This window comes from Manis pentadactyla, chromosome 7 (assembly GCF_030020395.1).
Source record: "Manis pentadactyla isolate mManPen7 chromosome 7, mManPen7.hap1, whole genome shotgun sequence".
NCBI lineage: Eukaryota > Metazoa > Chordata > Mammalia > Pholidota > Manidae > Manis > Manis pentadactyla.
The window spans coordinates 116,493,572-116,547,692 of NC_080025.1; the positions used below are offsets into that span (position 1 = coordinate 116,493,572).

A 54,121-nucleotide genomic window follows, 5' to 3' on the forward strand; every position below is an offset into this window, starting at 1 on the left:
GGATCACTAGGATCCAAAGTGCAAGAACAACTTAAAATTAAAATGACTTCACCATATTCTAGGAACTTAAGTCCTCAAATAATGTGGGCACCTATGCTTTGCCAAACTGGAAAGATCCACTTGTGTCCTGTGCTAATTCCCTTTAAGGACATAGAGATCTAAGAAGTTATGGAGATAGAACATTTCTTATCCTAAGTAAGAGTAGAAGGTGTATTATATTCTGATTGAATTAGATTTGGTTAGGAAGCTTTCTGATCTAAACTTTAGTCGTGTAGTACATCAATTTGAGATGATTTTGTTATAAGTGTTTTCATTATATATTCTGACTTCAAAATAGTTCTTTTTATTATTCACTGTGATGGCTCATGTAAACATTTCAAGGACACATAGCGTTATACTGATAGCCAATTTGCAAAATTTCCTGGTGTTACTTTAATTTGTAGTGATATGCCCGAGTCCACACATCAAGTGAGAAACATAATAGGATAAGAAGTCTAAAGTTGCCATAATTTGGGTTTCTATTCAACTGTTTAGCTGTGAAACACCCAGTAATTAATTTTCTTAAAAAATTTAGGTCTTCAGCACTTGAAACAAAACACAAGATAAGTATAATCTGTGTAGCCAATATGAATAATTCAGTATCCTAAAAATGTCTCAGTCAATCAGTTAACTGATTTTCCTTTCACTTTGGGCTAAGTGAACAACAAAGCTTTATTTAAGTGACATTTTAATAAAGAAAACCAAGTAAATCAATTTTACTTCATTGGGGTCCACCCAGGTAATAATAAAATTTCCATTAAGGCTATCAGCAATGCCTGAGAATTCACAAATACTATTGTGCTCAAAGAGCACTACTACAACAGAGAACATTACTCAAAGGATTGCACAGAAAATTAATCCTCCATATGAGAAGATGCAGTTACCTTAAGGAAAGGCATATGGAAAAAATAATTTCAAGATAGTCTCATGTTTCTTGTCTAAGGGTTCTGATATAATTGCCAGGCTTTTTAAACTATACCACATAGCCCTTTTCACTGTATATAATTACTGTGAAAAATTAATAATATAAAGTATAACAGAATGCTAAGTTCACTTCAGCTCAAACATTCACTAAAGGTCAAGGATATCCTCACTTAAAAGAGCTTCCATTGTAGTAGGAAACACACAAATATAAGCATCTCTTCATGACACCTTTTGGCAAATTTGAGAATAAGAAGTTTGTTTCAATAATTCAAGAAGCATGAACACTGTGTATCCAACCCTGTCTGACCCAAGGGGGAGGGAAATGGATTGAGGCAACAAGAAAGACTCAGGAAGCAGAACCTCAGGTAAATATGAAAAATTAGGCAGGTTAATGTTTAACAGCAGAGATCAGGTAGATAAATTTGCTGTTTATTTTTCATTTTACTATTTCAGATAGCATGCCACCAATAGAATATTAGTGTTTATTATCTACATGCCTACTTATTTTTTTAAGCTACATATCTTCTTTATATCTTACCACTATGTGGGTCTCGATTTATTTTTTCAAAGTTCAACCAAATTTAGGTGAATTAGACCATTATTATATCTTTTCATGCACATGCAAAAGTCAGTGGCCTTATTTAGTAACACCAATAATCCTTACACAACTCTCTTCCTCAATTCCAGGATTTTAATGCCTTTTGTAAAGACCTGCCTAATGGTCCTGCCTTCAGTGCAGACAATATGGAAGAGCATGACAGATGTTGTCATTGCCCCGTTGTGTATGAGCATTGGACGCAGCTTCTCTTCTATCAGCTTGCAACTGAACCACGACTGAACACTTGGACCCCAAGTCTGGAGATTTGGATACTTTAATATTTCTTTGTTGTTATAAGGTAAAAGTACTACTGTTCTGTTCGTTTCCCAACTGTTCTAATTAAGAAAACTATTAAACTATTTAGAAATGCTTATTGGCAAATCTTTTTAAATAATGCTTTTCTGATTAATAGTCAGGGATTTCATGTCTGACTTTATAACCAGAATTACACAGTAGGTTGGCAACACTTAATTTTAAAGGCAGACAGTTTTGCTTTAGTACAAAACTATATATTTTATAACAATGAATTTATAATAATCAATGGACATTTCTTCCAAATGCTACAATAGTTTTGTGCACAAATGTTCATAAAAGTATGTGATTTCTTCTTGTTTTACTCTGGAAATAATACTTTTAAAACTACCTTTGCAGATAAAGTCATGGGACTACTTAGAGATAAGGTATACAGAGATCCTAAAAATTACAGTAATAAGCATACAGTGGTAATAGGGGCTATCACATATAATAATACAAATAAATGTGAAAATAGATTCATGAAAACCTGTTCCTTTAAATAAGGTATTGTTAACCTATGGGCCTATTTAATAAGATATTTCATTTTCCTGTATATTTTGTACTTAATGTAAATGTTGCTCTAATCAGATTGCATTCAATCATTTTTATTATATTTGTTATTTTGTTGAACTAATATGTAGAATGAGTAGAGGTATCTCCTATGAAGAACTTCATTGGTGAGACTGCACTGTCTTGATCTTGTAAACATATATATCTTCTTTGGGATTAGAATGTAAAAGAGTATTATACAGGCTTTTCTTTCTAACTTTTCTAAACAATATCCTGAAATGTTTTATGACTGATGCTTATCTGGCTGTGACCTTAGAATATCCAAATCTAATTGGTTTTTCCTCTGGGAGATGTTTTTTCTCGTGTAGTTAGAAATTAAACCTGTATTCTGCATTCCTATTAATATTTCATTTTACCTTTGCATAATTGGTGCTATTTAATAACATTTTATAACAAAAGCTGTTTCTGACATTTATGTGTCATTTCAACTACAATGATTCATAGAGAGAGAGACTTACAGGAGAGTTGTAAATTTGCTGAGTCCATGCAACTGAGCTATATATATAAATTGAAAACTAACAAATACAAACTTTCAAGATGTTGTCTAATATGGGTTTTGTTACAAAGTAAGGTATTCTTATCATTTTTGAGTGTCAGAGTCCTATTTCAGTGTTATGTCACTGTTGTTTTAAAAATCTCATTATTCCAAAATGATAGACATATACAAAAGTTGTCTATAATGTAAGTGGTTACAATTTACACATCTTAAAAGTATATAAATACTCAAATTTCAGAAATACTATCAGAACCTGAATTCACATTCCTTTAAATAATCTTCTTAGATAACAAATCTTCATTGAATGAAGATTAATTTTACTTTTCCAAATTACTACAACTGATATATACAAAGGATGATTAAACTGGAATACTACTGGGGAATTGAAGCAAATTAATGAATGATGATTATGTCATGAAGCTCATATCCTACAGAAGAGAATTTTTTTAAGTGCCTTATGCCATTGTAGCATCCTTTAAAGACTCTCAGGATCGTTACCTTACAACAGTACCACTCATTTGACTGTGTAGGTTGTATCATGTTAGTTTAAAAGGTCAATCAGTCTCCTGACTTTATAGTAATACCTTACATTTTAAGTGTTTTTAAAAAATACTTGAATATGTTGATTGGCCCAAAGAATTTGATTAACGAAGTATCTAAATAAACCACGAGCTTCTATCTTTTCAAATAACTGTTAGCAACTTTTAAGCCAAAATATATATACATAGTGATATAATGAAATTTATTAACTTCTAACAAGTGATGCATATAATTTCCTTATTTCTGGACAGCACTGATTACTTTTAAAATGAACTTTTATTGAGATTTGCCATTAACTTTTATTTCAAAGATTTAAGTTTAATACCAAGTGGACCCAGGTTTCATGTACAAGCATGCTGCTTCTTTTACTTGGGGAATAGGAGACAGGCAGGTGATGAGGAGACTATCCCAATATCCATAATAAACTTTCTAAAAATCTGTAACATGTGTTCATTGCTTTTATTACATTACATATCAAACTGATCAATGAAGAATCTTTTTTTAAAACTACTTTCCCTTCCTAAAGACTCATAATAGACAAAAATACATGAGTTATTGCTTATTCAGAAATGTATTTGTGAAGAATTGTGAGATCGGTTATTGACTGTTTCACTTTCCCAGTATGTCAAGAGGTTCTCTACAAATTTTCCTATCATTTGGTGAATAGTATGGAATAGCTTGTTCACAAACCCACCATACTTCATCTTCATGAAATGAAGTCTCTTGCTAGTCCTAAATAAACTGATATTTCTGTTTTCAATTTTTTAATAAGAAAGTAAAACAATATAAATCACATGTACTTGGATACTGTACCATGAGGCCAGACTAGAGTCCAAAATTATTTTTGGAAAGTGAGTATGTGAAGAGTAGTTGCTGATATTGGCATATATTTTCTTGTCAGTTAATCTAGAAAAATGTCAACCTCTAATACTAAAGCAGGTGTTTCGCTTTTTAAGATGTTCTTTATAGTTTCAAAGAACTGAAAGTTCCTTTTTCCAATAGTCATCCACAGCCCATTAATTTATTTATATGCCTCTCTTGGGAAGCTGTCGAGTGTGGTAAAAAGAGCCCTGCCCTCCAGGTCAGGCATCTGGATTCCAGTCTCAACACCAGCATTACTGAGGGGTGTCAACTCCTGCAAGTGGTTTAATGTCAGCATCTCCATTTTTCCTATCTTTAATGAGACTGAACTAAAGAATCTCTCAGGAGCTTCTCATCTCATTGTTTTCTGTGACTTCAGAATGAAGATGTGGCTATCTATACACAAACCATTCTAACTGTTCAGACCAGGAATTTTTTTAAATCATGAATTTACTATCAGAGAGCTAAATGTGCTATAAATAAAATAGTTAATGTGTTCCTTTTTCACCCTTCAGTTGATTGTGAGACTGTATATGTGGCTTTGATTCTTCATGACAGGGATTCTTAGACTTTTAACAATTCAGAGTCTTTATTATTGTGCTATTTTCTCCAAAATTAACATGTTACTCTATATTTTAAATTAATTAAAATTTATCTTATTTGGAGATTTTTCTAGCAAATCACTACTAAACGACCATAATCAAGGCCAACTTCATCTTTTGCCTCATTAGTTGCCACAGCCTCCTAACTGGCCTTAGTATCAGCCTTCAGTATGATCTTCTCCAGTCCATCTTCCCCTTTGAAAAACAGAAGTGATCCCCTCAAGATTCCCATGTCACTCCCCTGAGTAAAACTATTAATTATATGTGATTTCCCTCACAATAAAATCCAAACTCTTGAGTCATGTATACAAGGCCTTCACTGTCAACCAGATGTCACCTTAGTAGCTCTCTTCTGCAGCCCTCACTGAAGCATCCCTGCTGCTCTGCTGTCCCAGGCTCTCTCCTGTTCCCATGCCAGCATTACTCTTCTCCTCTTGGCCTGTCGAGCCTCTCCTGTTTCTAAAACTCTTTTCCACATAAGTGCCTCTTCTGTGTCTTCCTATTAAATCCTGTGCAAACCCCTATTATCACTAATAGGGTAAAACTAATAACCCTGTTAACTAACCCTTCTAGACTGCTAGCTAGGTCCCTGAGAACCAAAAAAAAAAACACATGAGTTCATTTTTGTTTCCTGGGATTCTGAAATGGTGTCCAGCACTTAGTGAGCTCAGGCAATATTTTCCAAATGAATGACTATGTGAATAAATAATTGTAGAAAACTAGAGATGACTGCAGAGCTGGGGTAGGAATCTCATTTCAATTTCATAATTTTCATCATTTGCAAGAAGAATTTGAAAGGTACCTATTCTGTAAGATTTTCCTTCTCGCCATTTTCTCACTCAAGAATTAAGTTGGGAAAACTAAAGGGTATGTGCTGCATATTAGGTTATTTCATCCTTTGGAGTAATGCTTGTTTTTATTCTCAATTCTCTTATCTGAAACTTATTTTTACATCTTCAGGGATAGGAAAGGCTAGCACTTAGATATTTGTTTGCAAACACCTTCTGACATTTTAGAATGTTGGTTTTTCTTTTACTATCCTATTTCCCATTTTGAAATGTATGATACTAAGAGATTGTTTTTATAGAATTTTACATTTTAGAAAACAGTCCTATACATGGTCACCTTTGAATCCCAGTGGAGAAATCATATAAAAAATGGCTCAGTTTCTTTAGCTTGCAACTTTGCCTCTTTAGAATGTTACTTAATATAACAAGAACTTAAAGAATTTTTACTAGGTTACCCATTACTTTAAGAAACAACAAAAAAAGTAGGTAGTGCTGCAGTGAAAAATTAAAACTACTAATACAGTTTATCTTAAATCAGGATTTGGTATATTTCCTTCCTTCAAAGTACATATATGTGGAGGGAGGACAATGGAAGGGACTGAAGGAGGAGGGGGCAGATGATAGGATACACTAGCTATTTCAGTTATACTTTTTAGGAATAAAAATAATTTGGGCTTCCATAATTTAATCCCAATTTCCTCTCCCTGCCCACCCCAAATAGCAAAATGAGCAAAAGAAGGCACCCTTTGTTGTATTTTTAAATCATTTTTGTACCCACTTCTCTGCTTCTTTTTTCAAACCAAATCTGAACTGCCACCATTGGAACCTTATACCTTGATGCTTGTTTAACTAAGATACCCTTGGGTGGGACACCATTTCAATCTATTAGTAGTCATCCATTCCTTCGGTGTGAATGGATGATCTGAGGAGGAGATAACTGAAAATTACAGAAGGGACTCAAGCATGAAGGCCTTGATCTGAGCAACACATGAAAGCACCATACACTGAATAAAAAACATGCCACCAAAGAGAAAATCAGGACAGAAAAGGGAAAACAGGAGGCTCCAACGACACAATCTTCACCCATCACAATTTTGCTTTTAGACACACTTGCCCCAAATCCCTAGTGAAGGGGGCAATGGAAATTGAACAGGGGTAGAGGGAGTTCAAGTTAGATAAAGACTTTTCCTTTTTCCATAAAGGAGAATTGTTTATATCTCATTGAATGAAAAGGGCCCTGGGAGGGAGTATGAGGGCTCTGCTAGACCCAGGTGCCCTCGAGACAACGCAGAAGAGCAAAAGCTAACATGAAAACTGAACTACAATTTGCGTCCATCTGTCTCTCTTATACCTCACCTCTCTGTGCTGTTGACTGTTGCAATATATCTGTGGCAAAGAAAGGAGACCATGCAGCAGTCAGGGAAATCAGAGGACACCACTTCAACAATTATCCAAAAATAGGACAGACACCTCTCTGCCTGTACTTGAACGTGTTAGGTCACTCAGCTAGGCTACATGGCTGGAGAAGTCATTTTGCCATTATAGGAAAAGGTAGGGGTGGGGAATGATGAGACAGAGGAAGAGACATGACTCAGAGTGGGAAACAGCACGTAACCAAGGGCAAATATTTCTCCCAGACCTAAACGGATCAGGAAGAGTTCAGAGCAAAAGGTCATCTTTGGAGCATTCTTTTCTTTCCCTGCCTCTGGGTAGCTTGTCATCGAGCACCTGCCAGTAACAAAAGGGGAGGGAAGGGCAAGTAAGCAGGACCTGCTTCTCTCACAGAATGGCACACCAATTCCAGCCAAATGCTGGTTTAGCTAACAGGGACAGGGAAACAAGTAGTCATTTGGAAAGTTGTAGGATAAAGACAGTATTTCCCTGTGAGGCAAGTGGCAGGATTAACATGTTTTTTGTTGCTGTTGTTGTTGTTGTTGTTGTTTTTACTGAGGGGGAAACTGGTTGAAATCCTTCATGTATTAATTTTATCAGTAAGAGAATTCTGATCTCTAGTACAAACAGTAACATGTATAATTGTTCAGCATTTATTACCTGCTGGGAATTCATTTACTCTGCACAGTAACCCCATGATGTGGTTCTATTATCATCCCCATTCTTCAGATGAGGAAACAAATGCCCTGCAATTGAGGAATTTTCCCAAGATCACACTGGGAGCCAGGATTTGAGCCAAGGGAATCTGACACCAGAATCCAGGCTCTTAATCAGTATGGAAATGATATGCTATTTCTAGCATGTGTGCAAGGCTCTTCTAACAACCTGTTCTCCCTTCCAGCCAAAATCCTCTGGCTGGTTTATCATTCAGTCTTGTCACCTTTCCTGCTCTGAGAAGCACCTCTTTCCCCCTTTCTCCCATCAACAGAGTCAGGTCCAAGTCCTCAGTGATGAGAGCTCCCCCAAGCTGATATGTGAGGGCTCCCTGCACCCTCCTCACTCTGCCCCCTTCTAATCCCTGAGCTCTTGCCGAGCACTATACCCTGCTTTCCTGGACACACCCTTTCCTTCCTTTTATGATCTGTGCTCTAGGTATATACTCCAGCTTAGGTCAGAAAAATATTTTTCAAATACCACTATTCCTATCTTTTGTAAATTTCATAAAATTTCATAAATTTCATTCTCTTTAACAAAGACTTCCTTAATATGTATCAAAAGCACAAGGGTGATATTTTTCATTAACACTAGATACCTGGACACATAAAATATTAATAATTACAGTGATATTTTATAAATATAAATATAATAATTTATATTTAGACTAAGCATATATTTTTATAGGCAGAAGCCATATTTTGTATCTTTCTCCATTTGGTTGGAAATTTCTTTCCAGTGTGCTCATCTTTTAATAAGCTATCCCTTCTCATTGGCAGTTATTTTATTTTGGAAAATCCAGGGAAAACCACATGCAGTATAAATTTATTTTTCTTCTATAGTATAACTTGCTTATGATAAATTTTTAAAAGCAGAGAAACTGAATTGAAATATACAATCACATTAATGGCTTGGTTGTATCTTGTCATACTGCTTTTCAGTAGGTTTATATAATTTATAATTGCAATAACTGTATGTGTAACCATTTCTCTACACATTAGCAGTATTTGTATGTATAGGTGTGTACATTTGCATATATAGATATATATAATGCATATATATGTGTAATTTTTACTAAGGTATTAGGTAGTATTATAGAACATTACAGTATTTCATTTTGTGCTTATAAAAATTTAGCAAAGATTTTTCTATAGTGATGAAAAGTACTGTGACTCCCATGTTCATTTCCCCATAATTTTTAATTCACATATAATATAGTACTGCTGTCTGTGCCTGGCAATAATGGGGCCCCTGGACCCCTATCATAGAGCATGGACATTATATTTCCCAGTATTGGCAATGGCTAGCACAGATCCGTCCACTTTTCTCCGCTTTCCTTCCTCTCTCTCTTCCTCCCCACTCTCACCCAGTCCAATGAATTGAACAAAGCCCCTCAAAGGTGGCTTTGAGGGGTGAAAATTTACAATGTTTTGTTATGAAACAAAGAAATACTAAGTGGACCATACAATTTGATCTCAATATCTTTAGAACTTTGTCTCCAATGATCTAAGTTTAATATTCTTTCTGACTGAAACTTTGTAAACTGCAATGCATGGAAATGAAGAAATCATCATAATGAGACTAGAACATGTACAAAGAAGCATAAGATGCAACGAACCCTTCCTCTCCAGTGTAGATATGACCTTGCTAAGGTAGTCACAGGAACAGCACACATTACTTGGACTCTGTGTGCAGGGCCCATGAAATTGACTGAATATGCTAGATATTCTGTGGAAATTTTCATCTTGTTTATATTCTCTAACCCTAAATAATGTGTGGGAGGGGCATGATCAGTGGAAATAAAACAACAAAAAATCATCTATCGTGTAGAAGAGACAAATGAGCAGTCAACTGAATTATTTATAGACACTTTATTTAGGTAAGAAGAGGCTATGATGATTAGAGTTTTGAAATAGACACCTGAAAAAGAGCCAGAGTTGTTGGTATTATTGGTCCAAAGGTGATTGAAGGGCTACATGAAACATGAAAAATATTGTACAAAGAACAATTTCGCTAAAACTTTCTTTTTCTAAGAGAGAGAAAGCCTAAGTGGAATTCTCCTAAAGTGATAATTTCATTAGAGCAGGCATACACAGTAAGAACTGTGATCATAAATATATTCAAAAAGGGGAAATGGGCAAAAAAAGAAGACTGTAAAATATTTTTCCTGAAAGAGCTTTAGGAATGATGAACATTAATCTATCTGGGACCTTCCAGATGCAGGCAAGCTCTAGGCTGCATGATGAACTAGAGATTCATTTAAAGATTTCCGTGATTTTATGATTCTTAAGAGTAGAAGAAATATTTGCAATTGGGAAAGAAAATTCTCCCAGCCTTATAATCTGCAGTGAAGTCTGCCTGGCATGAAATGTTTCATGGTGAGGATGGGTTTGGGCTACTTTAATGCAGTCCCAAAGAAACTGCTCTGTCTTCTAATAAATTTAACAGACCAGTGGTGCCTCAACTCTTGCCACAGGCCAGTACCTTTTGGGTGTGGTTAATGGGAGAGTTTAGTACAGTTCAGGCCCTTTTTTAGAAAAATAAAAAAGACCTTGGCTGCTGCCAGTTTGTAATTCTTGATCTCACATTCCAAGAAGCCTTCGGTTTATTGAAATGGAAAGAACTGCCAGTTCCCTGCAAGCAACTTGGCCACTTAGCCCATAGGGTTCCCCCTTAAATGATGCTTTCTTCAATTTGCTTACAAATATTTCTTTAATAGTATGTTACTTCCTCTTGTGGAGTTGGGATTCCCTGTAAGTCATCCGGGCTTCCGTTCCACTGCTCTTCCCATGATGTAAAAGCTTTTTTATGGATGTATTTGTGGGCGTTTCCTTTATTCATGGTTCTTACACAGGAGAGTGGTATTTGCTGGCATAACTTATGCCTTTTAAAACCCCTTTATAGAATACGCATTTTCAAGTTTCCCTTAGATCACTGATTTTCAAAATTTAACGTTCATAAGAACAACCTGGGAATTTTGTTAAAATGCACATTTGGATTCTGTAAATCTGGTATTGGGTCTGAGATTCTGATTTCTAATGAGCTCCCAGGTGACACTGGCACTGACACTGCAGGTCCCTGAACCACATTTGAAGTAGCAAAGGTCCTAGAAATTAACTCAAGATACAGAGAGAGATTAGGTTGAAATAGCTGCAGACAGAGAAAAGAAGTAACTAACAGAGAGGTAGTTTTTGGCCCTATGCTAAGATCTACCTTCTGTCCTCTAACAATAATCCCCACACCTGCTTTAAAACATATTCACATTCTTTCTGAGGTAAGCTGAATTAATTGAAAATAAAGCCAGCAGTGTAGAATTAAGTACATCTTCCAGTCTGTACAAAAGCTTATATTGAAATCACAGGTTTTCTTTGAACTTAGTGGAAAAAAAACTCATTATATGATTATGAGAAAGTAAAGTTCTCTATAAAACAAAACCACTTAATAAATGGTCAATAAGAACTTATATATATATTTTTAAGGAGTGAAATACTTCATGACTAAGTATCATTGCCTTGAAAGGAGTGGTCGTAGAGATAAATATGTTCAGGTAAAAGCAACTGCAACTCCTGGTAAATAGTTTATTTACTAGGGAAAGAGCCAAAAGGAAAGACAGTTTCCTCTGTTAAATAATAGAGCTCTGACTTAAAGCCAGATGGGTTGGTTACAAAACAAAGGGCTTTTGTAGACGACTCCTCCCAAATATTTACATTAACTTAAGAAAAATATGGAAGTTTACATCTCCTTGCAATTTCTGGTAGTACTCAGGAGCTAATATTATTTTATTATTTATTGTTTCATTATAGTTAAAACAGAATTTTTAAATTGTGTAAAATAAAATGTGATGTTCTAATATGCTGTTTAATATGTCTACTATGCTGTATTCTCTATATGTATACTATAAAATGGTAAATATCTCAGGTATATATTACATTGTATCATATCATATTATATTATATTTTGTTGTCCTGTAAGGTTTTCTGAGAGTTAGTTATACTTTGGATAAGATTTATGGCATTTCCATATTTCTAAAGCATGATCATAATTTTGTTTCACTTGAATAGGAGGAAATGTAGTCATTGTCCACATATCTAAATAGTCTACTTCTCCCAACTAGATGTAATGTGGTACTGTTTTACCACTTGACCCCAATTTTCCTGAAAATTGCTATGCTGATAAATATTTTCAGTCTTGGATTAGATAGGACTGTAATTATTACTTTTATTATTGATATAAGTCTACCTAGGTAAAGAAATGAACCAAATATTTATTTACCTCTCATTTCATGGTTTCTGAAAGTATTTTACTCCTTGCTTATATTAGTATTTGGCTCTAAGTTTAGACTAAGACTTTCTCTACTTAAAGATTTCTGGAACAGTTATTTTGATAGGACTACTATCATCCAGTTATTAAAATAATCAAAGTAGACAGATCATCCAATTTCACGGCACTTTGATTTATTTTGTCACCATGATGAGATGATGAAAGGAACCTGGAATTCTGCATGGACCTGAGGCACAAATTAAAAAGAACTCATGTTTTCATATTTATCATTTAGCATTTTCTCAATATTTAGATTTAAACTGAAAAAATAGGATTGCTTTTATGATTTTTCCTTTAATGTCATTTGTAAAAGAGGGTATCTCAATCTCAAAGAAAATGTTTTCCAGATAAAAGAAAAAGCAAGGTTGAAAGTTTTGAAAAACTACTTTCAGAGACAAACTTCTGCTACATCTTCCAAAAAAGTCACAAGTTTCATCAGATTTAGTTCTAATTCCAGAATGGTAATAATAGCAATGACAATGATAAGATAATGGCCTAAATTTTTGAAACTGGGATAAATTGTCAACTTCCTTAAAAATCACATTCTGCTTTAAGGCAAGAGAATGTATCTCATGACCTGCCTGGGTCCCTCTCCCTGAGGTGTTCTGTTAAGCATCACATATGATAATCTTCATATAGAAGTTTGCATTTAATTTAAGATTAAGGGATCATTTTTGTTACCAACTGTTCAATGGAAAGATTTTTAATACCCTATATAAAGTTTTCTGAGAATGAAACAAAAAGTAGCAAAATGGTGTATCTCAGAAATTAGATTAAAACACAGAAAACTGAAAGCTAAAAACCAGTCCCTAATGACCAACACATTTGACATAGGTTTGGGCTCTTCACATCTTCCTGCATTCACACTTTGCCTCATCATTGATGGAATTTACTTCTTCAATCCTTGTTTTGGGATTGGGTCACATGACTCACCCTGGCCAACAGAATAGGGAAGAAGTAACAGTGTGCTATTTCCAAGTCTAGACTTGGGAGCTTTGCATATTTTTTCTTGTCCTCTTGTGCATCTGCTACTTCTTGTATCAAGTGAAGTACCTGCCCCAACTAGCTTGCTGGCCTAAGGAGGATGAGAGACCTATGGAGCAGAACCAGCTTAGACCTGCAAAGAGAAGCAGAGCTGCCGCAGCCATCCCAACCTAGATCAGCCAAGCCCCAGCACACCCAACTACAGATCCGTGAGAATAAATGGTCATTCTTGAGCCACTGAGCTTTGTAGTAGTTTATTTCACCAAATTATTGTAGTAGTGATTGATACACCCTAAAATTCAGTTTTAAAATATGTGTTGAATATATGATGACAAAAAAAAAGTGTTGATTCACATCATCTTTCGCTGGTGATCAGCTGCTGTGCTATCACTCAGACTTAAAGCCCATCTGCACTGACTGAGCACTTAACAACTACACCTTTACCAGTCTGAGTTTAGGCACTGAAAAGAGCTGTACTTTCTATGCACAATTTGCTACTCAAAAGTTTTCCCAAGAATTAACCTTATTTCAATAAGATTAAATAACCAGTAAGATTTATTTGGTCTTGAATAACATAATTTGATAAGAAAATTATAAAACAAACTGACAGTGATAGCTAAAGGCCAGACATATTATTCCACTGTCAATATTTTGTGGATAAAAGCCTTAATACAAGGCTATCAATGAAATATAAGTATTGGCAGAAGTTCTAAAATCACATATTTGGAATTTGAGTTTGAGGGTTTGTTATAATTCAGAAAAAAAACAGATCTTAAGAGATGTTACTGGCAAAATCTTGGCAGGATTTGCTTGAAGGGAAGAAGAAAAATTGTGATGATACCACTTTTGAAGTGTTTACTCACGTTCTTTGCTAGGTGCCCCTGGAGCCTTCCTCCCCCACCCACAACCCCCATGCCTAGGGTAGGATTATTACAGCACAGAAGCAGAGATAAGGCTCTTCTTGATTCCAAAAGCCTTTGTCTTGGGAGAATTCAAGGCATAAAAAATTGTTGGGTGATTATACAAGCAAAGCTTCCTGCTCTAAGGAGAGGAAATTGGGAAAATAAGCAAACTAATTTTTGATACATATGTCCCTAGCACAGACCCACATAAGTTAGGAAGATGTAATAGCAGAGATACTTATGCCTCCTGCTTCTGGGTAGAGCCTGTGGAGATCAGCAACCCTGTATAGTTTCTCTGCACCATGGCACAGCATTTATTCTGTTCTCCAAACCATGCTCACCATGGGATGCTCCATGATGCTGCATCCGGCTTGCCCATCCAGATTTGGTCTTGAATAACATGCACAGAGCCCCCAAAAAAGGACAGAAGTAGCAAAGCGTGTCTCTAGCCCTAAGGGTCATACTGAATGCATGTGAAGGACAGAGGAGAAATACTGAATGGACCGATGACTGAGGACAGACAGGATGATGTACCTATCAGCAGACTCAAGATGCACGGCTAAGGAAGAGACTCTCCTTCCCAGGTCCACCTGAGATTCCTTGGCAATTCATAGGCTCCTGGAATTTAGACACAATCCCAACAAAATGGAAGAAACTAGGAATTGACTGAACTGGAGATTCTGCCACCTGAAGGAATGGGGGTTTGTAAAAGAAATTAAGTTTAGTTACAGAAAACAAAGTTATATCTCACAATAGACTTTAGTAGTATCTACAACATGGTCCATTTTAAAAAATCTGGAGCCAATAAAATGATTTTATTTGATCAAGCTTAATGGTAAGTGTTCATTATACTATTTGCTGTATCTTGGGTGACTGACCTATTTTACAGTAAAAACACTTTAAAGTAAAATGCATTTATTCCAGTGCTGAATCCATGGGTAGAAATTTGTCCCCTTAACTCTAGCATCTATTATGATGTTAAGAAGTATCCTTAGTGCTAGATAAGCAACATGTCATTAAATGTTCACAACACCCCTACTGGGTAGATGTCAATATGTTTTCCATTTTACAAATAAAGAAAATGAAGCTCATTTAAAGAAACAGTATGAAAAAAATACTATCTCAGCCATCTTGGTCAGAAAGATTCTTAAAATGTGAAAATGGTTTTTTATTTTTTTAGGAAAATAAATAGAAAAAACTCATTTAAAATACTCAAAATAGAAAGGCCCAAACCAAGGAAGATTCCAGTGGGTCTTCATGCCAGGACTAGGGACAGATTATCTAGAAAGCTGTTTCTTTCCATACATAAAATGGAAGATAAGGAAGAAAGTTTGGCAGGCATAGGGAGAAGGCCTGAATGGAATTCAGTGAGTGGAAAGGTGGGTAAAGTATTGATGGTGGAAAATAGGGTAAATATTTAGCTCAACACACAGATTGTAAAAATACTGACATTTATGTACTCACATGTAAACAGTCACCCTCTGAAATGTATCCCCTTCCCTCCTGTCCTTCTTCTAAAGGCACCGAACCTTCCAATGAGACAGCAACTAGCCAGCAGAACTCTCAAGGCACAGTTACAGAACTGTGACCCAGATCTGGAATGACTGCTGGATGGCTCTGCTGTACTGGTCATTACTTTTTTTTTTTTTTATATCATACCTAGTGATAACACCTAGTATAATCTAGGCTATCATCCCTTTTCTGAACTCATCAACAAGGATGCATTTGGGCAGTCTCAAGCTTCTGAGTGTTGGGAAATGTTGGAAAGATGCCTGCTTCTTAAAACAATTGATAACATTGTAAGTGGTCAAACCTTAGACTCCTGATCCTATAGTGGGGTTAGATGCAGCCAGTGCAGCGTATGAAGAGTACCTAGGAGGTGGGGACTAGAAGAGGAAGTCATGCAGGAGGAAGGGCACCTAGAAAGATGAGAGAACATGAAAGGCCACTGACTTCACACTTTTGCCATGAGCAGGCCTTCACTAGACTACTCAAGAATCCCATGTACCGTAAGTTGCTAACAGGTGCTCTAGTTGTTTATCAGCTTCAAAATATTTCACTGAACCAAAAAACTGCTTAGGAACAAATCATTTTCATGTATTTAGACTTCAGTTTCCTCATCTTGAGATGGCAGGTTTAGATGATATGTGCCCCCTTTTAGCTCTATATTTTTAGTAACATATAATGCATGAGCTGACTTTCAAGGCTGTTCCTTAAAAAAAAAATAGAGGGCAAATAAGTTGCCATTTATCCATTTTGTAGTAAAAGATTTGGAGAAAGTTATTCACTTGTCTCCAAGCCTAAAGTTATCTGTGTATCAAAGAAAAATATTTTGTTTTTTTACATCATCTATCCATTTCAAATCTTGTACCTATGCTAATAATGTTCTTCTTCATCTTTTCTCTATTTCTCATACAGTTGGAGACAATTCTGCCATTCATTTATTGAATAAGATTTGTTTCTTTTTGTTGCCAGCTTCTTGTTGAGACAGGTTAATGAAGAGTTTGTGGTTTTTCCTGTCATAGGAATTCATTTGGCATTGACAATGCTTCACTGATCATCATGATTCTGTGTGCTGCTGTTGATTGGCTCCAACGAGGATTTCTCCAGCATGGCTGCTTTCCTTCCTTTGAGCACTAGTTAAGCATTCACTCAAAGGCCTCCCCGGAAAATCCATTCCTCGCTGGAATGCACGACACCCTTTCTCCCTGTTCCTGTTGACTTTTTTTTTCACAGTCAAGATTACTCATCACAGCTTAAGACTGAATAACAATAGATGGGAAACAGTTTCCACATTTTTCCATAGAACATAACCCCAACTGCTTTGCAGCCAATATTTATGAGGGAAGAGGTAGAGGAACAGCAATCTTTCAGCATTCATTAGACTTAAACTGAGGACTAATATAACACATTGAACTTGACACCACCCTTTTCCAGCATATCATGTTTGTTAACAACCAATCTGTTCAAAGAATTTAGAAATTAAATTTAGCAGAAATAAAATTAAGAAGACACAACTTTTGTATGATCTTTAGTATTCCAGTGATGACTAGCCTGCATAATTAAAGTCATGACAACATTTGTAACATTTTCTCTGCTATATAGTGGAAACTGATCTTTTTTTCAAAAACTGTATTGCCCTTTTGCTATCAATAATAGCCTGTCCTTTATAGTTTTATAGTTCTCTTTTATATTTTCATGTCTTGTCTTCAACTAAGGATTCCATCATTTCACTTTCTCCTCCTCTTTTGTGTGCCTGTCCCCATATACAAACTGCCGGTATTTTTAATGTAACCTGTACCCCTTCAGGTATATTCCCAGCTTCTTTATTTCATGCCATAATCTGGATTTTGATTACATGTGGAACTGTAGGTGAAATGTCCTTTCCATTTTTGGAGAGTGAATTTCTTGATATTATATCCCAAATGTAAAATGACAGTTTTTGTTTAATTCCATCTGTGCTGCTTTATAATAAAGAAAAGAAAAAAAGCCCCCAATTCAGAAACAGATAAAATATTTTAATCGTTAACAATTTTTTAAATTCTAATTATTAGTAGAAAAGCCAAGTCTCCAACAACTCACAGCCAAGCACATTTAAAAAATAAATAAATCCTCTCTGGTAAACTTGAAACTCCAATTAAATATTTCGACCATTGTAAGTATTTCATGTATTTTGTAAATATGGCATAACCTACTGGCATGAATTTCCTTTGCTCCAGAAAAAAATCAGTAAAGTTTAACATTTTCATTTCTTATTTCCAAGCACTTAGGAGAGATTTCAGAAGCCGTAGGAAAACGTTAAATTCTTGCATCCCGACTTCTCCAAGTTTCCATCCGCACCGACTAGACGTAAACAAGTGTCACCAAAAGCACACCACACACCCGCACCCACACAAATTCTTCCCTTGTGTTTAGATATGAAATTCACCTAAAGGTTCCGGGCCATTTTTCATCCCTTCCTCTGTGAAACAGGGAGGTAGTTGTGTCTTAGTGATGGAACGCGGGCGATGAGAAGAAACAGCTTAGAAGAGAGCAGAATCCTTCCTGAAGCTCGGGTGCCCATACTGGGCATCTTTGCAGGCGCGTCGGGTCCCTCCACTTCCCACCCCTGCTGGGATGATACACTGCAAAAACATTCGCTCTCCCCAGGCCGCCTCTCTGTTGTTCACAGCTGGGAAAATGTTGCCCCAGGTTTAAAATATCTGCCCAGGCAGCCTAGCGCTGGTGAAACATTTTCTCCTTGCTCTTTGCTCCCTGCGGGCGCTCCCCGCCCTCTACTGCCAAAACCTTGGGGATGTGCCTAGACCCGGCGCAGCGCACGTCCCGGCCAACGGCGAGCAGAACAAACCCTTGGCGGGCAGCCAGGAGACTCCCTCCCAGCCACCGCCCCCTCCACCCCCCGCGCCAGCGCCTTTCCCCCTCCATACAATACAAGATCTTCCTTCCTCAGTTCCCTTAAATCACAGCCCAGGGAAATCTCAGAGCCTTCATCCAGCCACGGGCCAGCATGTCTGGGGGCAAATACGTAGACTCCGAGGTAGGCTTGAGTGGGTGCGCGCCGGGCTCCGGGGCGCGCAGGGAGCGCCTGTTTCTGTTATCTCCCACTCCAAATATTCCGACTGCTTTCTTTGCCCCAGCCTTCTCTCGACTTTGGAGCACTCCTCTCGCGCTGGCACCGCTGAGGAATGGGCCTGGGCGGGGAGGTGAAGGAGAGGCAGGAATGTTTAATGTTTTCCTATTGGGAAGGGGGCCAGGAAGGCCCTAAGCTACCGGGACACGGAAAAGGGGGTCAGGGTCCTGAGGCTGGCTCTGCCTGTCGGACCGAGGCAGTATTTCTGGATGGGTCCTGGATGCTGTTTTATTATTGCCGGGCCCCCGCGGTCCAGCCCCTGCCTGCAAGGAGGCTGCGAGCTGGATCGCAGGGTGGGAGGTCCTTCACCCGCCGTCCGAGGGACGGTTCCCGAGACCCCGCGAGGCTCCTGGACCTCCAGGTCAAGGCGACAGAGCGTCGTGTTTGCACTTTCCAAAGCTCTTGGGCCACCTCAAGAACTCTTCCTGCATTTCGGCGCCTAGCAGGGGTGTTCGGAGAGGGACGGACCTCTCCTCCTCCCAAATACCATCACCCCTTCCAACCACCCTCCTGCGCTCGGGCTCCGCCCGAGTGTGGAGACCTGGTTTTCCCTAACGCAATCGCCATTCAGCCGCCGGCCGGCAGCCCGGTAGTGACCTGAGGGTGGGTCTAGGGAGTGTGCAGGTGAGATGTCATGACACATGGCTCGATCTTGGAATGGGGGCATCCGGGGCTGTGACCCCACGGGGGTGGGAGAAGCTGTGGAGGGACAGAGTGCAGAGGGAGGATGTGGGACGCGGACAGGTGCGAGGGAGTCGCGTCCAGGAAGCAAAGAAAATGGGGACATTCCGTGGGTGGGTGGGTGAGGATTTTAAGGATGAAGCTGGGAGGGATATGGGCAGAGGGGGAATGGGGAAAGAGGACGGGAAAATGCCGCAGGTGAAGCACTCCGAGGGTGGCTGAGAAAGGGGCTGGGGGGAAGTCGGAGATCGGTCTCCTCTCCGGCGGGGGTCTCCGCAGGGTACCCCGGGCCGGGCGTGAGCGGGCGGGGGGGCTGGGCGGACTGCGCCGTGGGGTTTGCCCTGACCCCTGGCGGCGGGCAGAGGAGGCAGGAGCTCCCTGCCTGGTACCGAGGGGTGTGGTGTCCTCTCCTCGATCCTTTTAAAAAGCTTGTGGCGCCCAGGAGTTTACTGTGCGCCGAGCCACCGCTGCCGAAGCGTTTAGTTCGATTTCGAGTCTGAAGGTGTGCCCCGCTGCCGGGCTGACTTTGATAGCTTGTTTTTCTTTTTGAATTTTTCTTCCCACCACCGTGCCATCCGCCGCCCTCCTGGCTGTCCGGCCCTCCACAGGGACATCTCTACACTGTTCCCACTCGGGAACAGGGCAACATCTACAAGCCCAACAACAAGGCCATGGCAGAAGAGGTGAACGAGAAGCAAGTGTACGACGCGCACACCAAAGAGATTAACCTGGTCAACCGCGACCCCAAACATCTCAACGACGATGTGGTCAAGGTAAGGTGAGGCGGCCGGCGAGGGGACGCTGTCGGGGCCGGCACAGCTCTCTTCTGGCAAGCAGCCTATGCATCCGTCTTTACCTTTGCCACACGCCACCGTTTTCTGGGCTTGAAGTGTGGGAGCTCCCGCCGTAGTCGGAAATGTCACATCTCCCCTCCCCCTTCCTCCTGTCCATTAGTTCAGCTGGAATTTAGCTAACTAGACTTTTGTAGGAGTTAATGTAACTGCTCTTTTCTCCTGGCAAATGAACCTCCGGATTTTAGCAACAGACAGACCCCCCCCCACTCCTTGGAGAGGTGAGACTGTTGTGCTGCAGGCCACCCTCTCTCTATTCTCAGGCAGAAAGTCTAGTGAAGGCTGGTGTCACATAGCACACAGAATTGGCTGTAAGATCACCGTGTAAGGTCTTGCACCAAAGGTGAAGGCCAGAATACAGAGCAGGCAGGCTCCCACAGCTAAAATCAAGATAACCTGAAGTGGTTTTCTTAAAAATAATAGAGTGGGTGGAAATGCCTCTTACTAAAGACAAAGAATACCAGTAATATGCATATTATATACTATACAATATATATGAAGATTATTCTAAGTGAAAAAACATGGCTCTTGGTGTGCACAGCTAAGCAAATTTACACAACCAAAAATAATGTGAGCCTCTTGGTTTCTCCCACAGACACCTCTAGTAGGTGTGGAAAGTTGCTTCTTTAGTGACTACCTGGGTCAGCCTTCCCTGAGCTAATGGAACATTCAGGTTGGAGTTCTTTTTTATACTTTCAGGATGTGCTTGGTGAGATTAAAAATACATTGATTGAATGGGTTACTGACCAAATTTAGATTTTAACCTGGTGACCAGTTTTTTATTATGTTATTCAACTTTGACCCTTTTAGCAAATCAAGTCAGAGGAATTTATTGTCTCAACCCATCTGGATTGGGAAATCATGGGCCTGAGCCATCCTTGGCAAAGGCTTTCTGTGAGGGGCTGAGAAGGCCAAGGCGAGTCCTGGCCTAGAAGATCAGAGTGTGAAGACCCAGTTCTGCACAACTCCTGAGCAGCCAATGAGGTGGACGAGCAGTTTCCACCCCTGGCCTCCTTTCAGTGGGTGGGAGTAGCTATATAGTTCAGAGACTGTTCACATTTATGAATAATATATTTCAAAAGGGGGAACAATTTAATCTGTAACTGGAAGGAAAATGTAACCATCAGAATTGACTCTCTTGGCTTGCTGGTGAGGAAAAAGGAAAATTGGAGCATTTAGCAGATTTTTCTACTAGTCAGATTATGGAATATTTCAGAGCAATAGAAATAAAGAAGTAGTTTATAAACTAGAAATTAGAATTGCTAAAAACTATTTACTAAAAATGTTACCTTAAGGTGGGGAGGGCATTTGTGCTTTTTTCTCTTCTTGCATAGCTTTGAATACAGAGTGATGTCAGAAAAAGAGGCAGATTTCAGAAAGGACTGGCTTCACTGGAGCCTCCCTGTTGCCCCACCGCAGTGTGAGCGGGGTTTCTGCAGCAAGTAGACCTCCCGGGATGAGTCAGCTGTGGATGTGGGTCCCACACATAGCATGACTAAGTTGAGAAAGAAAGGCCCCACTGGGAAAAGAGACTTCAACACAGATGGAAAAAAGGCATAACAGGCTGAGAGGAAATAGCAGTTTACAGAATAGCATTTCAAAGAGCAAGTGTGGGGATCCTCATATTAAAGAAATTAAAAGGAAGAGTTAGAGCAAGCTCCTGCTGGCCTAGAAAAAGCAAACTCCACCCACTTGCTCTTATAAGCAAAACAACACAGCCAGACAGAAAAATCCACCTTGAGAAAAATTTGAAGGGCCCACTTCCTCAGATACCTGGCCTAAAGAGAACTTCAGAGAATGCCCTCCAGAGAGACACCCAGGCTACAAGTGTAAATTCTGTCCAAAAAGTCCCATCTGGCAGGAAAGGGGGCCTACCAGCTTATGAGGACTCCTATTTTATAAAATTCTGGGGTTCCAAGGACAAACACAATGAAAGAGGAATGATACTCTCCATGTTACTATGACAGCAAAGAATAAATTTCCCTACATTTTATGTTTGATGACATAGACTTATTTAAATAATGCAGAAACTGTTAATGCATGGTAGCTTCAAACTTCACATGACAATAAGGAAATATGGGTTAACTGAATCTACTATTTAAGGTACCAAATCAGGTAAGGAAAGTTCTGTTCTAAAGGCAAGCAGTTCTGTAAAAGTTGCTCTGTCTAATTCTGTAGTCACTAGCCACTGTGGCTATTTCAATTTAAATTTCAAATAATTAACATTAAATACAATTTAAAATTCAGCTGCTCAGTCACACTAGCCACATTTTGAGTCCTCAATACATGAGGCTAGTAGTTACTGTATTGGACACCATAGATACAGAATGTCCCCAACATCATAGAAATCGCTATTGGACAGCGGCAGACTAAAGTGTTCCCTGAATTTTAAAAAGGTTTCAATACCAAGTTTAGAAAAATAGCTCTAGATGGAGAAGAAATGAAACTATGATGTACAGTGTAGGGAGCAACATTATCTTTTCAGTTCCATAAAACAGCTATTCAGGAAGGGAAAGAACACTCAGAAGCTGGGTGTACCATAAATTTATATTTCAAAGAAGGTGGAGTATTATCACCTATTCCACTAGTGATAATGACATGAATTAATCTATATAATCTAGTTCCAATAAAATAAGTTTCCTATCTTATTTCTTTATCTTATAATATGGCACAGTTTGCAGTGCCATATTATATCTGTATTGACATTTATCCAAAAATACGTTATGAATGCATTTTAAAATTTTCTCTAATTAAAGTGATCACAACCTCAGACCCTCCATTCTTCTGAGGTTTCTATGTCTTCTTATGTTCACATTTTCATTCACATGTTTATTATGTACTTACTTGGAATTTCTAAATAAATAAAATGACTTCAAATTTATGATTCTGATATCACATTAATCATCAATTAATCCATTTATAATCTCTTATCATATGCTAGACTAGACATTTTGCTACAAAGGGTAATTCCTAAAATAAGTCCAGCAGTCATGAAGATTAGAATTAGTGAGACAAGATACATACAGATGAAAAGTTTGAAAAAAATACACACATACAATATCACAAGTGTTAGTCACTGTCTAGTGGTCCAGTGGTAACTAATGGGTCCTTTTCGGCTTTGACTACCAGGAAACATACAGCTAAATTTTAAGTTTCATTAACTCATATTAATTATTCCTTCCCACATATTGCTTTATATTTTCAGTTTCTTTTTTAACTAATATACTGTTTTGTATGGTCTCCATTGTAAGCCTTTTTATCATCATTTTGGAAACAGATAAAATATATGCTATAATAAATCAAAAGTATTTGATTTGGTAGTGAATGTTGCATAATAAAAAGGTTTTTAAGAAGTAAATGTTATTAATTATCTTGATTTTGGTAATCATACAATGTAGATGTATATTATCATGACATTGTATACCTTAAATATATACAGTTATATTTGTTAATTATTCTTCAATAAAGTTTTTTAAAAAGTGAATGATATTGATAGTGTTAGGGAGACCCTACCATGGACAAGGCAGCAGGGTGAGAAGGAAGATGCATTATAGATAGGTTAATGGAGGGCATGAAAGGGAGTGCAATCTGAGCTGTATCATAAAGGACAGATGGAATGCAAACGGCTGAGAGCAGTACAGAAGGGCACACTCAATGAACCAGGGCTGGAAATGGGAATGTCCCACACATGGCATCAGCTGGAAGGCTTTGTAGCCCATTTTGACTAGAATTAAAGAGTTCATGTGGCAGAGTGGTAGGTCATAAAGATGAAAAGACTGACCATATTCAGACTGCTGTATCCCCTACCAGTACTCATAAGTCTGGACTTTATTATGTCAGCAACAAGAAGGCAGGAAGACTTCAAGCATGAGTATGACATGATGAAGGTGGGCTTTCTAGAAGATAACTGGATGTAATGAAAGGTAGTCAGTCTGGATGAGCATAGAAGAGTTACAGTGTACTTGGGTAAAGGTCCAGACATGACATGAGAAGGGCAGTGTTTAGTGGCATTGGGTTAAAACCATATAAGCATCTCAAATGACAGAATTTTAGCATTGGAAGGTAATACAAGGGTTACCTTTTTAACATTAAAATAAATTTAAGAACTAATTTTTCAACTTAAGTTTAAAATTGTATCCATGTTTTCATATGGTTACTATCCAAAACAGATATTTTGAAACATGTTATAAGGTAAGAATAGATAAAATGATATGAACTTCACGGACTATTGTTAAGAGGAGATAAATGGATTGAAATGATTCTGAGATTAGCTCTGAGACAATCAGGACATTCTGAGAGGAGACCTTTGTTGGCAAATAAATGTAAGCATTTGTAACTTTTTATTCTAAAACTTGAATGTAATGATTCTTAAATATGCACAGACACAAAATTTTCTTTAACAGTAGGAAACAGACATGCACATGGTATCAGATCAGTTTTGGTTTCAAATAATGGACTAATGCCTCTGCGATCCCTTTCAACTAGAAAGCATTTATAATGGTAATTTTTATTTTATGCTTGATATACAGAGAATCAAAGCATAAGGTTTAAAACATCAGATTGTCTCAAAGCACTCACTCCATGTTAATATTCTCTTCTGCTGGAATTGGTACCAGTTTTGCTTATTTGTTTGTTTAGGAGATAGCTTCACAAGGTAGTGACTGAAACTCTGCCACATACGAGGTCATGCATGGAATTCAGGATCCCCAGCTCATAAAAGAGCACTGTGGTCACCTTTGGTGGGAAATTATTCTCACATCACTGAGCAAAGGATGATACTAAAATGGGGGGTATTATTCATTCCTAAGCATCTGAGACACTTTCAAGGTCAGCCAACATTGATATACATTTTATATGATTATTGGAGGAAAATTTTTTTCTTCTCCCTCTCCTCTAATTACAGTCAAAAAACATTGAAGAATTAGCTCAAGTTTGCTCCTAACTGAATAAAATTTCATATTGTTTGTCAAAATTTAAGACAAAATACACCAAGTACTTTGGATTATGAAAACATTTATGATGTAGCTTATTCTTCCAATTAACAGCGCTGTTAGCTACATTTTAAAGGAGCTTAAAGAACAGCTGCAATAGTAGGCAGCATCTGGAAAATCCAGTCATTTCAAAAACCACCTGCTTATGCATCCTGCCCACTCAAGTCCATAAAAGAATAGACACTTTTATATTCTGAATGAAACTGCTTTTCAGTTTTCCCCACTTTCAACATTAGTTCTCTATGATAGAATTCCCAGAGAGAGCTAGTCCCTAGGGGCTGTATACACCAACCTGTGGGGTTCTGGGCCCTTTCATGATGCTCCTGGCTGGATTTGCAGTGGGGAAAGGTCAGGGATGCTGATTTCATACAAAGATCATTTATGCCAACAAGGAAACATGCGTTTTTTCTTCTTCCAGGCTCTGGACCTTATAAATATAAATATATATATATATATATATATATATATATATATATATATATATATACACACATATATATATACACACACACACACACACATATATCTATTTATATTTATACTTATGTTTATATTTATATTTATATAATCTTATTTACTGTACTCTAAGGCCCTGGAGAAAAAGATTTGCATACTTTACTTCTTTTAAAAGAAGGTCTTAAAAAAGAAACTCTCAGCCCCTAGAAATATGCCTAACACATATGTGTTCAGAGGTACCCTGATAGATAGGGTAAAAAAATATATTTTCTAATCCAATCAAGTTAAGACATCCAATCAAGAAAAGAAAATACATTTTTGTGACTTTTGTAACTTTCTTCTTAAAACTTGAATGTAATGATTCTTAAATACACACAGACACAAAATTATCTTTCTTTAACAGTAAAGAAAAGGCATATACATAATAATCAGACCAGTTTTGATTTCAGCATAATGGATTAATGCTCTCATGATCTTTCAGCTAGAAAATGTGTAGTCCCTTTAGTGTGGGACTAGAAACGAAAATGGGTTGAAGGATGAAAAGGCAATAGATTTCCCTTTCTCCATAGTACCTGAAAGTTCGGTATATGAACAGGGAGCAAACTTGTTTTGCTAATAAAAGCTAATAAATACAGCTCTACAAATATTTTGAGAAAGCTATTTTGTTTCTATGCTTCAATTTCTGTTACTGTAAAGAGGAGTCATTCTCATGTAATGGCATTCCCCTCAAAAGTCATTCACCTCTCACTAAACAATTATTATGAGTCTATTATTATGTGTAGGTGGCTACAATGTAGAACAAGATAGATATGAGTGCTGCTCACATCGAGTCTGTAGCTATCTCATTGCCTCTCCTCATGCAGTTTCCTTTGTAAACTTGCTGGAATTCCTTTACCAAATTCTACTGTCTGCAAAACCTTATAAACTTCAGGGCTTAGTTCAAAAATGGAGTCATCTATAATGCTTCGAATTTTTCCTGGGCCAGTAAACAAGGCAGGGGCAAAATAAGGAACATATATTTTTGAACAAGTTGCCCCTGTTTTTGTCCTACAAAAAGGGAATTAAATTATAGAAAATATTTTAGTTGTTCTGTCATATCTCTCTTCCCATATTGACTTTCAACTTCTAATCTTCCTATTGAAATTTGAAATTTAAAGCGTTTAAACTTTTATAGCCTCTTTACAAACTCAAGAGGGCTCTCAAATTTGGCTGGGCATTAAAATCACCAGAGGAATTTTTGAAAATACAGATGTCTGAGCCTAGCAAAGATCTTTTAAATTAGAACAAGGTTGGCACCTAAGGATCTCTATTTTTCAAAGCTCCTATATTTTACATTGTGAAGTTATGTTTAGAAATTACTGTACACAAGGTTGGCTTAAGGATATATACCCTTAAAGACCTATACGTGTATGGTTCTACCCTAAAAGACAGATGACTGTACAGTAACACTACAGTTCTAGATGTTCTCCCTACCAGAAGAATGCTTGAGGGTTGAGCCAGTTTAAACTCCACCAGAGTTTTGAAACACCATGGAGGGCTCACAAATCAACTTTGCTTAAAAGTCCTCCATCCCTTGAGGCCACCTGGGCTTATAGCCAACCACAAGTTTACAGCCTCAGAATGACCAAGGAGTGGGGTAGCCATATGCTTTAGGTTGTCCCATACAGTCCAGTAAATACTGGTCAGCACTGAGTAACTATTACTAGTGCCCCTTTCATGCCTACACGTGTCCCACTTTGGAAGAAAAATATGGTCACAAATGGATTGGCAATGGCCTGTAACTGAGCTCTAAACCTGGAATACATTGGAGGTCCCTATGCACACTATTTTCTAGCAGAACAGGCAAAATTTCCACATGGTAAACATGTCATGCCTTTCTTTCCTCTCCAGTTTCCAGTGTTATCCCTCTCCTGCCCTTCATCACAGCCATCAAGCTGTACTATAACTTGAAGGAGGAGCTCTTAAACACCAATCTACACTCAAACCTTTGTTTCTTCCCCTGCAACAGAGGGTTAATGCAACTGACGTCTTTCCATCACATAGTCTGTCACCTATTCATTCAAAGATTAAATGTTTAAAATAGTTTGAACTATTTTTCAGTCAGTCCAGGAAACATAAAATGACATTCTTTCATATGAACCATTGTTTAGGGTGGGGGAAGTGTTTTTAATTTTGTCTTAAAGGAAATCTGCATGATCCATGTACTGCAAACTACCAAGGGAATTAATTGGTAGAACAGATTTACACCTGCACAGAATACATATTTCCTGCCTCTCACAGAAACTATGTTGATGTTTCAGATATAAAATACATTTTGTTTTCTTTATTGAACCTTGAGATGTCTCTCGTTAGTCATTATTTCATAGCATGGCAGGGGAATACATATTCCTTAACCCATAACCAAGCTTCCCCTTAGCCATTGTTAGCTGTTTAGGTAATTAAGAGCCAGGCATTTTAATTTTAAGGAGGCTTGAATTCATTATAATGGTGAGTCTATGTACCTAATATTCCATTTCATAGCAATTTAAAAGTGGAATTTTTTAAAGCCACATTCAATGTATAAATCTTCTCTGAGCCCAGCAAGGACATTACAATATAAACAGACATTGATAGAATCTATGTAAGAAGATAAATTGTGTCTAGAGATTGCACTGGGTCATCCGATGTTTGCTGCAGGTAGCAAACATAATTATATTTTCTCATTTACAATGAATAACTGGAAAAGATGCTGATTTCTGGACCTAAGTAGTGAGAATGTAGGTGATTGGGAGGAAAAGCAACAAAGATAAAGAACCACAAGGCCCTTGCCTGTCTTGCTCCCTGCTCTGTGCTGGACTCAGCTTTGCATGTGACAGCTCCAGGATCCCCACATGCATTTCTGTACATGAAGCTGCCATGTCTGATGACACAATCAGGCTCAGGCATTGACTTAGCACCGAATCACTGCTCCTGCCCCCAGGGGGTTTAGAGTTTAGCAGGGAAGAATACATAAAATGAATCTGAGTGAGGCTGTATAACTAAGGGAGAGGCTGCAGCAGGGCACAAAGCAAGGAGTTCTCACCAGCCTCCAAAGACAAGCACATGTTCACCGGGCGCTGGAGACAGGAAAGTGTGCTTGGTATCTTCTGGGCAGCAGCAGGGCAGCCAGAGCAAGGGACCCAAGCAGGAACGAGATCAGCAGGGCCTCTGTGCCCAGCCAAGGTGTTTGGACCTCTGTAGGCCTCGGCAACCCACAGAGGCATTAGTAGGCCAGGAAGTGACCTGACGAGATATGGCGTTGACTACAGAAAGGACTGCTGTCAGTGCCATGGAGCCAACCACAGGGAGTCAGGTGGGCAGCAGGAGTGAACCAGGACATAGACGCTCCCTACAGCACCACCTACAGGCGGCTCAGGGGCATAGATTATGCGCAATCCTCCAATGGCCCTTTGAGGTGGTGCTATTATTCTTCTCACCATCACATCTGTTTTGCAGATAAGATACTCAGGCTTAGCTTCTTATGCAGAATTACATAGGTGAGAAGTGGTAGAGTCAGAGTCTGAACCCAAACAGCGAGACCCCAGAGCCTGGGTTCTTACAGTGGATGGGCAGCATTTGGCAAGAGGGGTTCTGGAGGTCCTGTGTTGAGCATGACAAGCCTGCAGTTCTAAGGTCAGACTTTAGACTTGGCAGGTGGGTTCGGCAGGAGGAGGAAGGTCTAATGTAAGAACTAAAGACAGAAGTGGGGTACAAAGTGGGGGTGTGGTCTCACTGACTGGAAGTGGAACATGTGCCCAGAACCAGACAAGCTACAATGCTGGCTTATGTTGAATCACCTGAGTCTTTAAAGCACCCAGTCTGCCACAGTGCCTGGGTGCGGCTGATCCTGAATGAGCAGAGAGGAGTAGGTGTGAGAGAACGAAGCAGGTCCTGACAGGCACTTTGCATGTAAGAGCTCCGTTTAAGATTCTCAATTTGCCCATTCAATTTCTATAGACATTCATGCCATTACAACAATATGTTGTAAAAACAGGAAACAATTGAGAAAAACCTTAGTTTTCTGCTAGTGGGAGAAATGCCTATTTAATCCTGAAATTCGTTTCTCTGAGACTTCCTCCCTAGTAATTACATATTCATTCTCAAAAACAAATGCCAGAAGTAAGGAACAATTTAATAGTGCATTTTACAAGCCACCATTAATCTCTCAGAAGAACAATTAAAATGTTCTGTCAATCATGGCTCACTGTTTGCCTTTTCTATACCATTAGCAGTAATAATATGTGGCTGGAAATGGGTATATCAAACTATACCATTCCAAGGAAAAGGAATTGCAATCAGTTAGACTTCATCAGCAGCTATTTTGGTTAGGTCAACAGATCTCTCTTCCTCGCATGAATTCTAAGCATCAGGCTTTTTAGTAGGGAGAGAAGATGTCTTTCTAAAATAGTTAATAACCCCCAATTCACCAAACTATTTTGGGTAAAACCCTCTATTACTTTAGTCAGAGGTAAGAATGATAATCACTCTCAGATAACGTACTCCCCAGAAAGGCCATTCAGCAAGTATTTAGGAAGCACCTGGGAAATGTTAGGAAGCACAGGCACCGAGGATGTCCCCAGTCCCACAGCACCACGGCCTGCCTGATGGGACTTCGGCCATCTGCCAGGGGTCCTCTCAGATATTTCGTCTCCACCAGCCATCCCTCACCATCCTCATTGGAATTGGTCAGCTCTTCTCTTTGCTCCCCCGACATTTTGTTTTATTTCTATTTTAGCCTATATCAAAGCCTTCTGAGTATTCCACTCTTTATCCCCATGCCCCTCTCCTGCCTCCCCGCCCCCTTCATGCCTGAGTCCTTCAGAGCAGCACAGTGCCCCTGGAGGCCCCAGTACTGTAGCTGCCCAGTACCTATGCCAGGGCCCCACACCGAATCTACCGTCATAAAATGGATGCTGGATTGAGTCTGCTGAAAAGAATCTTCAGTTCTTCTTTAAGTAACGGAATGTCTCCCAGGAACAAAAAGATAGTAGGATTACATTATTGAGAGTCTTCTTTTGCCCCTGTTCTCCATAGCAGCCATACTTAAAACTTTGTAAGAAAAATTATATTCAAGTAACTAATAAATCCAAAGCTACTCATTCTCTTTACTAAAGAGAAAATATGTTCTAATACATGTATATACTTATTAAGAATTTTACTTTTATCTCCAGTTTGAGGAGGACACAGTCAGATCTCTCTTGGGCCTCCCAGTAAGCAGGCTGAGGCACCTCGACAGTCTCTGAGGCCTGGAGGCCAAGGCTAATCTAAGCATCTGGCAGGCAGGACAGGCAAATTCCCAGAATGCCAAGAGATGCCATCGCCGTTGCTTGGCATTGACCCCTGGAGTCAGAAGTGAGAAGGGTGCGAGTTGGGTCTCAGGCCTCATGAGAACTCCCCCACCAACAGACAGGTGGAAGAGCTCCCTGCCAAACCCTATCTGCCCCTGGAAAATGGCACACAAACATCAGAGGAATGACTGAGTCAGGAGACAGCTCTGAAGAAAAATCCAAAACCTTTCGCACATGAAGGAAACAGCAGCTTTGAGAAACCCAAGCCTCTTCCTTCTCCTTCGCTTTACTAATTCTAGATGTGAAGTACACAGAGCGCTGAAATTTTACCAGCTGGGAGGCAGTGACCATTAATCCACTATTCCACCAGCATAGAAGTTTGTACCTTAGAAGTGGTCTCTCACAGATCTCAGATCGCGTCTCAAAGAAAAAAAAAGTAGGCAAAACACTTAAATGTCTCTAGAAGGGATTATACATCATTCAGTTCATTATTGATGGCTGTGCCAAGTGAAATGAATATATGCTCTTTTTCCAGATGTGCCTCTTTCTCTTGTCTCCTGTTATAGGAGATGGATTTACAGTAATATGTACAAAAGTAAGATGTTAGTTGGACTCCAAATAGTTTCCCTGTTGAAAAGCCAAGTTAGGAGACCAGAATCATTATTCAATTAAGAATAGGTGGGACTAGGAAGTAGCTAGACATCAAAAAGTGGTTATGAAATGTGTAATGTGAATTTCATACAGCCAGGACCACAGTCTTAGCATGCTTACTATTTTATTGATGACTGAAGTGAACAAGTTAAGAGTACTCATAACTTACAAATGATGTCAATTACAATGGCCTTGTTAACATGTATGCTAAAAATAACATCAAAGTGATTTTGACAAATCACAAATAGCCCATAAAAATAAGATAAAGACCAATACAAAGTGACATAATGTTAAATAACTGGAAATAAAATATATAGAAATTAAGTGGGAAACAGATTGTTCCTGAACATTAAACATTTCAATAATTTAATGGTATTTTAAAAGAAGCATAATGAATAGAATCAAAAGGACAATGCAATCAGAAATGTCACATACAAGAGTTTCCATTTGCTGTTTGTTGGACTTATTAAGAATGAGTTCCTATTTTGATCTTATGAAGGAGGCAGAGATGCTGTGAAGACCCTAGTGAAGAGCAAAAGGAAGGAGATAAGGGATGAAGAGAACCCTCCCAGTATGGCTGGGGAGAGACTGTTTTGTTTAGATGATTTGTTAAAAGAGGCAGAAGGAAACATGGACGACAATGGCCTTCAGTTACTGCCAGGTTATTATGAGACTTACAAGAAAAATACTTTTCAGACACAATCTCCATTCAGGATGAGGAAAAAGGAGGAAGGGGTGTACACTTAGTTTTTTAAAAAGTGTTAGGTTACATGGGAAAATAAAGTCCAAGTAATAAGAGTGGCTAATTCTAAGAATATGTCACAGGAGGTTGTTTTGTAATAGTTGGGTGTTAAATTCCTTACTTGTCTATGTAACTTCTCAAATCCTTCTACCTCTACAGTCACAATTTGTTGTATAACATTGACATACAGTCTCAATACTTAAGCATAGTCACATGTATGAACATTTTCCTGTATTCCAGCAGGATACCTGGTCTGTCTGGGGGGAAAGTGGAGTTAATAAGGCATTGTTTTAAATAGTGGTTGAGAATGCAAGTGGTAAACATCTGAAAGTAGGACACTGCAAAATGCATGCATTGTATGTACCAAAAGGTCAGTATGAAACATTATGACAAGCCTGACCATCCACTCCCTCCTACACATTGCATATTCACACAGTTTTGCAGCTTGCATAAACCCCTATTGTGATTTAAACTCATGAGAGAGTATGGCTTCTAAAAGGGTAGCTGTTTTGACATTAGGCTAGTGGTTCTTTACCCTAGCTGCAAATCATCTGGGGACCTTTAAAAATACTATTGTGCACACCTATTCCCTAGAAATTTTGATTGAATTAGTCTATGATGGGATTCAGGCCCATGCATTCTTTTTTGTTTTTAAAGATCTCCAGGTGATGATAATATATAGCCAGAACTGAGTCTGGTTTAGACTCTCAGTTAGAATTTCTCAATAACATGTGCCATGATAAAACTTCATGGACCATAACGGTCACAGTGGGAAAATTATTACTTCTCTACATCCTCATTTTGGGGAGTCTGTAGCATTTTTAACAGAATATGATATTTGTCACTCAAATTCCTGTAACGCTATAGAACTCTACTATGGCAATTGCTTAAGATAGACTTCGTATGTGGGATAAATTAAGTGTTACTTATATAATCCAGTGCTGTTGTTTTCCCTTCCCTTTGCTTGTTATTTCTATTCTCCACAAAATGAAGAACAGCTGGTTAAAGTGTCAAACTATCATCCCCATCCCCCTTTTCCCACCTGGGTTCATGGCTCAGGCATACTAGTAATGGAGCTGACAACATGTACTAGATTTTCTCCTAATGGTGCAGAGGCCACAGGGAGCTTCAGTGGACCTAGGTGTCCTTCATTTCTCCATTGCCTAGCATAGAGAAATGCCAGACATTGAGAAATGCTTTACTGTTGCCAATAACTCCTCAGAGCAGATAGGAAAACTGAGTCTCGGAAGAAATCTGAATTCCAGCTCTCTCTTGGACACTGACACCAAGCTTGGGCCTTGGAAAAGTCACTTGGACCCTCTGGACATCCGTTTCTTCATCTATAGCAGTCAAAAAGTCAAACTAGGTGACCTCTGAGTCACTTTCATTTTTAAAATTATGTAATTCCACTTGACCAGTATTCATAAAAGAGTGGAAGCCTGTAAATGTGCATAAAAATACATGCAGAGAGAACAGTGGATGATCCCTCATCGGTACTATTTTGAATACCTTATCCCTAGATTTTCCACCAATAACTCTCACTCTTAATAAGACTTTGGGATTCAATTAAATCACCTTTGGATACTGAGCTATCAACAGTATGCCAAATACAAGTATAACACAAATAAATATTTGGTACAGAAGAGATCAAGAGCTGGAGATCATCTCCCCCTCTCTTCTGGACTCAGAACTCTGCCGTCTTCCCTTTTATTGCCCTTGACTCCAAATTGGCTATTTGTGTTCAGTTCTAAAGTTAGTTCTAAACCTTCAGTCATTTTTTTTGTAACCAGCCAATTCCTCTTAGTACACATAACAGAGAGTGCATAATTACTTGCAACTTTAGTTAGAACAATAGTCCTAAAAAGGGCTAGCTAAATAGAAAACGTTTAGAATTTCTTAGTGCTAACAGTTGTCAAATTCATCTAGTTCATGGGACCACATTTCTGCAGTTCTTTTAACAGCCCATCTGTGAGCAATAGGATCAGATGACTAAGAGCTACAGGCAGAAGCACTACTACTTTGAGTCAGATTTTCCCAGCTATAAAGAGTTTGTTCCTCTCTTACCCATACAAACCCTACAAGGTTTAGCATTTAGGACTCTATATAATTTTAATCCCATTACTTAGCACCCCAGCTATATGAATCTAAAAAGTTGCTTGAATTCCAGACTACCTGGACAGTCTTAGGAAACTCGTCAACTCCCTAAGCAAAGCTATGCCTAAATGTGTAGGTCTGAACCCAAATATCATAAGCAGACTGTTTTCCCTGACATTAGTCACCTTTTGATCACTCTTTTACTGAAATTACTATGACTGGGTTAGAACAAATGAATGTAATCAATAAATGCAATTATTGACCCTTGAGCCAGATAATATCACTTTCAGAATTTTCTTTCCCAAAGAAGATTTGATCAGGTTGGTGCTCTTATAAACAGGAGAAAGAGAGAACTACAACTTAGCAAGCAGCAGCATTCACTAATTCAGTCATTTATTCAACAAATACTAACTTAGTACCAACTAGGTTCCAGGGAATTTACAGTCTAGTAGCAGAAATAATTATACACACACACACATGCACACACACAATCAAACCATTAAGTAAGTGTGGGATAGGCTAGATAAAAAACATCCAGGTGAGAAAAGGGATGGAGACAAGAAAGAAGTCTTTGAAGAAAGAACATTTAAGTGACATTACAAATAACTCAGAGTTAGTCTGGTAAAGAGTGATAGTATTACAAGCAAAACCAACAGCAGGTGGGAAGGTCCCAAATCAAGAAAGGGCTGGGTCATTATCCTGGGAGAAATTATTCAAAATTTCACTCTAAAGTCAAGATGTTAATGATTTGGGAAGGGGCAAGAAAGTGACTTCCTCTATTACCTTAAAAGTAAGGGAGTGCACCAGGGAGGGACATGGTCTCTCCTGTTAATGATTCCTGAGCTACCTCGTGCACCAGGGGCTGTTTTATTTGCACTGTCCTCTTCTCAAAGACCCACAGTCAGCTTATTGACCCTAGTCCAGAGTCCTGGCTGTGTTTCCTGGTTTCCCTTATTCCATCCTAAAAAAAGTAGGTGCTTCCTAAATATTGCATGAATGAACTCACAAGGCTATAGTACTGTAACCTGAAGTGCAGGAAACATGCAAGCACTGTAGGCTGTAATATGTCTAAAGCTTAGGTCCTGTCTCATCATATCACATTCTGATTTTCTAGAGCAGCAGTTTTCAATCAGGAATAATTTTGCCCCCCACACAAGGGGACATTTGGCAATATCTGGAGACATTTTTAATTGTCACATTTAGGGGGCGCTACTGTCATCTAGTAGGTAGAAGACAGGGATGTTGATAATCACCCTGTAGTGCACAGGTCACACCCCCAACCTCATCCCAACAACAAAGAATTATCTGGCCCAAAATGCCAGCAGGGCCAAAATGGAGAAACCCCGTAGTAGAGGTTGGGGGGCTATGTTTTAGAAGCCACATAGTGGTCTATGATTATCCCTGCTTAGTCCTTACAAGAACCCTAGTGTAGATCCTTTTCCTCAGGTGCCAAGCAATGTTCAAACCTGCAGATATTTATTGCATTCATTTTCTATTTGTTTAATAAACAGACTGCAAGCACTGGAGGGAAAATATTCCAGCAGTGAGGTAAGATGAAAGCTATTAGTAACCCTAGTTTGACTTAACTGAATGGTAGGAAACAACCTCGGCCATCAGGAAGTGAATTGTAGAAACTGAAAAGAAGTTAAAAGTGTTTAAAAAGCTCTGGTTCAAACAAATGTCTATGCAGGCCAATGGGTAGCCTGAAAATGATGAAGATATTTCCGTTTCTTGTGTCTTTGACAGAATGGAAAGAGACTTTATTTTCTTTAGTGCAGTAATCTTTCATATGTGTCCCATGACACACCCAAAGTTTAAAGAATAACAAATTCCCAAGTATAAACACAGAATTTCATGAGTGGGTGAGGTCTCTGGATGAATCCTTATAATTGTGTGTTTGGATAAAATAAGATTTCCATGCATTAAACAATGCAGGACTTTTCTATTTGGGAAGAGAACTTTCAACACTTTGAAGGACTGTAGTTTGTTCTCCTGAAGGATGGCAAACATAAGCAGCTCCAAGATATCCCTCTTCCCTGTTCAACTTCAGTGCTTTAGCTTCAAGATTCCAATTGTGTCAGCCCTTGTGCGGCCTATTTTTATCCTGTTCACTGTTCCATATCACTCGTTTGGTGGCACTCAACATCAACGAGTGCCACCAAATCAATACCAGAGGCTTAGATTAAAAAAAGGAGTCAAAAGATATGCAGCCTGCTTTTGTCCCCAGCCATCTGCAGCTAAGTGCTTTTCATGATCATGAAAATGTGAGGGTTTGTGGACAGGTTCAAGATGGTTCAAGGTTCCTGAAGAAAGCTCATGGCCAGTTAGTTGGTCTTAGGTGCACCAAAATGTGGTTCTTAAGTTCCCACTAGGAACCCCAGAAGAAAGGGTGGGTAGCCTACTCAAAGGGGTATGAAAACACTCTGGAACCCCAAAATCATCTCATCACTGATAGATTTTAGCCATTTCAAAGGGATATATATTTGTTTCCTAGGGCTGCCTTTAAAAAGTATCAGAAATTGGATGCCTTAAAGCAACATAAATTTAGTCTCATGGTTCTGGAGGCTAAATGTCCAAAAGCAAGATGGCAGCAGGTCCACACTCCCTGTGAGACCTGTAAGGGAATCCTTCCTTGTCTCTTTCTAGCTTCTGGTGGGTTTGCTGGACATCTTTGGCACTCCTTGGCTTGCAGCTGCGCAACTCCAGTCAATCACATGGCCTTCTCCCTGTGTGCCTTCATCATTACCACCTTCTTATAAGGATGCCAGTCATGTAAGACGAGGGGGCTACCCTACTCCAGTATGACCTCATCCTAACTATATCTGCAAGACACCATTCTCCAAACAAGGCCACATTCTGAGTTATTGGGTATTAGGATTTCCACATGTCTTTTTGATGGGAAACAATTCAATGCATAACAGGATTTAAACTAGGAATATGTATCTTTGTTATCAAAACAGGGAAATTTAAATTTTCAAGGTATAATACAAACCCTATCATAATTCACACTCCCTCATAAGAAGAGCATAAGATGGAGAAACCTGGCACTTCTCTTCAAACTAAAGGAAAGGAACAATACAGCAAAAAGAAATTAAAGCAAAGAGAGTCCTGTCTACTTGGTATTAGTTCTGATACATCCAGGCACAGCTGGGGCATCTTCTGCCTGAGGGCATGTTTGGTCTCTGTGTGCCTCATGTTTATAATGAACTCCAGAAGGCTGATGTACTTGTTAGAGATGAGCTAATCCTTATTATTTGCTTAATCGAAGAATGCAAAATAAGCACTTACCTGCATGAAACAATTTCAGGAATGCCAAGAGGCTCTCCTTTTCTGAAATATCTCCTCCATCCTCCCAACACAGTTACTGAAATCCTCGACACTTCCACTTCTCCTGGTCAGGGTTGCCTGGGCCAGAAGCTCCTGATGTAGCCCTGATCATTGCACCAGCCCTGGTGAATGTCCCAAACATTTTGCCTAAGTTAAATCATTTGATACACAGAAAAATCCTATGAAGTGGGCACTATTATACCCACAAGTTACCGATGAAAAACTAAGACACAGAGAGATTTTAGTAGCTTGTGTGAGAATACACAACAAAGATTCAAACCCAGCCATGTGTTACCCATCTTTTCATAAGTAGGGAGCAACATGGTAACTGACCTACTATCATGCCCACTCAAATCTGAGTATCAAGAGTTTTCAGATCCTATCACTTAGCAAATAACGAAGCTTAAGGCAGCTCTTGTTTCTCAGTGTCCTCCCTAGACCATGCGCATCAAAATGTGAGGAAGAGGTACATTTACCTGGACCCTACCCTCAGACCACCAATTCAGAATCTGCATTTTAACAAATATCTCCAGAAAACTTTGAGTGTACTAATGTTTGAGAACTCCTGGCCCTACAAGAATGGAATAAGGTAAAGGTACAATGTTATGGGAAGCCAGAAAAAGCCAGAGAGAGAGATGACAAGGCAATAGGGATCCTGACAACCAATGGTCAGTCAGATGACCCAGGAGTCCTGTCCAGAGAGGAACTCAGGTGCTGGGGAGTGGGGGTAATACTGAGCATGGAGGTTTGATAGCAGAAGGAGGCCACCCACATCCTCTGGCTTGGACCAATGTTGTGGTAGAAATGATTATTTGCCCTCAAGGAGGTACTAATTTGGATGGGAAGCATGGGTGCAGGTGAGGGAAAGCAACCAGAACGTGTGAATTCAGAAATCCTACATGACTATGTTTGAATGAGAAGGATTGCATAAACAGAATGAGGACTTTGATGTGGGGTTCAAGAGAGTGCTGTGATGGAAAGAAAACTAAATAAGGATCCAGGAGACATAAGTCCTGGGTTTGGTCCAGTCAGTGATTACAATCTCCCTGAGGTTCAGTCTCCTAGTCTGTAAAATGGGGGAAATAACACCTGCTTTGCATGTCCACACATAAGGAATGTGATTCAAGCCCACTGAGACATATAATACTCCATAGTATGTTATTGCTATTCCAGGGCCTCTGTAAAAGTCTCCCACCTCAGAATATACCTGTCAGACTGATGCCTAAAGTCTATTAATGACACATAAAAGACAATTGGCTGTGATGCTCTGCTTTGCTCTATGCATCCCTCTACACTGCTGCCAAGAAAAAAAAAACACAGTCACCTAAATTCATTCTAAAGTACAAATTACTTTTTGGCCCCTTCCCTGCACTGGGGACACACACACACACACACACACACACACACACACACACACACACACACACAGAAACATGAGGAAGAGAAAAAATTCACTCTCCTCACCCTGTCCCTTCCCCATTGCTATGCTCTGCTGTTACCCCACAGGGCTGGGCCCAGCTGCTGTTTCTGCTTGTACCCCTGCTTCCTTTAGAAGGCCCCTCCCCATCATACTCCAGTGTGTGCCCCCTGCTTTGGGGCCCAGGTCTACACAATTGTAGTTATTCGGATCACTGGGGAAACCCAACCGAGTAAAAACATGCTTTCATCAGTATTTTCTTTATCATTTTTCCTCAGATGTGAAAATGTCTGGATTTGAATTGTCCCCCTCCTCTGTGGTCTTTCCATGCTGCCCAGGCCACCTAAATGATAACCAGCCCTCCACTTCATTTTGATCAGAATGGGCATGGTATTACAGAGCTATGGTGATATTTTAGAACATCACTTTGAATAAAATGGAATACCAAAAAAAGTAGATAAATAAAAGTACTCTTGTGATACAAGACTAAGAATTCATGGGTGATAATCCAGTGGTTACTGAAATAGCTGCTTTAAAATACTGTAGTTATTGAGATGTTTATTTGCTAATTAATGTGTACATAGATAAGTGCAGCTGCACAGATGCCTTAAATCCTGGTTTGGTCCTGTCATATATGAGTTAAGTGACCTTTCCTTAGTGGGAAAATACAAGACTATTTTCCAGTCTTATTATTAAGATAACCAAGAACTTTACAAGTTTGTGAAGAGAGGCAGGTTAGTGAAATAGAATACTATAAATATAAAATATTGTGACTCTGAGGCCTCTGTAATGTCTGGAAAGAAACACAAGGGAGTTTAGTCCAAAGGGAGGGACTCGAGGGTCCCAGCTGGAGGCCCAGGAACTGTAGATCTCCTCTGCACCCCTCCCCCTGTACCCCAACCCTCTTCTCTCACCCACAGAGGTAGCTAACTAGCCACCTTTTACTCTCTTCCAACTCGAAACCCTGATTAAAAATGTAGCCCCCTCCTTTCCTCCGCAATCCTGTGCTCTTCAAGGTGAAGTTGCCCAGTGCCTGCTACCCCAAGATGGCCCCAAACCACATCAATGTTCCCACCCCGAGTTTACATTTTTCCTACAGCTGTGTGTGGATCCTCTGGAAATCCAAGCAATCACAGGCATTAACACAATCCAGGCCTCCTGTTTTCAGTCAGGGCTGCAAGAACACTGTAGCCTTTTCCCCCATTAGTGCCAGTTTGGCCCAGTAAACACATGGGTATTTGCCCTTGCCCCTGAGAAAACGCATGGGCATTACAGCAAAGTTCCTGTGTTCTGGTAACATTTAATTGTGCTGGTTCTCAACCCTCTTTACACCCACCCACTCACACACATTTATCCGATTGACTTCAAAGGCCTCTCAACATGTTGGAAATATGTGTGAGAAGAGTGAAGGGAGTTTTAAGTTAGTTTAAACCCTCTTTCTGTATGACTGGGTTTGGTACATACATTGGGATTTTAGAAGTGCACATTTGATTTTTCAAACATGTACATTTGTTTATGCTGGGTTTAGAATCACGAAAATCAGAATTTCTATTGCCAGTTTGTACATTTTTCATAATAAATAATAGTCATTCATCCTTGTCTAATAATACATATTTATAGTTTAAATTAGGGCAAGCTTTTAAAAAAGAATTTCCATTTCATTATTCACCAACTTCCAGATGCCATCCAGCACATGAGGAGCTCTCAGAAACAAACAGGAAGAAAACTAGGGCTTTGAGGCATTGGCGGGGGGAAGAGCAGCATGGACAAAAAAGGAGCTGTCACTAAATCCAAAGAGCACAGTATACTCCAGTTTAGACTTCTGCATGAAAAAAAAAGAAGAAGTCTTGTCAAAAATATAGCCCCCAGGCCCTACCCCAGAGAGTCTGATATGAGCCTGAGCACCTACATTTTAACAAACAACCTTTCCCCAGTTGGTTCCCCTGCCACACTGCCCCTGCTGATAACCCCTGGGAACTGAACAGCCCTGTGCTAGTACATTCAAAGTATTATAGTCAAGAGTCTAGAATTGGTAATGGGTCCTCTAGATGAGCTGGCTTTTAGTCTTTAGTGCATATCTGGTTAAACCCAAGACACATCAGGTTTATGAAAGACAGCACTATCAATAAACTTTCCTAATACCCCATTTGATGTGAATTGTAGAGAGTTGAAAACTTCCCTTCTCAAATTTCTGGACTTGGCCCCAGGACCAAATTCCAGGACATTTATATACATTCATTATATACATTTTTATATAAGCATGAAAATTTAATTATCTAATAGAAAAGAACAATAAAATAAAAAATAAGAAATGATAATCAAAATAAAGGTGGTTTGTCTTGGAATTGTATTAGCTGTCAATGGCTGCATAACAAATTACCCTAAAGTTTAGTGGCTTAAAACAACAATCATTTATCATCTTACAGTGTGTCAGGAACGCAGTGTGACTTAGCATAACGGTTCTGGTTCAGAGCCTCACACAGGTTGCAATCCAGGTGTCAGGGCTGGGGTCATCTCAAGGCCAGGCTGGCTGAGGACCCATTTCCAGGTTCACTCACATGGCCAACGGCAGGATTCACTTCTGCCCAGGCTGTTGGGCTGAGGACCTCAGTTTCTCAATGGTTGTTGGCCAAAGTCCTCCCTCAGTTCCTTCCACATAGACCTCTCTCCCCATAGGGCAACTTACAACATGGCAGCTGTCTTCTAGCAGAGCAAGCAAGAAAAGAAGCAAGACAGATTCGATAGTCTTCTGAAACCTAATCTTAGAAATGACACGCCGTCTGTCTTGCCATGTTTTATTATTTACATGCAAATTGCTAAATTCATCCCACATGCAAGAGGAGAGTATTACATAGGACGTGAATATCAGGAGGTGGAGATGGGGAATCATTGGGACCCTAAGATATTAGATGCTGTCTACTTTATGTTAATTTGTTTATTTCATAGTTAAGTTATTTATGTTTTGCTAAAACTAAATGTTGATGTAAAGCAAACATTTTCTGAAACAGTTTAGGCAGCATCTTATGGGACTAGAGTCGAGTAGTGCTGGAAATAGACACTGAGGTTAGAAATAGGACTTGGGCTTCTAAAGGAGATGTGCACCTACCATGCCAACCAGCAGGAAAGAGTGTTAATTACTATATCACTGACGTTACAATGACAAATCTAAACCAGCCATGACTTATCTCTGAGATCAAAGGATTATTTTTATTACCTGAATAAATTAGGATTCAGTAGGCAGGGATGTAGGACTATGGATGTCAGGCAGACAACACACAAGTCTTCTGCAAACATCTTTTGCATTATTATTGTGTTCTGTATATCCTATATACATAGATCTATATATCTAGTCTAAAAAGGAAATTTTCCTATAGAAACAATATACAAGCATCACTGCTCATGAAATCCTAATGTACTTAAAGCTTCTTGAAGCTTTATTTATTCCCTTATTCAGAAATAACATGTCCAGATTTTGAGGCAAAAAATGGCCCCATTTTAAAAAATCCTGTGTACATATGTTCTATAAATATTGCCATCAGATATATTTAACAAGATGAAATCTTCTGAGATTTACTATATTAGCCAAGTATCATGAAAACACAAGACAAATTGCTTTTCTTGTTTTTTTTAACTTTTATTCACTTTGGATTCTTTTTTTTAACACTGATTCACTTTGGATTCTTGATTTTTGTTAACTTATATTTCTCAAACTGTAGCATCATAAGTCAATATTTCACCAAAGAATTTAATGTCATTTATAAAAATCTAGTAATATAAACTGTTGGTCCCTCATAAAGCATCCATTAAGACACAGAAATATCACTATAGCACATTTATGCCTTTGATCTTGAGGTCTGTATAATGATTCTTGCCAGAAGGGTAACTTGTTCTACAGATTATAGAACAAAAAATCAGTTCCTAGAGGAGCAGCTCAACCTCATCTTTCTTATCTAAGAAAATAAATGGCACCTGCACCTCTTGTTTTCTTTTTAAAGCAAATCTCTAATTCCTGTTCTTCTCCAAGTCAAACTGAGCAGATAAAGTTCTGCTCTAGACAAGCAAGACCTGTCCTCCTATAAAGGATAAGAGGAGTGAGTCCCTTAGAAAACAGGACTCTAGAGTGAAAGTCTCAATGACAGATAATGATGCATGTGAACTATGAAGACACTGGGGATTGTCAGAGAGAAACACCATCATTCATTCAACAATGGACCAGAGGGACTCTTGAGGGCAAGACAGTGTTTAAGTTCAGATGCAAGCCTAGTTGTCTTTTGCATTTTCTATAGAAAGTAGCAGCCAGACAGACTGAGGATGTATGATAATAGGAGACAATAGTAGAAGAGCCCAAGAGAGTTCCTAAGCCTGAATTCCAATCCTGTGTCTGCCATTAAGTGTGAATATGTCCTTGATCCAGTCATCTACTGGCTTTGGCCATCATTTTCTCTATCTCAGAAGAATATCTCAGATATTCTTAAGGTCCCAAGTGAATCAGTGAAAAGCTAAAAGTCCCTTTAAGGATCCCTTCAGCTTGAAATATCTATGAATCTGCTGAAGTGTTTTAATTAATGGGGAATTCTGAACTGCCTTTAAATGGAATTACTGATAAAATGGCAGAACTTTGTTGGATTCAATGCACAATGAATGCATGTCAAAATGTACAATGAGGGTATTTTTAAAAATATTCCCTCCAGTTTTCTTCACCCTAGATATACAGAAATGTCCATGTTCTTGTTATGAAAAAGGACATATCTCCTAATCTCACATAATGACCTTTCAAGTCAATGCTGTAGAAGGCAATGAGACTTATGGGAGACCTAGAGATATGAATGGGGTAGGTAGAGAAGGGATATGGACAAAGAGAGATTAAATTCCCAGGGAAATAGTGTGGAGCACAGGGCTGGACTTAGGCCTGGGAATCAGGAAGTTAGAGTTCTAATTTCAGCTTTTCTACTGATTCACTTGGGACCTTAAGAATATCTGACCCATTTTGATCATTCTGTGCCTCAGTTTCCTTATCTGCTAATTAGAATGAGAGTTCTTGGCTGGGTGCCCAAGACTGTAAGAACATACTGTGCCGGGCAGTGAAAATACAATCAGTACCAAAAATGTAAAACATCCTAGTTACTATATGTTCTAAGTTAAAATGGAAACGTTAACAAGAGTAATCCCTTTAATAATAAAAGTGTTTTGGAAGTATATCTATCTTTAAGCAATTAGGGGTATCATAAGAGCTTGTAATCCCAGGGATACATAAGCAAAAAGATCTCTGACTTGAGTAGGACAAATTCCAGTTCCAGCTTTGCCACGTAGTATTTGCATGACCTTAAGTAATTACTTAACCTCCCAGAGTACCCTCATCTGTAAAATGGGAATGATGGCATGCATATCGGAGGGTTGTGGTGAAAATCACTATAGATGGAAGCTAGTTCTTTTGAGTCACTGGTGGAATTTGCATTCAGAGCCACTGTGTGCTTTGCAACTGACAGTTTCTCTTATTAATATTATCTATTAAAAAGCTTAGTCACCCAGAACAAGTCACCTTGTAGCATTTTTAATGCTATTTAATGAGCATTTACTATATTACAATGTCCTAGCCCCATGCTAAACACTTTACATAAATTATCTCATGTACTCTTCACTAAACCTATTACTATTACTGTCTCAAAAATGGAGGTAGATTCCTGAATTCAGAAGTTCAGTGCAATTCCAAACAAAACTCTTAATGTGATTTTTTTCTTATAATATAAAAAGATGATTATAATGATCATCTACCTACATTTTTAAGAAGAGAAATTAGGAGACACGTAGCTTCTATGTTAACACATATTTTGTATCCACGGTAATGAAAACATTTTCTTTTTGCCACAAAAACAGAGTAGCGGGTCAGTACAGTGGAGTGTGTGACTCCCAGACAGACCCAGTTATACGGAAGAACATGGAGAAGTTGTTAAAGAAATGGTGCTGAAGCAGTTGTTCGCTTTTTAAGAAAAAGATCGATTTTAATCCTCACCTCATGTTTCATACCAAAATAAATCCCTGGAGCTTTAAGCAGCTCTAAATGTACGGAGTAAAACCTTAAGAAAGATAAACAAAAAACTACAAGTAAATAAGAGTGGACATTTATAAACTTTTTCTATTAGGAACAGTGTGTAAGCTTAAAACAATGGAAATTTCAAAGGAAAATATAATACTCAACCACATAAAATTCAAAATGTCTCAGTATAAAAGAGGCTACTTAAATACAACTTGAATGAAATTAACAAATAGTTACTTAAAATATAACAGAGAAAGGGTAACATCCTCAATCTATGACAAGCATATATAATTAATTAGAAAAACACTAAAATTCTGTAGATGGCAGAAAAGTCAGAAAAAAGGAAATACAAAGGCTAATAAACATTTTTAAATGTTAAAAAAAAAAAAATGGAGGTAGAGAGAAACTTAGCTCTGTTTCTGGCTCCTTTATGCTTCCTTAACATTCCTTGCTTTCTCTTTCTCAGTTGCATCTAATTGGCTGTACTTTTAGTATTTTAGTCACCTTAAATTTTCAGGATGAAAGCAACTAACTGAATATATAGATATAAAATATTATTTTTGACATGTTTTTGACAAAAACATATTTTTGACATGTCCACCCCTGGAGACCTGCTCTAAATTTCCTCAGATATTTGAGGATAAATCATGCTCACTGACAGGTTCTGTAAAGCAGTGAAATAGTAGCCACCGTGCAATGTTCTAAGCCATTTAAAAGAAAGCTTAGGAGTTTCCAATGTTTGTTAAAAAAAGCACTTATATTTATGCTTAGAAAAATAAAGTTATTATCATGAAAGCTTACATATTCATGTGTTCATAGATCTTCACTAAGGACCAATTGTGTATATGATATACATGGCCTCATTGCAACATTGCCCTCAGTGACCACACTGTGGGATTCTTACAGCTACCAGAGGGTTAAATTCAGCAAACTCTTCTTTGTTAATGTGCCTTTCAATTGTGACATACTATAAGCACCTTGGAGAAAATTTGTAAACTATTGAAAAAAGTGTTGTGGTACTGAAGAAAGAGCTGGTTTCTTTCAGATTAGATTTGAACCTCAAATCCACCTCTTATTTATCTGGGCAATTTATTAACATATTTCTGAATCCCATATTTTCTATAAAATAGGAATAGTATTAAGAGTTGCTGTGAATTAAATGAGAACAGTGTCAAATCATAATAGCCAGTCAACAGATGCTAGTAACTATCCCTTCTCTTGGAAAAGAATCTCAAGGCAGATGTGATTAAAGTCGGCTCTATAAATGGGCAGGAATCCTCTGCTCCAGTTAAGTGCTTCCTACCCTCCTTTGGTAATAGACTCCTTTTATTTTCTAATAAAAGTGATGGACCCTCTCCAATTGTACACTCAAAACATATGTACCCATTTCATGGCACTCATGGACCAATGTTGCCCCATTCTATGACCCATATTAAATACATCTACTCTAGTATATTAATTTTCATTTCACCAAATCCACTTATAAAATAAGGTCATCTTTTAAAAATAAAATTATTTGTGTATCTTGCAATTGAATGAAGGAAAACAGCAGGATTTTATTTTTAACAGCTTTGGGAAAATGCAGTGTCAGAACAAAACCCCATAGTGGATAATTAAGTAAATTGCACAGAAACATCATCAAAGAGTTGATCTGACTTGCCAAATATTTTGTACAACCTTTTAGAACACACAAGTAAATGTTTACCTCCAAGTCTAGATCTAAATGGCAAAGAAAAATTAGAATGACAATAAATCTATTTAACTTCATTGACATAATTGTGGACATGCCATTTTTACATATTGTATTATTAGGAAATTGCACAATAGATCAAGAAACAGAATGTTCTAGAAAATAAACTATTGGTAAGTATCATCTACTTTACCCAAAAGTTTTACTGTGTTGAATCAAAGGTGTCTCCTTGATACTGAGAGGCTCCATGGAGTCACCCAAGTCCTCAATCCCTAATCCTGAGTTTGGCTGTATTGCTGCTGGCAGTCATCAGGTTGTTTGGATTTCAAACTGCATTACATCCCTTCTTATAGCTACCTATGCCAAGCAGTTGAGCAGGCTGTTTCTTACTCTTACATTGGTAATTTTCTTTAATCCTATGCTTCAGTTTAGTCTATATAAATCCTTCTAGAGGGATAAAACCTCCTAAGAATTCATTGTTTAGGGAGAGAATGCTATTGGGCAAAGGGCCAAGTTTGCATTCTGGTCCCACCATTGCTCTGTGCTTGACATTAGCAAGACACCTTCACTCTCTGAACCTCTGTATCTTCTCTTATAAAAATGGCATTCTATTTCAGCTTTGGTTCTGCAATCTCAAGCTTGAGTTACAGCAACAGTCTCTCTGCCATGAATCTCTTTCCACCACACACTGCTGTCAAATTCATCTTGACAAATGACTGTTGTGATTTGGCTTCATTCCCCAACTCCAACATCTTCAAATAATATCAAGTCTGACCCCAACCTGTCTTTCCAGCTGTGGTCACTCAGATCTATCTACTTGTGACACTGCATCCCCCTTCCTTGTTTCTGGGGTCTTGCTCACACCATTTCCAAAGTCCCTTCTTCCTTCCTCTCCAAATCATACCCCGTTTTCCAAGCCCTGCCAAAATCCCCACCGCCCCATGAAGACTTCTTGAGTCCTCACAGCTCACAGCAACCTAATTTCCTTAAGAAATTCTACCAATTAAGTGTTCAAAGAGTCAATAATCAATTATAAGCTAACTACCTCTTAACACTGTGTATGTAGCTGTCTTGGAGTGCAATTAACTTGGGTCGTGTCACATTTTATTGAGTGCTTTATATACTTATCCATGTTGCCTGGTTTTAGTTAAAGGCAGGAATTTTATCATATCTATTTGGTTTCCCCTAGAGCAGTGGTTCTCAACCTTTCACAGAATAAAGAAACACCTGGGGAACACATTAAACGTTCTCCTGGATTTCAACCCCAGAGGTGCAATAAGGTCCAGGTGGGTCCCAAATAATATCTGTGTTTCCAACAGGTGATTCCATTTCCAACAAATGCTGCTGGTGCTGCTGGGTATTGTCAAGCATCTCACACAGAACTTATACATAAAAGATAATATATATTTAAGGATACTCAGTAATAGGTCCTTTTTCTCTTTTCTTCTATTGTTAAGTTCATGTTCTGTCCTGCTTTCCTTTTAGATTGATTTTGAAGATGTGATTGCAGAACCAGAAGGGACACACAGTTTTGACGGCATTTGGAAGGCCAGCTTCACCACCTTCACTGTGACGAAATACTGGTTTTACCGCTTGCTGTCTGCCCTCTTTGGCATCCCAATGGCACTCATCTGGGGCATTTACTTTGCCATTCTCTCTTTCCTGCACATCTGGGCAGTTGTACCGTGCATTAAGAGCTTCCTGATAGAGATTCAGTGCATCAGCCGTGTCTATTCCATCTACGTCCACACCTTCTGTGACCCACTCTTTGAGGCTGTTGGCAAAATATTCAGCAATATCCGCATCAACATGCAGAAAGAAATATAAATGACATTTAAGGGATAGAAGTATACCTGATTCTTTTTTTTTCCCTTTTAATTTTCTTGGTGCCAATTTCAAGTTTCCTGTTGCTAGTACAGCAACACTATATGAATGAATTTTCTTGGCTCAGAACAAAGAAATCACTCCCTCAGTTTTCATAACCATTATTTGTCTCTTCTGAGCTATTTCGTCTATTTTTTTCCAGTGGTCTGAATTTTTAAACACATTTAAAAGTTTTCTCTACATTTTTATTTGCATGTGGATTATTATTTTGTTGGCTGAGATATGAATCTATTCTTGAAAGTTAATTTGAGGGAAATATGAAGAACTGAGGAGGAAAAAAATACCAACAACCTCAACTGCCTATTCTAAAACATTGATCATTTTATGATAAGGGAAGAATTCCAGGCTATGGCCATTGAGTGTACAGGTATGTGGGCAAGTTTTAAGCAAACTCTTCCCCCACCATGTGAAGTCTTAGTGGACTGCTACCATTCACTTTAATGATCCAGTGGGATCTGGTGATCTTTATCAAGTTAGAAAACATAGTCTGCATTCTTATTATCTGACTAATGCCTTACTCTTCTTGAAATTTTAACCTGTGATAGTTTCTATGCCTGAATATTTGTTACATAGATAATGAGACCTAAGTGCCTTTCTGTCATTGACATTTTCCTTTTCAAATAGGGTCCAACTTATCAGTAGGTCAGCAGCCTCCCGGAAGACCAAACTTAGAAAAACTGTTACCTAGTTCTCCATGCTTGTTTCTGACTCCGAGATACCGAGTCAGGTGAAGTTCATGTTTGCATTTGATCACACAGCATCTTTATCCATATTGAATATGGTCCATATCAGCCCCATGAAACTAATTAAGGTGGACAAATGGGGCTGAGCCCTCTCTAGGCTGGCGGGAGTGGAGGCCAACTTTCTCTGCCTCTCATCAGCTGAATGAGGTCAGCTTGTCTATTCAGCTTCATTTATTTTCAAGAATAATCACGCTTTCCTGACTCCAAACTAATCCATCACTGGGGTGATTTAGTGGCTGAACATTGTGTTCCCTTTTCAGCTGATCAGTGGGCCTCTGGGGAGGGGCTCATAAAATGGAGGCCATTGTGTGAGACTGTCAGAGTTGTTGCAAATGTGACCCTTTCAAAGTACAGCACTTGCAACTGTCTGTTATGCTGTGACACACGGCCCCTCCCCCTGTCAGGAGCTTTGGACCTATTCCAGGCATCACTTGACTCAAAAAGAAGATGGGGGAGGAGGCAGTAATAAAAGATTGAGGTAATTTTGCTGGAATAAATTCAAATTCTTCTGAACTCAAACTGAGGAATTTTACCTGTAAAACTGAGTCATAGACAAAGCTGCCTGGTACATCCCAAAGCTTTTTGTTTCTTCTACTGATATTAAGATTCTGTCCTCTGGGACTTTATTTTTAACCTTCAGTTATGCTTTTGTTTTCATTTTCATACACCTATTTGAATTCTGCTTGACTTTTTTTTTTTTGCCTCTTTCAGTTTTCCTGACACTTTAATTATCAACCTGTTACCTACTTTGATTTTTTGCATTTAAAACAGACACTGGCATGGACATAGTTTTACTTTTAAACTGTGTACATAACTGAAAATGTACTATACTGCATACTTTTTAAGTGTAAAGATATTTTTATCTTTATCTTTATATGAGGAGAATCACTTGGGAAATTCTTTTGTGATTCAATCTGTAAACTGTGTATCACGAGACATGTCTGTTCTAGATCCTCATGCAAATCAATTGCTGGTCCAAAAGATTATGGAAATTTTACATGCTTACTGATATATTTTACACTTTTTTATCCTGCATGTCCTGTAAAGGTTATTATAAGCCTGCACAATAAACATGTTTAACAGTTCAACAGTCAGGTTTCTTATTTTCCCTCAAAACAGAAGTACATGTGTCAGTAACTGTGTATGTGTGTCTGTGGTGACCATGCATATAGTATGTGTACATATTTTTGTGATCAGTAAGCGGTGATGGTCTTCCATTTTTCAATTATTGCAAATTCATTTAAGGTAGGCTTTCTTCTGAGGCCATCACCATCCATACATTACTTCAGTTAAATGTTAAAACTTAAAAAAGATCTGTTCAGTAGTTTATGCTTTATTACATGTCATCAAATTTGAGCCCCCAACAACTTTGCATGATGGATATTAAGTATTCTCATTTGGTAAATGACACTTCCGGAGGGTGATGCCTTGAAAAATGCCATGCCTTAACAGAGATATTTTTAAGAGGCATATTTCAGTCACAATTTATTTTTCGCCTTGGCTAAGTTTATATTCAGGGCTTCTGTATTAGGGTTCTCCAGATAAACGGAACTAGTAAGAAGCACACACACACACACACACACACACACACACACGTGTACAGGTATGTCGGCAAATTTTAAGCAAACTCTTCCCCACCATTTGAAGTTGTTAGTAGACTGCTGCCATTCACTTTAATGATCTAATGATCACTTTAAAGATCTAGTGATCTTTATCAAGTTAGAAAACATAATCTGTACTCTTATGATCTGACAAATACCCTACCCTTCTTGAATTTTTTTTTAAAAAGAGTATTATGCTGAATGGAATATTCTGACACTTGATTATTTTTCACTTAACATTTTAAGATTCATCCATATTATTGAACATAGTTCTATATTTTCATTTTCACTGCTATATATTAGTTCAGTGTGTAAATTTACCCTGTTTATATAGTTGTCTCTTGATGGACCCTTGGGAAGTCAATGATACTTCTATAATCATATTTGCACATTTTTCCTGAGGGGCTCAAGGGCATAAATTCCTCTAGGGGTTATCATTAAGACTGAATTGTTCAATCCTGACATATGACACATCCACAACTTTTCTAGATAATGACAAATGACTTCTCAAAGTAATGATAGCATTTTACAATCCCACCAGCATTTGGAACTGAACACTTATTAAATTCTGCTTATCAAATAGACATAAAATAGTATCTTATTTTAAGCTTGATTATAACTCTAATTAAAAATGAGGTTGAGCAACTCTTCATATGTTTATTGGTCAGGTGGGTTTCCTCTTCTGTAAAATGACTTCCCATGTCATTTAACAACTTTTTCTTAGGATGGTTTCTCTTTTCTCATTGATTCATAGAATTCTGTCAGCTCCATCTCCACTATGTATCTTGCTTTTGAATTCTTGCCTCATCTACACTGTCACTACCTCACTGTGAGCAACCATCATTTAAATCCTGGACCATCCTAGCTAGTCCTGTTTCCACTCTTGCAGCCCCTAAGCCCCAAATCTAACGCATTTAGCCAATTTGCTATGCAGCAACAAAAATTGTCATACACATATGTACACACACACACACATATAAACAGCTTAAACCCTCCAGTGCCTTTTCATTGTATTCAATATAGAATCCAAGCCCTTTACCAAGACCTACAAAATCTTACATGACCCAGTCCCTAGTTATCTTTCCCTCTTATCTCATACCATCACCTCCTCAGTATCTGCTCCAGACACACTGATCTTGCAGTCCCAAGAACATGTTAAGCCCTATATGATCACAGGACTTTGTTCAGCTGTTTCCTCTGACCAGAATGCTCTTACATCTTCCTCTCTATTTTGCTACCTCCTTCTCATCCTTTAGGTCTCAGCCTGAAGTATCCTCTCAGAAAGAGGTCTTCCATGTCTTGTCTACGTGAAGCAAGTCCTCCCTTCTTAATCTCTATCTTGCCTATTTCCTCACAGCACAAACATATTGAGTAATTATTTTATTTGTCAGTTTACAATGTTCTATCTTTATTCCCCTTAGGATGTAAACTCCATGAAGCAAAGATTCACCATAATGGAAACTCAATTAATATTTGTTGGGTAGCTAGATGGATGAATGGATAGTCAGTCCATCCTGGAGACTCTGAAGGCCTGAGGTGCCAAATTTCTGCCTTACCAGTAATAGTGGCATGAAGAAAGTCACCTAACATATTCAGAAATAGATTATAGCATTATCAACATACTTGCCACTTGTTTTTCTTGTTCCACTTACTTTATTTCTCTGTGATTTTGTTCCCCCAGCAAAACTTTATTGTACCCATTTCAACATTTTGATATGTCAAAACAAGAGTTTCCCCAATGAAAACTTTAGCGAGGATTACCATGGATATTTGATATACATACTTTTCTTACTTGACTAATAGCAAACACATGTTGATACAGTTATTAAGGAAAAAAGATGATTTTTCCAGCAGCTGTTGACTACATCAATTCCACTATGTGATGAGTCACTCAAAATTCCACAGAGCTAGAAAGTTACAAGCAAGAAAGAGGGAATTTTTTCTTTTCTTTCTTTCTTTTTTTTTGTGATGAAAGAAGAGTGGGAAGAGTTAGACATGGGAAAGGCAAATAAAATCAACCAGAATCAGGGCCTTGATGCTACAGAAAGTTGAATAATTTCCTGTACACCTAACTAGTACTTTAACAGAACACCTGAAAAACGTGGAAACTGGCATAAAAGGCAGGGTATTTGCAACAGAGAGAAGGCAGTCTTAAAAAAAAAAAGACAACAACTGCCAGTCTGAGCTATTCTATGAATGGGCAACAAAGAAACCTACTCCTCTCCCTTGTTTTTATTAATATGATGCCAACTACTAATGAGATAATAACTGTCCCAGGAATTAGTCAAAGTTCTTTTTGAGAAGATATTTCTTAAATCCTTGATCGCATTGCACAACCTCTTGGAGAAGATAAGATTTAGTTACCTGCCAACTCTAAACAAAAAGTTCTAACAACTGTATTGTATAAGTAAGTGCTCTGGGAAATGCATAGTGCCATGTTCACACTGATGGCTGTAATTTGGCTTGACAGTGACTTTGTGCTTTCACAGTCACAGCTTTTGGTTCTTTGCTTCATTATTTTTCATATCCGCCTCAAAATAAAAGTAGCTTCCATTTATTGAACACATGCCATATGCCTAGCAATGTGTTAAGCACTTAATAACTATGACTCCTACAACAGCTATATGGCTTCCGTGTTATTATCTAGATCAAATGGATATCATTCTCTATTTTTGAGAACAGAAAATAGAAGCCCAGTGTAACTTACTCAAGGTTACCAGTGAGCTTAACACCCATGACTATCAGCTTCAAATCTCTTCTTTATGGAAAAAACTCACTACGTTCTTGGAAGAAATCACAAAAATGGCATATCATTTGGCAGTATTACAATAGCGTTGCATGCAATCAAAGGGTAAAAAGAATGGTAAATGTTTAAAAGCCAGGCAGATAATCTGTTCCCTAGTCCAAGTTTCTGTTCACACAGTAGTTTTTTCCTTCAACAAGCATTTATGGAGCAACTATTTGGTGCAGTAGGGGATAGAAAGATAAGACAAAAATAG

General features: G+C 38.5%; 2 protein-coding genes across 4 annotated transcripts in view; both read left to right on the forward strand.

The window, feature by feature from the left end:
- CAV2 (caveolin 2) overlaps positions 1–3,904 on the forward strand; it is a 7,509-nt gene extending 3,605 nt beyond the window's left edge. For both annotated transcript variants that reach the window (XM_036931545.2, XM_036931544.2), the window contains one exon: positions 1,651–3,904. In XM_036931545.2, the coding sequence (XP_036787440.1) occupies positions 1,651–1,839 (189 nt within the window). In that variant the 3' untranslated portion in view covers positions 1,840–3,904. The remainder of the gene's footprint in view (positions 1–1,650) is intronic.
- A 14,521-nt stretch (positions 3,905–18,425) lies between these two features.
- CAV1 (caveolin 1) lies at positions 18,426–50,609 on the forward strand. 2 transcript variants are annotated; one of them, XM_036931541.2, is made up of 3 exons: positions 18,426–18,561; positions 19,944–20,108; positions 48,380–50,609. In XM_036931541.2, exons 1-3 carry the CDS (start codon positions 18,532–18,534, stop codon positions 48,719–48,721), a joined length of 537 nt encoding a protein of 178 aa, XP_036787436.1. In that variant the 5' UTR covers positions 18,426–18,531; the 3' UTR covers positions 48,722–50,609. The 2 variants fall into 2 exon arrangements, with proteins under 2 accessions (XP_036787436.1, XP_036787437.1); XM_036931542.2 differs by lacking the exon at positions 18,426–18,561 and adding an exon at positions 19,146–19,278.
- Positions 50,610–54,121: the final 3,512 nt, after the last annotated feature.

What these genes read in the sequence shown, in the direction of transcription:
- CAV1 (XM_036931541.2), top strand. Translation starts at nt 18,532, where the DNA reads ATGTCTGGGGGCAAATACGTAGACTCCGAG. An exon ending in GCAAATACGTAGACTCCGAG is followed by an intron (nt 18,562 to 19,943) that starts GTAGGCTTGAGT and finishes GGCCCTCCACAG; the next exon opens with GGACATCTCTACACTGTTCC. An exon ending in TCAACGACGATGTGGTCAAG is followed by an intron (nt 20,109 to 48,379) that starts GTAAGGTGAGGC and finishes CTTTCCTTTTAG; the next exon opens with ATTGATTTTGAAGATGTGAT.